This window comes from Mytilus trossulus, chromosome 1 (assembly GCF_036588685.1).
Source record: "Mytilus trossulus isolate FHL-02 chromosome 1, PNRI_Mtr1.1.1.hap1, whole genome shotgun sequence".
Lineage (NCBI taxonomy): Eukaryota > Metazoa > Mollusca > Bivalvia > Mytilida > Mytilidae > Mytilus > Mytilus trossulus.
The window spans coordinates 14,412,921-14,485,009 of NC_086373.1; the positions used below are offsets into that span (position 1 = coordinate 14,412,921).

At 31.8% G+C, this 72,089-nt stretch overlaps 3 protein-coding genes across 8 annotated transcripts; all 3 read left to right on the top strand.

Moving 5' to 3' along the window:
- Nucleotides 1-5,262: 5,262 nt before the first annotated feature.
- On the top strand, nucleotides 5,263-18,890 carry LOC134716037 (lipoamide acyltransferase component of branched-chain alpha-keto acid dehydrogenase complex, mitochondrial-like). The gene is made up of 11 exons (XM_063578722.1): nucleotides 5,263-5,367; nucleotides 7,150-7,270; nucleotides 7,606-7,678; nucleotides 8,610-8,794; nucleotides 9,258-9,391; nucleotides 9,945-10,041; nucleotides 11,031-11,335; nucleotides 11,793-11,870; nucleotides 12,510-12,701; nucleotides 13,653-13,724; nucleotides 16,694-18,890. Exons 1-11 carry the CDS (start codon nucleotides 5,311-5,313, stop codon nucleotides 16,859-16,861), a joined length of 1,482 nt encoding a protein of 493 aa, XP_063434792.1. The 5' UTR covers nucleotides 5,263-5,310; the 3' UTR covers nucleotides 16,862-18,890.
- A 10,258-nt stretch (nucleotides 18,891-29,148) lies between these two features.
- Nucleotides 29,149-37,085, top strand: LOC134716044 (histidine-rich glycoprotein-like). 2 transcript variants are annotated; one of them, XM_063578734.1, is made up of 3 exons: nucleotides 29,149-29,420; nucleotides 34,215-34,499; nucleotides 36,285-37,085. In XM_063578734.1, the coding sequence occupies exons 1-3, from the start codon at nucleotides 29,384-29,386 to the stop codon at nucleotides 36,731-36,733; spliced, it is 771 nt and encodes a 256-aa protein (XP_063434804.1). In that variant the 5' UTR covers nucleotides 29,149-29,383; the 3' UTR covers nucleotides 36,734-37,085. The 2 variants fall into 2 exon arrangements, with proteins under 2 accessions (XP_063434804.1, XP_063434814.1); XM_063578744.1 differs by lacking the exon at nucleotides 29,149-29,420 and adding an exon at nucleotides 32,836-32,907.
- Nucleotides 37,086-41,674: 4,589 nt separating this feature from the next.
- On the top strand, nucleotides 41,675-58,848 carry LOC134716050 (very low-density lipoprotein receptor-like). Of its 5 annotated transcripts, XM_063578758.1 has the most exons (21): nucleotides 41,675-42,055; nucleotides 42,403-42,528; nucleotides 43,552-43,677; nucleotides 44,097-44,207; nucleotides 44,401-44,517; nucleotides 45,540-45,785; nucleotides 46,588-46,704; nucleotides 47,251-47,280; nucleotides 47,594-47,731; nucleotides 48,256-48,282; nucleotides 49,531-49,650; nucleotides 50,137-50,283; nucleotides 50,942-51,110; nucleotides 51,377-51,604; nucleotides 51,800-51,915; nucleotides 52,276-52,557; nucleotides 52,917-53,072; nucleotides 53,458-53,553; nucleotides 54,612-54,877; nucleotides 55,166-55,324; nucleotides 55,857-58,848. In XM_063578758.1, exons 1-21 carry the CDS (start codon nucleotides 41,983-41,985, stop codon nucleotides 55,884-55,886), a joined length of 2,880 nt encoding a protein of 959 aa, XP_063434828.1. In that variant the 5' UTR covers nucleotides 41,675-41,982; the 3' UTR covers nucleotides 55,887-58,848. The 5 variants fall into 5 exon arrangements, with proteins under 5 accessions (XP_063434828.1, XP_063434839.1, XP_063434848.1 ...); XM_063578769.1 differs by lacking the exon at nucleotides 48,256-48,282; XM_063578778.1 differs by lacking the exon at nucleotides 47,251-47,280.
- Nucleotides 58,849-72,089: the final 13,241 nt, after the last annotated feature.

Genomic DNA, 72,089 nt, shown 5'->3' on the forward strand with positions numbered 1-72,089 from the left:
TGTAATCAACTGCAATTCACCGTACAACACTATACAAAACAAGGGACAATAATGTCATCAACTACAATTCACCGTACAACACTTTACAAAGCAAGGGACAATGATGTAATCAGTTACTATTCACCGTACAACACTATACAAAACAAGGGACACTGATGTCATCAACTACAATTCACCTTACAACACTATACAAAACAAGGGACAATAATGTCATCAACTACAATTCACCGTACAACACTATACAACACAAGGGACAAGGATGTTATCAATAACAATTCACCGTACAACACTATACAAAACAAGGGATAAGGATGTAATCAACTACAATTCACCATACAACACTATAAAAAACGAGGGAAAATAATGCCATCAACTGCAATTCACCGTACACCACTATACAAAACAAGGGGCAAGGATGTAATCAACTACACTTCACCGTACAACACTATACAAAACGAGGGAGAATAATGCCATCAACTACAATTCACCGTACAACACTTTACAAAGCAAGGGACAATGATGTAATCAGTTACTATGCACCGTACAAAACTATACAAAACAAGGGACAATGATGTCATCAACTACAATTCACCGTACAACACTGTCCAAAACAAGGGGCAATGATGTTATCAACTACAATTCACCGTAAAACACTATGCAAAATAAGGGGAAAGGATGTAATCAACTACAATTCATCGTACAACACAATGAAAAACAAAGGACAAGGATGTAATCAGTTACTATTCATCGTACAACACTATACAAAACAAGGGATAAGGATGTAATCAACTACAATTCACCATACAACACTATAAAAAACGAGGGAAAATAATGCCATCAACTGCAATTCACCGTACACCACTATACAAAACAAGGGGCAAGGATGTAATCAACTACAATTCACCATACAACACTATACAAAACGAGGGAGAATAATACCATCAACTACAATTCACCGTACAACACTATACAATACAAGGGGCAAGGATGTAATCAACTACAATTCACCGGACAATACTATACAAAACAAGAGACAATTACGTCCTCAACTACAATTCACCGTACAACACTATACAAAACAAGGGACAATAATGCCATCAACTACAGTTCACCGTACAACACTATACAAAACAATCATGAATGAACATGGATTTGATAAAAATTGACAAATGAAAATTTTACAATTGCTTCTTGTAAAAATTTGATATCTAGTTTGATTTCTGGTCATCAAAGAAATTACTGGCCCACCAAAGACATTACTGGCCCACCAAAGACATTACTGGCCCACCAAAGACATTACTGGCCCACCAAAGACATTACTGGCCCACCAAAGACATTACTGGCCCACCAAAGAAATATTTGTCTCGTTGGCACTCACACCACATATTCCTATATCTATTTAAAAATTTGAAAAACTATTTTCAGTCCTGAAATTATGGTTTGGAAGGCTGTTCCATCAAGTAGCAGCAGCAAATTTGAAAGCATTTTTTTACCGTTACGGGTTGGCTTTACCTCTGGAATTTCTAGAATATTTACATACCTGAAATAAAATTGAGAATGAAAAGGTGTCTAAGAGACATCAACCCGATTATATATATGTCTGCTATGCAAACATCAGCCGACGTCACCAATGGGTATTCAATGCAGCGAGAAAAGAGTATTTAACTTTTTTTAAACTCACTAAATTGTTTAAGCACACAGGTACGGAGCCCCGCTAGGGACATGCAAAGAAAAAAAAATATATTGTGCGCACAAAATAATATATTGTGCGCACAACTTAAATATATTGTGCGCACAACTTAAATATATTGTGCGCACAAAATAATATAATGAGCGCACAAAATAATATATTGTGCGCACAACTTAACTATATTGTGCGCACAACTTAAATATATTGTGCGCACAACTTAAATATGTTGTGCGCACAACTTAAATATATTGTGCGCACAACTTAAACATATTGTACGCACATTATAATATACTGTGCGCACTAAAAAAATATGGTGTGCTCCCAAAATTAGGAAAACAGTTTTCACTTCACCATGACCTCATTTTACGTGTTCGTGTTATGTGTTCGTGGTTTAGACAAAATCTAAGATACCAAATGCAATAGTTTTTCTATATTTGGTTGTATTGAACGATTTTAATGTCTAAATGTCCACTTCACAGGTGTCATCTGACATTGACATCATTTTCAGGGTTAAGTGGTCCGGCAAAGTAAAATGTTTGTGTTTTGGTGTATTTCTCGAATACTTTAAGCATTTAGTTAAATATATATTTGGGGTATGGAATGTTTGTATGGTGAAATTGTTTATTTGGCAATTATATTAATTTGACCTTGATTTTATATTCATGGTTCATTGGTCCATGTTATTTGATTCTTGTTTGGTATGTTTTTCAGATACTATCAGGAATAAATTAACAATATTTGTTTTATAGAGTGATTGTAATGTATAATATATATTTGGCTGGTCGGTATCGTCATATCTCAGAATTGGTCTATTTATTTTTTTAGATACAATGATAAAGGTATACATGGTATCTAAAACTGTATTTAATGTACAAAATAATTATAAGGCGCGCAAATCACAGGAGCCATATTGTTTATAATCTTAATTTTTTTTTAGAGCCCTTGTCCTTATCTGTCAGATCTGCAAGGAGGGCACCAGTCAGGGGCGGATCCAGGATTATGGAAAGGGGGGGCGAAGATTTCTAATTTCGCCGAGCGGAGCGAGGCGAAAAATATTTGGAACCTTTTTTGGGCTAAAAAACATAAAATAAGTGTAATATGCACTATTTAAACGGTTCCTGGCTTGGGGCATGTGTATTTTATAGTTGCTGTAAAGTGTAAGGGTTGGACATTTTTTATGCTGTATTATCCCGATTAATTGTCTATCATAAAATGATAGTATTGATCCAAAGATACATGTATGTACTGATATATTTGATGTATACTTGTCAGTAAAAAATAGACATGAAAATTCGATGAAATTTACAATACGACTTACACGAGGTAAAAAAGACAAACAAGCAGTTATTATCAGAATATTATATTGATATATTTCACCCAACATAACTTAGGGAACCGAAGTGAGGGGTTCCAAATCCATCAAAGACTACGAAAGTGTCTGAAATGACAACGAAGTTATGAATGACGGTCGACAAATAGAGCCATAAAGGTCACACTCAGCAGGCAGGTTACAGTCTTGTCTTGAAAAAAGTATTCAATATTTATAAGTCCGGCGAAACAGACATTCCAGTCAGACATGCAAACCCCGGTCACACAAAATACGCCCGTTTTATTCATTATGTTCATTTCATGTTAAATAATTTTGTTGGGAATTTTCGTTTTTAATAGCAAAAACGTGGACAAGACTATTGTTTTCAATCCTGATACGGCCAGAATTTTTGTTTAAGGCAAGAATCGGAGTCATTTTTTTTTCTCTCAAAGATCTCAGACTGCCTCCTCAAATCAAATGGTTCGTAGATGAGACTTGAAATCTTTCTGGAGCTTATACTGGCTGAGGATCATTATTCAACTTTGTTATTTATAAAATAGGCTTGGGGCATTTAGGGTTAAACATGTTTTCGAAGGTAAGTACTGTAAATTCAGAAATTATTGCGTGCATTTATTATTGCGATTTTGTCATTTTTAACTTAAATGCGATTTTAATTTTTACGATGTTGAGAAAAGTCATGCTTATTTCAGTTAAAATATCACAAAATGCGAGTTTAAATTATTGCGTTTACAACTCTGTCGCATTATTCGCAATAATAAAAACCTCGCAATAATTTCTGAATGAACAGTAATATTGTGGAACTTTTTTTTTCATGAGAGTGAAATAGTCTTATAGAGTATTTACTATTACTTTCTGTTTGGTGGAATGATGACATGGAAGTCAATACTTTCTTGCTCAACCCTGTGAATTATCGTATAAAAATTAAATACTCGGAAAATGGCAAAGTCTAGTCTGATTAATCATTTTTACCAAAAAAAAAAAAAAAAAAAAAAAGTCCGAGCAAAGGGGGGGGCGTACGCCCTCTACGCCCCCCCCCCCCCCCTGAATCCGCCACTGCCGTGACCTTAGCTTCAGTAAGTTAGAAACCCCCATAGGAACTGGTAAAATTCTCATATACAAAACGAAGTGCTCTTTCCTGCACCTTTTCTAGTTTGTTTTTTTGGAATTTCTCTCAGTGCAAAAATGCCATACCAAAGGGTAACAAATAAAATTACTTAGAATAAAAGTATGAAAAATAATAAGTTTAGTAAGTCTAACCAAATTAAGCATAAACGTTTAAAACATTTAATTGCTTCGATGCCCTCCTACAGATTGAAATACCCCGTTAGAAATCCAATTCCTTATTGTAATCAAACTAAAATTGCCAGAACAATCTTATCATCCATGACATTGATATACAAACTATGTCTCTACATGTCACACGGTATTGCTTTTGGGAGCACGCTGTACGGTACATCTAAGGGATCAACCATTCGCCTCGGACTTCCAGTTGGTGGAGGGCAAGTGTTATGTTTGCGTTGTTTTTTTTCTAAATATTCTTTGCCCCAATTTGACGAGAGAAAAAATAATCTGGTGAAGCATGCCGGATGCCGAGATGACACTTGACTGAACATTTGAACCTGAATTCAGTATTCTGAATGCAAATCAGATACCCCGGCCCATACCCCATAGTATAACATTTTGAAAAATAACAATCTGATTAATTGCGCTAAAAACTAATAAAATTGTTTATGCTTTGCGCAAGAAGAAAAAATCTGACATAGAAGAAAAAATGTACCCCCCCCTTTTTTTTTAGTTAAATAGTTGGTCCCTGGGAAATGAATCTGATAGCCAATAACATATATCTTCCTGATTGTCTGTTCTAGTTGTAAGTTAATGTGAGTTGGTTAAGTCCAAAAATTGGTTCGTAATTGCAAGAACCCATTATTTAAATAAAGAAAATGAATGAATAAATTGAATTATTTTGAATGGAAAAAAGGTTGGGGTGTGTGTCCCAGTCAACCAATCGGAAAACACTATTTCAACACACAGAATAGTAGTTTATCTTAATCCGTCTAAATTCTACGATTAGACAGTGATTGAAGTTGAAATATCGACCTATTAAAAAAATAAGATAATTAATATTAGTTAGGGGGTAGCAATAGTCATGAATAGATTTTTTAGAATATAAAGGAAAAGGATTTGCAGATACTGTTATCGGGATCGAACAAAATTTAGTTTGATCTCAGACTGGGTTCCTGTCGATAGCATCCTTCTGTTTGTTTGCAAACATTTAAAGAACCAGTTTAAGATGGCATCGACGGCCTTGCGAAGGTTGAAATGGGAAAAGTTTAGGTTTCTTAATAATGTACGAATTTATCAATCCCTAAAATCAATTGCAATCAATCAAAATGATCGGTAGATGTTAGATATTGTAAAATAATATGTTGTTATTATTGCAATCACTAAATACACACACTTTAAAAGACCGTTATTCGATCCAGATTCCAGGATCCATGTACATTTCAGTTTTTGTTTCGAAGTGTGGAACTTCATTCACTTCTTTGTTAAAGAAGGGAATCTAGTTTATCCAAGATAATAGTTTGTAGATTGTCTAAATAATTACAGACTGATTGCTACACTCCTCCTGGTTTTTAGTGAAATTAAAGCGTGAACTAAACACTGGAATGCTGGAGGTAACAAGAGGTTTTGGCCTTGGTCTGTTCAAAGGAGTTTGAAATTTTAGCAATAAAGGTGTATAAATATGCCAAACTCTACCAGTGTTTTCACTACAAAGTTTGAACAGGGCGCAGTGCCTGCCCTTTTATCTTGATGCCCTAAGCTTGCCTTTATTCTGTTGTTCCTCGGGCGCCCTCACAGGCCACAGGCACTTGTTTCTGTACTGGTATGGATAGTAAATCCCCATATTGACAGAAACAAGTGCCTGTGGGCGCCCTGCAGTTTTTATCACTGAAAAATCAGGATTTTCTGCCTTTAAAATATCGGTAAATCATAATTGTTCCATGAACAGGAAGTTCAGCTTCCTGAAACCTGTGCAAGCTGTCAAATTAAGTGACCCATTAAGTGTATAGCTTTACCTGACGGCTTTGGTGTGTCAAACACATTGTTAATTAACACCTATTACCTTAGATTAAGGTCATAAATAATTTTAAAATATTTATATATTAAAAAAGTTTGACAAACAATTTGATTATTTCCCCTTATTTATCACCTGTTCACAATATATTATATATGTTTCATTTTCGTAAAAAGATTAAATATAAAACAAATCAAATGCAAATGCATATAAGAATATTAATTTAAATTATTTTCACTTGATGAATACACTTCAAAAATAAATATTTTGAAAAATGATATTTTGCATCTTTATTTCCATTAATTGATCTATCAAGTGCAATGAAGAATTCCCAACATTTAATTTTCTATAGGTCAGACTAGTGTGGTGAAAGCTTCTACAAGGCAGCTTAATTACTTTATAAGACAAAGGTATCCCATAGAGGATCTCAGCATCAATAGATATAAGTAAACTATACCAAAAAAAATGTGCCAAAAGAATTAAATTACATAACTTTTTACTGAAACTTGATGTTTCAATAATGCATAATAAATATGATGTGCTAATTAATTATGAGGCTAAAATAATTGCCCTTTTTCCAATGATATAAATTTACCTGTAAATTGCCTTTTTTTCAATGATATTCACATGTAAAATTGCCCTTTTTCTGACTAGCACCCTGCCCTTTTCAAATCTTGGCTAGAACACTGTCGACTATCTGTATCACAGCAGAGTCTCTCTTAAAGACAGAATTAGTAATAAAATTGAGAAAGGTAATGGGGAATGTGTCAAAGCGACAACAACCCGACCATAGAGCAGACTTCCCAAGGCCACCAATGGGTCTTCAATGTAGCGAGAAACTCCTTCACATGGAGGCGTCCTATGACTGTTACAACTTTAGCATTGAGAATTTTCTTAGACAAAAAACAAATGATAAAAATATATACATGTACATATACAGTGGTACAGGTAGTAATCATGATCATTGTACATTGTTATGAGGAAGAGTTCATAAAAAAAAAACTGATTAATATAAATGTATGCATTGTAAATTTTGTTTACATTATTTTGCAGTTATCTAAAAGAAAGAATAATTGCAATCAAAATCATACAAGGACAATTTGTCAAAGAAAAACAAATCAGTATATTTGTCACAGTCAGCTAGTATGCTGTAGGACTTTTCATTCATCTCCAGGTCAGTACAAAATGTACATGGACATACCATACATTGAAATAAGTTCCTTAACCTAAGTTACCTTATGACAAATAATAACATTTTTTTTTTCTTTAGAAGAAATTATCTAAAGTCTTCTCTTAATTATTTATTATTTTATTACCAAATAAACACATTCAAAATACTTGACCTCTTCATTTGACAAGTGGCAATTGCTGCTTTTGTCTAGAATTGAGAATGAAAACAGGGAACATGTCAAAGAGACAACAACCCAATTAAATAGCAGAGAATAGTATTTCCAGAAACTGTTCTGCTGATCAATGTCATTACAGCTTCATATTATTTATATTTTACAGTTTGTCATGAATTAGTACAGTTCAAACTTGCTGATATAGGAGAAGGGATAAGGGAAGTTCAGCTGAAAGAATGGTATGTTATCACAATAATCAAATAGTGGAACCTTATATCTATGATATGTATTTAGTTTTAATTATATATATAACTACTAAGTTAAGTGTTAAGGTTTATTCATCCATGGATCTGTTCAGGCATGTCAATCTTTCCAGGTTTCAGATTTATGACAACTAGCTGCCTTTTGATTTTGATGATTTTCAGTATTGTCATTCCCAGGAATTACTTTAAAAAACATGTCATACCACAATTTAATGCCCCACCTACGACAGTATAGAGCATTATGTTTTCTGGTCTGTTTGTTCGTTCTTCTGGCCGTCTCTCCCGCTTCAGGTTCAAGTTTTGGTCAAAGTAGTTTTTGATGAAGTTGAAGTCAAATCAACTTAAACTTCGCACACATGTTCCCTATGAAATTCCCTTTCTAATTTGAATGCTAAATTAGATTTTTTTTCCAATTTCACGGTCCACTGAACATTGAAAATGACTGTGCAAGTGGGGAATCCCTCTGTGTACTATAGACACATTCTTGTTATATGTGTAGTTGTAAAAGACATATTGTAATCAATTTGTCTTTGGCAAAGCATGGTTATTTCCAAACACTTGGCATGTGATATTGAAAATCATATAAAATACCATATGATGTAGTTTTTCACCTTTTATTTTTTCAATAGATTATTTTTTGGAGATTTTAATAAACACAAAAAAACATTGAATGGAACTTGATGGATTCATTTCTTACTTAATTTTTAGGTATAATCATATTAAACACCAATTTGACCCTTGCTTGAAAAAATTGTCAGTGTAGAGTCTTATTATAATTTACATTAGACTTTTTGATTTAGAATGGAATGAACCTTGACCAGAGTTTCTTCATAACTTAAGTTGTGTATTTATAACTTTTGTGTGAATTAGATCAGAAGAATTGTTTTTTTTTAATTTAAATGTTTAGGTTTGTAAAAGTTGGCGACCATGTGAGTCAGTTTGACAGTATCTGTGAAGTACAAAGTGATAAAGCTACAGTGACAATCACCAGTCGATATAAAGGAATAATCTCTAAACTCTACTACGATGTAGATGATATAGCCTTAGTTAGTAAACCATTGGTAGATATAGAAACAGATGCTGATTCACCAGGTTTGTCTAACTTAATTGATTTATATCTATTTATTGCCAGATGCTAATGCTTCATGTTGTATAGGATCTGGGTCTGTTGAATAATGGCCTGTAGAAACAGTTGTGAATAAAGATATGAACACAATTATGGATGAATTAGTTTTTACTTTATCTTGTAATATTATGAAAAATGTTAAATAATTATGTTATGCAATTTACACCCCCCAAAAAATACATCACTGTTGGATGAATACTTACCGTACTTCATGCAGTCTTATAAAAAAATATTGAAATAAGCTGTATTTGTGACAGGCCAGTAAGACCATTGCAAAATGATCATTACAGGAGAAGGTAATGTTACTAGAAATGTTATATTTAAAAGCCAGATGTTCACTTTAGTTAAATTTGAGCCATCTGCCTTCTGCAAATGCACAGTAATATAAATGTAATGCAATTGTGATCAATGTAATGTTATCAAATTTAGGAACAACACAGAGTAGTTCATCATCATCAGAAGTATCAAGCTCTTCATCAGATGATGAACATTCTATGCAGAGGATACGTGGACAGAAGGTTTTGGCAACACCTGCTGTCCGCAGACTTGCCATGGAGAATAAGGTAATTTATAGTACCGATAATGATAAAGTATGATTGGTTGATTGAGTGTTTTGTTAATGGCTAGTAGCAAATTATTTCATGAATATTCAGGACAAGAACACAGTGACACTAAATCTAATATGTATTTTCAACAAAGATGGTTGACTGCAACAAAGGGTGGAAATTATGAACTCTTCTAGAAAAAGAGGGTATGCACTGTAGGGCAAAAACTTTGTCTTCCAACATACCACATAATAACCTCTTGATGAACTGTTGCAAGTGTTCTTTCATGTGTAGAAAATTATAATTTTTGTCCTACATAAAGCATCTGGTTAAACATTACAACTAAAAATTGGTTGCATCTATAGTTTACACAGCCTTATAAATTTCATGTTTTTGTGCAGTCAGTGTATAATGTTTTGTTTGTGTATTTAGTGAGTGAAGTAATTATTGTTTTTAACATCCAAATATTAGATACTGAATTGGCCCTTTAACTCTTAGATAAGTTTATTTGTATTACATCACAGTATGTACTGTCTGGTGAATCCATTTAATTGTATGCCTTATTTTACAGATCAAGTTAAGTGATGTAGAAGCAACAGGAAAAGATGGTAGAATATTGAAAGATGATATCCTAAAATACATGGAGGACCCTTCTGTTGGAAAACAAGGCATGATTTTAGTATTCATCAACTTATTTGAAAGCCACCACTGTGGTCTTGCTTAAGCATGGAGGTTAGGGGTGTTAATTTCTGTCTGGATTTATTATGTTGCAAGGAGTAAAAACAAAATAGTTAGCTCAGACAGGAGTCTGAATGTTTCTTGCTCTCTATCATTTTAATCATATGACATAGTCTGATAAATTTTGTGCTTAATCAGGTTGTCTATTTCAATGTTCTAGACCCAAAAAACAATGGAAACTCAAAGTAAAAATAGGATATTCAAACTCACAAGTTGAAAACAAACTGACATGTATGATATGACAAAAACCGTGTCAAGAAACATGAACTTAGACAAACTGAAATGTATGAAATGACAAAAAAACAAATCAAGAAACCTGAACTTAAACAAACAACAGTGTACAAAACAAACTGACATGTATGAAATGACAAAAAAACAAATCAAGAAACATGAACTTAGACAAACAACAGTGTAATATCTTTGCTATGTAATAATACAATCCAGTTTCTATTATAAATTTATTAACAAGTACATCGTTTGATGGTCAGACTACAGAATGACAACATGTATATAAGAATTTCAATTGATCTATTTATTTGCATGTTTATTTAAGAACGTGCAGACATGTGAGAGTTGCTGATCTGTCAATTATAATTACTGTAACAGATAATACGGTAATAAAGTGAGGTGAACTTTATAACAAACAGTATACAAAAACAACACAGAAAACCAAGGACTGAGCACAAGAACCCTGCAAAAACAGTGGCTCCGTTTTATGTAGTTTCTTAAATTTGTTTTTATAATAATGTTGATTTTTCGGGTGATTGTTCTTTAGAAGAGTTTTCATGTGTATTGAGTTGTCATAATTTTTACTGATGTTGGACTTTGATAGCTTAACTGAAATTATTTGTTGTTTGAAATTTTATGTATCTTCAGTGTTCATATTTGATTGGTAATAAAATGATATTTACATTTTCAGCCAAATCCCGAGCTCCATTAGCTACACCCCCAGCAGTTACAGTTGAACCCTCCAAACCTGCTCAAGTTGTATCCACCACCCCTATACAACCACGAATCACTTTACCTGTGGGTAAGGATCACACAGAAAAGATCAAAGGAATGAGGAAAGCAATGGTGAAAACCATGACGGAGGCTAATAACATTCCAACATTTGGATACGATGATGAATTTGATATGAGTGCACTTGTTGAATTGAGGTCAAAAGTCAAAGCTATAACTGATGAAAAAGGTGTCAAGTTTTCTTACATGCCTATTATAATGAAGGTATGTAGTGCATATGTCAAACTTTTCTTTTTCATCAAAGGAAAAAATTTAAATTATGTTTGTTTTGGTTTTATGAAACCTTTTTATAAAAATTGGAAAATAAAACCAGAATAATTATTAATGGCAATATTAGAAAAAATTCTTGGTACAAGAGTTAATCAGAGGCCAATATAGGGGGGGGGGGGGACCTTTTGAGAAAAAAAATTGGTTGCTTATATAGGGAATCACTGAAGCGTGAAGAAATCAGGTCCCCTCTTAGGCAGCCAGAGGGCCCCCACTTATGAAAATTTCTGGATCTGCCACTGTTAGTTGACTTTGTAGTTCAACCAATGATGCACATTTCTTAAATCTTGACTTATATCTAATAAAGGAAAATATAAGTCATATACTGACATTTTGTTTGTTAAAATCTTTAAGTCTTTACAGATTATGTACATAATTTATTTTCTCTTTTCAGGCTGTCTCAATGGCTTTAACAGAATTCCCAATGTTGAATGCTAGTGTAGATAAAACATGTGAGAACATAACATACAAGGTTAGTGTACTGGTATATACTAAGAGGAAGAGTATTGTACTATCACCTTTGATATAAAAAAAGAAGATGTGGTATAATTGCCAATTAGACAACTCTCCGCAAATGACCGAGTGACACAGAAAATTAATATTTATAGGTCACTGTATAGGCTTCAAAAATTAGCAAAGCCTGTATTGCATAGTCAGTATAAAAGACTCCAAAATAACCAATGTAAATTAATTCAGATGAGAAAACTAAAAGTCTAATTTATGCATAAAATAATGAACGAAAAACAAGTATGTTGCACAACAACAAGCAACAACAATAAAATTACAGGATTCTTACATGAGACAGGCACATGCAACATGGCTGGGTTAAACTTTTTTGATGGCCCCAACCCTCTGCCTTTGATCCTGTTTCCCAATAATCATATAATTGAAATCAGTAATACATGTATAATGTCCAAAGTTGATGTAAGGTACAAAACAAAAATAGGTACATTGGACATGGAAGGAAAAAGAAGTCAAAGGAAAAGAAGAAAAAAATGTGCTTTTCCATATTATTTAGGGATTAAAATAAACCTTTTCTTAGAATTCGCTTATACTTGTATTAATATTCATAGTTTTTTTTCACAATACAAATGTTTTAATCTGTTTACAGGCAGTGCATAATATAGGAATTGCCATGGATACACAAGATGGACTAATAGTGCCAAATGTTAAAAATGTCCAATCATTAAGTATATTTGAACTTGCTGCAGAACTGAACAGGCTTCAGTCTTTAGGATTAGCTGGAAAATTAGGAACCTCAGATTTAAGTGGTGGAACCTTCTCCTTGTCAAATATTGGAGCGGTAAATTATTCTTAAATGCATTTTTTGTCATGTTCAATATTTTCTTTAATTAAATTGCATTCACTTTAATACTATTGCAGTTATTGAAAAACAGACTAAAATGTGAGATGAGTTATTTCAATTTCTGCTGCATGGAAATACACTGTAATGCTATAGAAACTTGAAATGCAAGTTTTTATTTTTGCAATTCCTTCTTCTTCACAGTGAAAACATGGCAAACGTTTTTGAATTTTACATTATTTTACAAATGATCTTATATTTGTTTGTTATGTGTTCATTGGATCTTTACACACCAGATGCATGGTTTTGTCTCTATTTGTTACTATTTCCTCTTGATGAAAACACACATGAGAATTATTTATGATCACATTTTAGTTGATATAAAGAGAAAATTTCTAGACTTGAAATAATACCTGTGTTCACCTGTCAGAAATGAAAACACATTACAGTTAATTTATGACAAAATAAATTTGTTGCAATTCTGCCTCTAAGTTGATTATACTTCAACAGGAACATGAGGAATGAGCACTACTTTAATTTTGATAAAAGATGTTTTGATATAATGAATGTGTGAATTTAACCATCCCTCAGTTCTTATAGGTACCTAGAATTAATGTATTGGCTTATGAAACATTTTCAAGTCATGATAGACTGTTTAAAATGTAATGCTGATGACTGTTATAAAGGTTTGTGGAATAACACATGAACACTTGAGTTAAATAGCATTACTATAATCTTGAGTTAAATATCATTACTATAATCTTGAGTTAAATATCATTACTATAATCTTGAGTTAAATAGCATTACTATAATCTTGAGTTAAATAGCATTACTATAATCTTGAGTTAAATATCATTACTATAATCTTGAGTTAAATAGCATTACTATAATCTTGAGTTAAATAGCATTACTATAATCTTGAGTTAAATATCATTACTATAATCATTACAGATTGGAGGAACATACGCTAGACCAGTTATTCTACCTCCAGAAGTATCTATTGGAGCTTTAGGAAAAATACAGGTAAATTGTTTTATGATATAAGTTACACTTGCTGGTTGTTTGACTATCAAGTCTGAAAGCTGTATTTAAGGTGGTACCTAACTCTACAGGGAGATAACTCTGTAAAATCAGCTTAAACATTTTAATTACGTTGTGTTGTTAAGGGAATATAAAGCTTCTGAATGATCAAAATAAATGTTCGTTAAACTGCTATATAAGCAGTGTAATTTTTCTGATAAAATGGTTGGTTCAAATTTTTTGAAATTTTTATATTTTTGTAAAAGGGTGAAAGTAAATACTTTGTCAAAATTTTAAGAAAATTAAACGAGCCAAATTAATTTTAGTTAAAGTGTTGAGAAAGTATTTGATGATCTTAGTGACTTGAGTAAATAACATACCTTCATCAACATTCAGTGAAATATATAAGATTTGCTGTATGCATATAATTACTTTTCTTTTTAGCTCACCTGTACCGAAGGGACAAGTGAGCTTATGCCATCACTCGTCGTCCGTCGTCTGTCGTCTGTCGTCCGTCGTCGTAAACTATTTCAAGAATCTTCTCCTCTGAAACTACTGGGCCAAATACTTCCAAACTTTAATTGAATGTTCCTTAGGGTATCTAGTTTATAAATTGTATCCGAAGTTTTAATCTATCAACAAACATGGCCGCCATTGCTAAAAATAGAACATAGGGGTCAAATGCAGTTTTTGGCTTATAACTCAAAAACCAAAGCATTTAGAGCAAATCCCACAAGGGGTAATATTGTTTATCAGGTCAAGATCTATCTGCCCTGAAATTTTCAGATGAATCGGATAATCCGTTGTTGGGTTGCTGCCCCTGAATTGGTAATTTTAAGGAAATTTTGCTGTTTTTGGTTATTATCTTGAATATTATTATAGATAAAGATAAACTGTAAACAGCAATAATGTTCAGCAAAGTATGATTTACAAATAAGTCAACGTGACCGAAATGGTCAGTTGACCCCTTTAGGAGTTATTGCCCTTTATAGTCAATTTTTAACCATTTTTCGTAAATCTTAGTAATCTTTTACAAAAATCTTCTCCTCTGAAACAACTGGGCCAAATACTTCCAAACAATAACTGAATGTTCCTTAGGGTATCTAGTTTATAAATTGTATCCGAAGTTTTGATCTATCAACAAACATGGCCGCCATTGCTAAATATAGAACATAGGGGTCAAATGCAGTTTTTGGCTTATAACTCAAAAACCAAAGCATTTAGAGCAAATCTGACAAGGGGTAATATTGTTTATCAGGTCAAGATCTATCTGCCCTGAAATTTTCAGAAGAATCGGACAACCTGTTGTTGGGTTGCTGCCCCTGAATTGGTAATTTTAAGGAAATTTTGCTGTTTTTGGTTATTATCTTGAATATTATTATAGATAAAGATAAACTGTAAACAGCAATAATGTTCAGCAAAGTATGATTTACAAATAAGTCAACGTGACCGAAATGGTCAGTTGACCCCTTTAGGAGTTATTGCCCTTTATAGTCAATTTTTAACTATTTTTCGTAAATCTTAGTAATCTTTTACAAAAATCTTCTCCTCTGAAACTACTGGGCCAAATACTTCCAAACAATAACTGAATGTTCCTTAGGGTATCTAGTTTATAAATTGTATCCGAAGTTTTGATCTATCAACAAACATGGTTGCCATTGCTAAAAATAGAACATAGGGGTCAAATGCTGTTTTTGGCTTATAACTCAAAAACCAAAGCATTTAGAGCAAATCTGACATGGGGTTATATTGTTTATCAGGTCAAGATCTATCTGCCCTGAAATTTTCAGATGAATCAGACATTCTGTTGTTGGGTTGCTGCCCCTGAATTGATAATTTTAAGGAAATTTTGCTGTTTTTGGTTATTATCTTGAATATTATTATAGATAGAGATAAACTGTAAACACAAAAATGTTCAGCAAAGTAAGATCTACAATTAAGTCAATTGGACCAAAATTTTCAATTGACCCCTTAAGGAGTAATTGCCCTTTAAAGACTTTTTTTCACAATTTGTTCATCATGTTGACTTACTTTAAAAAATCTTCTCCTTTGAAACTGCTGTATCAATTTCAGCTAAACTTAGGCTAAATGAGTTTCAGAGTATCTAGTATAAATTTTATTTCCTTGTATGTAAAGAAACATAGCTCCTATTGCTAAAATAGAACATAGGAGAAAATGATTTTTTTTTGCTTTTGAAGAAAATAGGATGATCCAAAGAACATTTAAATAAATTGAAAAGCCAAAATAATCATTGATGAGAGATTTAACCAAAAGAATTAAGGTGAGCGATTCAGGCTCTTGAGAGCCTCTTGTTTATACCTCTGCTCCGAGGAAAAAGATGGGACAGGTTAACTGTTTTATTCCCTGTCTGTCCATTCTGTGCTCTCAATTTCATGAAATTTTCGTTTTAATGGAAAAAATAAATTAGAATGGAGCAGGTTTGGAGGGTTCAACTGTAACTGCTGGAGGTGTAGCTAATGGAGCTCTGGATTTTGCTGAAACAAATAACATTATTTTATAAACAATCAAATAGGAACACTGAAGATACATAAAATTTCAAACAACAAATAATTTCAGTTAAGCTAAGTTCCCCATTCTAGAAACGTTGTCAATAATTGTAATCTTGATCATCAAATATATGATTTTAGTGTAAATATAATAAAATTACAAACATCATTAAAAAAATGAAACAAAAAATAATTTATGAGGTTCACAAACAACCATAAAAGAATAAGAGTAAGAAGTTAACAAATATATGATGAATCATGATTGAAGGACCCAGTAAATTTACAAAATCAAAAACAAATGGAAATTAAGCCATGACATAACAATATTGGGCTTTAAAAGAATTACAAACTTTGATCTGTGAATTAAATTCAATGAATTTTTTTTGGATGACACATACTGTGTATGATATTGCTTTGTTTTAAAGTTGAATTTTAAATCTTTATATTATTTTTTTTTCCTTGTAGGCATTGCCAAGATACGATAATCAAGGAAATATAGTGAAGAAAAATATAATGTGTGTAAGCTGGTCAGCTGATCATCGAGTCATCGAAGGTGCCTACATGGCACGATTCTCTAACTTACTCAAATCATTCTTAGAAAATCCAGGACTGATTATGTTATATCTAAGATGAGCATTATGTGATACATACATTTACTTGTATATTTACTGTGAACAATATCATAACAGGTAAGGCCAGATTGAAATGGTCTAGCCTACTGTAATAATGGTTCAAATTTATAAAGGTGTGGTCTTTCAGTGATTGACAGGAGCATGCTTGATTGTGTTTTTTAATCATTGATTACATTATTTGATTCCAAAACGCAGGATTCTGTCTTTAGGAAGTGCAGATGTTCTGGAGTTAAGTTTCAGCTTCTTATTTCTATGTTAAAAAATTTGAACCTGAAGTTAAAGTTTTCTGTTAGGTAATCAAATCATGTTGAAGACTGGAATTAATATATACAGGGGATATATCTATGGACTCTGGAGTATGCTTATGCATTGCAGAGAATAACAGATCCTAGTCATATTTGTATGATATTGTGAAATATTCTGTATAAATTATAAAATATGTTAATATAATGCAACCTAATTTTTGAAATCAATTTACAGCTAGATTTATTCTTGAATAGACTTTCAATTTTATTATATGTTTTTTTATGTTACATTATGAGATGAGTAGTAAGTCTTCATCATAGAAGAATCAATTAAGTTGACTGAAGATGAATATCTTAATTATGATATAATTGAATATTTTTAAACTTATTCAACTCTGACAGTATTTTATATTTAAAAAAAGAAAATAGCTGTTAATATTATTGAGTAATAGACCACTTTCGAGTTCATCCGTCACCGGCAAAAACTCGTCAATTATACACGCCTTTATGACGTCATTTACCAGATAGAGGGGCTCGCCTGTATCCCTGCACTATTTACGTTCTTCAAGCGTCTTAGTGATCGTCTTTGTGCAGGATAAACTAGAAATAATGGTTGCTCTGTAGGTACTTACTGACATTTCCCTAATGACAGCAGTGTTGATTGTCAATTTTGAGAATTCAATTTGCCGAATAATTCGTACAATATAGAATTTCAGTTTTCCAACCACTCGCTCAACATTGGAAGGAAGTGACGACGCCCCTAAACGCACAAATGACGATGATAAAGGTGCGTATAATTGACGAGTTTTTTCTGGTGACGGATGAACTCGAAAGTGGTCTATTTGTTTATGTGACTTGTTATATCCTATTACATCCAGGAACAGGATATTGAAAAGTGTGCTAATTAAACCAGTAGTTGCATTCAAATGAACATAAAACATAAAAGAGGAATATCTTCATCCTAAAAATTATAACTTTTGTCTAAAAAAATTTTTTTATTAATGTTTATAAATAACCTGCTAATATTTATGAATAACAATAAATATACAGCATTGTTGAATTTTAAATCTGTATTGACTTTGTTTTTCTTAATTATCAATATGAGTATTTGTTATAGAGTAAAAATATTTGCTTCATGAACATTTTTATGTTGCAAATTCAACACATCTATTTTATTTTTAAGTTTAGCAATGTTTTAATTTTGAGCTTCACAGTACTCCATAGGCAGTTAGCTTTACTACAATCCTAGTGATAATGAGTTATTCCTCTACATTTGGTGTTCTTTGGTCAATATTTTGTTGTTAGCAGTTACTTGATTGAGAAACAGATAATTCTAAACAGCTTATATCACTACAATTATGTCAAAGAATAAGTTTATGTTTTCAACATTACATTATACGTTAAAGGAATATTGTCTTCGGAAAGAATTTTAATGAATATTCTATAACACTGAATGTTGTTTGGAATAGCATAAAAACATGATCATAAAATGCCAACCATAACTTATGTATCTGATGCTGTAATAATAATAAGATAGTAAACATACTTTTCAATGCTCATGATCTTCCTTTTGAAGTGCCATAAAAACTCTCTATTCTAAAAAATATAAACCATGTCTAAGCCATTAAAAAAACAAGGAAGAACAATGAACTTATAATCAGTTTGACTATATCATATCATTTTCTATAGACTGAAACAGAAACTATATGAGAGGGCATTTTGTATTGTAGAGTTTGAGTGATATATGTATTTGAATCTCAGAAAATAAAATTTATAAAGAAATCAGCGCCAGACTTTTGAATTCCTTTTATTTTACATAAAAAAATATTTGATTGGTCGGTTTATAGATTAGAAATAGTGAACCAGAGTTCAATTTATTTTTGGCAACTATGATGTGTTTTATCCAGTATGCATATTTTTGCTATTTGCATAATTTGGAGAGAAAAAAAACAGACAAATTAGTCAAAACCAGCATAAGCTGTTGTTTGAAATGAAATAGGAAGCTCTGATATATAATGAGGTTTGATTGTTAATTTAAACACATTTATTTATAGTGGATTGGGAAGAAAGTTATACCCTATCCACTTTCCTGGTGCACGTGCTGCCTTGTAGTGGCTTACCACAGCTCTGATTTGTTAGAAAGTCTATGTTCCTTCTCCACATGCCTATCTTGCTGAATTTTGTGTAACATATTTTTATAATGCTAACATACTAAATCTCCATTTCATATGCTACTGTAATCTATCAGTTTCATAATTTTAGTAAGCAGAAAATGCAATGGTTAAATTTTGTGTCAAATCTCTCTCAAACAAAGAAAAATGTATAGCAGACCCTTTTCCCCAAAGAATTTTCACATTCATTTCTTTTTTTGTTGGATTGGGACTTATACTGACTGATATTAAGGCCATCAAAGAAAGATTCTAAGAAATAAATTAAAAGTAAAACATTGCAGCATTATACCAAACTAAAACTATCACTACATATATTAATAAAACAAAATGTATGATTTTATCACATTTAACAACAATAAGAGGAGTCTGTAGTCAATTGGTCATCAAATTTCGTCTCCCCTGCCAAACAATTGAATGATGTTCAAGGTGTACATTTTTGGTGCATGTAGGATCCTTGCAAAGTCTACATATTCGTTCATCTGAAACAAACTCTTATTATGGATCAGTGATCATGGTCAATAGATTTAGGAAGATGTGGTGTGAGTTTCAATGAGACAAATCTCAATCCAAGTAACAATTTATAAAAGTAAACCATTGAAGGTCAAGGTACAGCCTTCAACATGGAGCCGCAGCTTACACTGAACAGAAAGCTATAAAGGGCCCCAAAAACTACTAGGGTAAAACCATTCAAACGGGGAAACCAACTGTCTTAATCTATATAAAAAAAAAGAGAAACACTTATGAACCACATAATCAAACGACAACCACTGAACATCTCTCTCTCTCTGTATTTTCGATGCTATTAGCAATATATTAACTATTATGACTATTTTGTGTATAGAATGATTGATTAGGTTGTAGGTTTAATCTGACCTTGACCTTTTTTGGTTGATTAATTGAAAACTGTTAAGTTTTTGTGGTTTAGTGTATTTTTTCATATTCTATAAGCATTAATGCTAATTCGTGTATGCTTGATTGTAAAGTACATATGTGTCTAACAGGTTTCGTTTGACCTTGACCTTATTTTTCATGGTTTTTTGTTCAGTGTTAAGTTTAAATGTTTTGTCTGTTTATGATATACTACGAGATAGGTTAACTATATTTGTTTTCTGGAATGATTGTAAGGTGTACATGTCTGTATGGCAGGGTTCATATTATTATTATCAACAGACATAAATACAACATGTCTCTGATATTACCTTGACCTCTTGGTTCCTTGCGCAATGGTGAGTCTGAGTGAGTTTGCCAGCTACTATAATGAATAGGTCAACTATATATGTTGTATGGCCTGAATGTAAGGTGTACACATTTATATGGCTTGGTTCATATTACCTTGACCTCATTTTCATGGTTTATCCATTGGTTGATGTTATACGCTTGTGTTTTTTTTGGTTCCGTTTCTCATGTACTATAATAAACAAGAATGTGTCCAAAGAACATGGATGCCCAACTCGCACTATCATTTGCCATGTTCAGTGGACCGTAAAATTGGGGTAAAAAATCTAATTCGGCATTAAAATTAGAAAGATCATATCATAGGAAACATGTGTATCAAGTTTGAAGTTGATTGGACTTCAACTTCATCAAAAAATACCTTGACCAAAAACTTTAACCTGAAACTTGGGCTATCATTTTCTATGTTCAGTGGACCATGAAATTGGGATAAAAAAAAATATAATTTTGCATTAAAATTAGAAAGATCATATCATAAGGAACATGTGTACTAAGTTTCAAGTTGATTGGATTTCAACTTCATCAAAAACTACCTTGACCAAAAACTTTAACCTGAAGCAGGACAGACGGACGGACTAACGGACGCACAGACAAGAAAACATAATGCCCCTCTACTATCGTAGGTGGGACATAAAAAGAACACTAAAGTTGGTGCATGAAATTATTGTAAGGTGAACATGTCTATCTGGTAGTGCTCAAATAACCCTTAACCCGTTTTCAAAGAATAGATCACTGATAATGTTGAGTCAGTGTAGTTTAAACTTGTAGTAGAAATTCAAAATCTTCATATTGCAGACTTACAATATAAATTGAAAATCAGTAAAACAGGAAAGACATTTCAGCATGTTCACTCTGTTTGAAAATATTTGAATTGAGGTATACAAGATAAAAGATCTTCAATTGATAGGACGTCGATATGAGTGTCAGTCTGGTGTTGTCCTACTTATGCATCAAGAAATTGTCAAATGAGACATAGACCGAATATTGTGCGTAAAACGTCAAATACATATGCATTCCTTCATATCAACTCTTATCACAATCCAAGTGGTTTTCGTCTTCTTCATCGGAAATTGATTAAAAGTGTCAATTGATTTAGTAACAAAATAAAATAGTAGTCCAGATCGAAACGATCTATTGATATTGAAAATATCATTTTCGCAACAACAACAAAACTGTCTTTGCATTTCCTTTCTGAAAAGTTGAAACAATCGTTTCTTTGGCATCTGCTTGCTAAATCCAAAGTATTTTTTTCTCCTATTCATCCTTATCTGAAAAATGCAATTCCGATATCAGAAATATTTACTTGAGTTTGTGAAAATAATTGCATTTTAACTCAATAAAGTTTATTCATTTTATTGGAACCAGAGACCAAGGATTTGGATACAAATCCTTGCAGGGACCATTGCATTATATACCTCTGTTTGAACTAAGACAAGATATCATGACTAGGAAATATCAGATTGTTGAACCGTTGAAGGACACCAGTGTCTACTATACAGTCTCTGATTTCAATAAATCGGTTAAATTCTCACTCGTCAAATATATTGTCATGAGTTTCGAAGATTGAGCAATTGATCATACTACCCACTGTTTAAATTGAAAGATCGTGATCTTATTGTAGTAGTACTGAAACGTTCACAATTGCGTCAACTAACTTTGTGAATTAGAGTTATCCTCCTTTTCCCTAGTTTTGGAACAACAGCGTTGTCTATATAGATGGCCACAATAATCTACTTGTATGCACAAATGTATATATCAATTTCAACAGACTTGTATAAACTAAATAAGAAATCAACAATTTTATTTAAAGGCTTTCCACAAACGAATCATAATAGTTTGCAGATTCTGAAATGGACTGATAATAAATCCCATCAAAGATACTAGAACAGTCCTTCAACGTCGTCAAAACACCTCGTACACCAAGAAATGTTCTGTCTGTAACAAAAAAACAAAGATGTTTTATATCTATTTATTTTTTGTTAGTAAAGTATTTTATATTTACATGGGTGTTTTATATTCTACGCTTATAATCTGTGCAGTATGGTGTACATACATTTTATTCCATGTATATTTCAAGTTCATATTTCCAGACTCAATCTAATATTTTAATTAGATTATTCCAGACTGAGTATGGAATATATATATAAAGTGAAAAAGTATATTTAAACAAAGCGCATTTGACTAACAGGTCGAACAACTGATGTTCTTGACTGCCATTGGCGATTGCCAAATAAAATTGATCACAAGATGTAACAAAATGGATCTTGATATAGATTTAATACTAAACAGAAAACAATTTACTTGTGACCACAATGTTATACCACAAACATAAGGTGTCAATATTTTTTTTGTACACCAGATCCGGATTTCGACAATAAATGTCTCTTCAGTAATGTTAGGGATCGAAACGGTATTTGGAAGGCCATATAAAAAGTATCCTCATTTTTAGATAGACTCTTGAATTTCAAGAGTCAATATAGGATGAACGAATCATATAAACCGGAGGGAAAATATGATACAAACCCAAACGAAAAAATATAAACGAGTCTAAATTGAAAACTACGTCCAAACTTATGATTGTGTTGGATAAAAACCGCAATTTTTACACGTGCATGTAAAACAAAATTCGTTGTAGAAGGGTCTAAATACAGCACAAACAACATTTTCCAAAAGACCAAAATAGTGAAAAAGTATATTTAAACAAAACGCATTTGACTAACAGGTCGAACAACTGATGTTCTTAACCCTGCTGACTGCCATTGGCGATTGCCAAATAAAATTGATCACAAGATGTAACAAAATGGAACTTAATATAAATTCAATACTACACAGAAACAAAAAAAACTTGTGGCCACGATATATATAGAGTTAAATTGTCAATTACGTTTGCTCTTTTTACTAAAGTTGTCAGTGCGGGGGATAATGTCATCACATCGCAAAACATGTACCTCTTAAGTTTTTCAACATACATTACAGCTCTAACATTGACAATATGAACTTAAGTTGAGTTGGGATCCCACTAACATGTTTAACCCCGCCACATTCTGTATGTATGTTGATTGTCCCAAGTAAGGAGCCTGTTATTCAGTAGTTGTCGTTTGTTGATGTGATTCATATTCGTTTTTCGTTCATTTTTTTTTTTTTATCATTAATCAGTCATTAATGATGCCATTCGTTTTCTCGTTTGAATTGTTTGACATTTGTCATTTCGGGCTCTTTATAGCTGACTATGAGGTATGAGCTTTGCTCATGTTTGAAGGCCGTACGGTGACCTTAATTTGTAAATTTCTGTGTCATTTGGTCTCTTGTGGAGAGTTGTCTCATACGCAATCATACCACATCTTCTTTTTTTTATATACTAAGTGGAAATCTTACAGTACTCTTACGCTCGTTATATGTGAAGTTCAAATATGCAGAATAAACCGTGTTCCTCTAATTTTATAAAATGAATTGTAATTTCCTTTAAGAAAGTTTAACGAGATATCTATAATGTTTTCATGGATTTTGTCCTTCTCATGATCAACAAACAAATAAATGATAGCTACAAACTCGTACCGGTTTTTTCTTTCTTTTTTAAAGGGACCACTAACCTGGAGTGAACGTTCGGTCACTGACCTACTAGTGCAAGGTTAAACTAGCTCAACCAATGTATGTTATAAATTATATGGTTTTGTCATGTTTATTATATTTTTTTACCAAAAAATACCTTCATGAATAATATTGTTAAATACATTCATTTTTATATTTCTTTGTGTTTAGATAAAAATAAACCATATTTTATAGTTCTGAGAACAAATAAAAACCCAATGCTATAGTGTGGAAATTCAAATTTGCTGCTATAATCTATTTGGTGTTCCCTTTTTCATAGACAAGCTCCACCAAGAAATTTATACAAGTGTTTCAAAAACATTTTATTTTAAGAAATACCACTGAAACGTTGTGCACAGAATGAAAATCTTAGCCAAACATTGCGCTGTTCATGCTTAATCTCAGCTAAACATTGCGCTAAACATGTTTAACCTCAGCCAAACATTGCGCTAAACATGTTTAATTTCAGCCAAACATTGCGCTAAACATGCTTTACCTCAGCCAAACATTGTGCATCACACAAACATATCACTGTAACATTGCGATAATTGTGCAAACTTTCACGAAAACCAAAGCAATGCTTAAAATACTATAATGCAGCATGTACCGAAAATTCCAACACATTATAATGTCAAGATATCGGAAGCCTTTTTATTTTTATATTTAATACTTTGATATAAGGAGATTAAAGATTCGATGATTATTTTGAAGGAAAACAAACTAAATTTTCTTTCTATGTGATACTGTTTATTTCATCGTGGGGGTATTCAAACCAAGTCGTGCTGGAGGAGATACTCCAAATTTGAGAATAATGGACCCCCTGAATTAATAAATGGTCTGGTCGGTTTCTGTCCACAGTTGCTGAACCTTATTCGGAGAACAAGTGGGCTTGTACTCTCCCTTTTTCAAATGCAATACATCATAGACTGTATACCTCAAACAATAATCTTTGGATATAATAATATATCAAAGTTCCAACACAGATTGGAATCTGTCAGATTACTTGACGTGTATAGCCAAATTGGACCTCCGACCTTAAAAAATGTCAAACAAAATCCACGATAAAGCAACACTACATAGAAAGGAAGATATCGGGTTAGAATGGATTGAAAGTTGATAATACCCGTATATATAAAAAGAGAGAGAGAGAGAGCTTTTCTGATAACCGAATTCTGTATACATGTACATAACAATAATCTTATAACTTTTTGTGGAACACGGAAGTCCGTTTGTTTATCTTTCTTGGATATATATTTTGTATCTATAAAATCACCGACTTTTTCATATTTACAAGGAAAAAAAATCTATCAACACTCTTTTTATCCGAACAACAATCTACAGGAAGAACATTCCTGACTAAAACAAATCGAGAATAGAAAAGGGAAATAGCATCACCTTTATTCTTCCAAACCATGCATAAGGTACAACGGTTCAGAGATAAGCATACATACTGCAATGAAAACAAACTTATTTATAATAACATCTTATACACAAACATACACACAGACATACACCAATTATCATTGATCATTTTTGTACGCTGTGGTTTTTTTTGCTTTAAATTCTGCAGTTGCATATTATCAAGAGAAAGACGTACTGTTATGAAAAAAAATGTACTTATTAAACTGTAACTTCTTAATATACCTATTTTTTTTTCTCGCATGTGAATATAAACAATGAACCATTATTCAAATAAAGCAGTCAACCAACTATTAAAAGTATAATTTACAGTTAAACATACGGGCGTTCAACCAAAAATAAAAACTTTGCACTTCCATATATTGTTTCTTTTTCTGACAGGAAATTCATTTGAACAATAGGTGTGTATGCTTATTTTAACTTGTATATTTAGATATTTAGACAGGAAATTGCAAAATATTTGAAAATGGGAAGTGTCTTGCTGTGAGGTGATTTTAATGCAAGAATTGCTAATTCACCATGATAAATTTTTACCTCTTTAAGTCTTTTATAAACTACCCCATGCATTGATGCCCCCTCATTGATAAACACATCTTAAAAGTTAAGGCAGTGATATAGCACAAAGGTCTTTCATTTAGATCTTTATAGTTACTCATTAGTCGCAATATTTGGAGATGAATTTTGTAACTTGCATATTTAGAAATTTAGACAGGAAATTGTAAAATATATGAAAATGGGAAGTGTCTTGCTGTGTGGTGAGAACGCAAGAATTGCTAATTCACCATGATACATGTTTTTGTATACCTCTTTTATAAACTACTCAAAGTGATAATCAAATCTTGAATAGACCAGGCAGTGATATTACACATGCAATGATCTTTTATTTAGATCTTTAAACATGTTAAACAAGTTACTTAATAGTCGCCATCCTTGAAGATGATTTTTGTAATATTTAGATATTTAGACAGGAAATTGCAAAATATTTGAAAATGGGAAGTGTCTTGCTGTGAACATGGTAAATTTATTTTAATGCAAGAATTCCTAATTCACCATGATACATGTTTTAACTCTTTTATAAACTATCCTGTTCAAAATTTGTTTTTATGATGCCAAAATGAGGGGTAATTAAACTAAACTTAACTTTATATAAAGAATATATACAATTCTCCTGTCAAACAAGTATTAGCACGTTGATAATACTGAATACAATAGGGAATTGATTGAAGATTGTAAAAAATATATTATATAAAGAACATAGTTATGCTGTTGCACCATCTGCTTAGGTTACACATTTCAATGGATTGTATCAAATTCATGATTCATTGAAAAACGGAGTGGCGGGATTTGAAACTTCGACTCTTGGTACATGCTTATACTGCGGATTAGTCATTATATCCATTATTCAATGTATTTGTAGTATACCCTTATAATTATAGTTGAATATGTTTATAAGTTATCAACGATGTCTTCTCCTTACGGGCACCATCTATTTATACCTTCTATTTATCTATTTAATAGCTACAATACACTTGGTGTAGTTGGCATGTGGTTGGGTCAAGGTTTACATAACATTTATTATCATATGGTTCTTTTTTGTGTGTTTATTTTTAATTTATTTTATACATCTATTTCTAGATAGAATATGATATTGATATGCAAATGTTTCTAATGATTGTTTACGTGTTATATGCAATACATGTGCCCTAATTAAGAGAATAAAATCCAGCCTTCTAAACATTTATTTATCTATTTATTGCGCAGATAGAAAATGAGTATTTCTCAAACAAGTTAAATTATACAGAAACCCACTAACACAAGAAAAACAACACAAACGATACACATAGATGTTAACATAAGGACATCACTTATTTGTATTTAATTTCCCGACTCAATTAAAAGGGTTAAAACTCTAAATTGGCATATATACTGAAACAGTTCATGTTATTTTATGCACATGAATGCTCAGTTTCAAGTAAAGTTGATCTCTAAACCAAAACTTTGACTACCTTTAAGCAAAACTTAAATTGATACCAAAAGGGACTAACATATGGACGAACGAACGGACGTAAAAATAGATTTTAATGCCCCTCTTCTATCGTAGCGGGGTATAAATACCTACCTTCCATACATATCCTCATCGCCCCTGGTGGAGCATAAGGTCAACACAATATTTTTTTCAACCAGTTATGTCTTTAGCATTTGTTTCTGCTTCTCTCCGTGTTATGTCAAGCGGCTTCAGTTCTGCATCAACCGATCGACGCCAGGTGGTTTTGCATGGGTCTTCCTCTTGGACTCTTCCCATGGGGTGTCCATTTAAGAAAGCTATCATCCTGTTTATATTGGATACAGGCATCCTCAGAACATGCACCAGTCATCTGAGGCGTCTTTGTTGTATTTCTTTCAGTACACGTAGAAGGATTATACACATTATATTGTTTTCAGATTTATATGAGAACATATATAATAAACTATTCTCTTTGTATTTTAGGATACCCATGCATCCAAGAAAGGAACCGAATACAACTGGTTTATCTGATGTGATTGTTCTGAGACTCAGGATTGTTTAAGTTTGTTTTTTTAATGTGCCAAATTAAATAATAGAAAGTGCAGCATCAACATAATAGACTGAATAGTGATTGAATAAGAACTGAAATAGAATGGATAACAAAGAACCCGAGCCAGATTACCTCCCTGAAGACGAACAGAGGGACAAAAACAACTCAAACTTTTCAAGAAGACAAAATTTCGTTCATTTTCATACTTCAGCTACGCCAAACAGATATTTTAAGGAAGCACAAAACCTGGGTGTCTTACACAATGCCTTTTCATATACTGATCGAATTTCTACAGATGACATGGACAATTGGGTAAAATGGCGGGAAATTGCGAATGAACAATTATCAGTGATGATTCGAGCATCACCTATGACATACAGAAGTCTGACAAGACCTCCATTGGAGGAAAACGTTTTAATGAATATCGAAACTCATTTTAAGGAACTTTTTCATTCCCTTCCGGGTCATATCTCTAGCAAGCAGTTTGTAATGTTTGGTATACCACGAGCAAAGTTGCTTTATTTACCTTAAAACATTAACTAAGGTCAAAGAGGTCGTGTTTTTTTTTATTGGATTCCTTTTACAAATAAAAGACAAACTGTTGTACATCATTTACAGCACATTTCAGTCAGTATGTAGCTAATTGTAATATCTTTGGTTAGCTTGTTTGTTAGCTGAACCGTGAAGTCATTGTTAGGCAAGGTAAACTTCCCTCCTTTTAAAGTAGCTTAGTCCTACAGAGAGAGAGATTTTTTATCTGTTGGGCTAGTCTACTATTAAAGGAGGGAAGTTTACCTTACCTAAAAATTACTTCACGGTTCAGCTAACAAGCAAGCTAACCAAAGATATTACCATTAGCAACATACTGACTGAAATGTGCTGTAAAGCTATTTCAGAACATCAAGTAATAAGTTGGTCATGTTTCGTGATCCTAAAATCTATCTCTTTTTTGTGTTTTTTCAACATAGTAAATGATACGAAAAAATATAGTGTTTTTCCAGCTCACAGATCTAATCATTTCGTTCGATGGTGTTGGTCTGGTCTGGGAACAGTATATCTAACAATATATATGTTCCTGGTCTGGTTAAGCTTTTGACACATCAATTACTAAACACTGACGTGTTAAAAATCCTGAGTCGACATAAACAAACTGGTACCGAATATAAAATGCCTATAGCATAGATGTTACACTTTCAATAGTATAGTCATGTACCAAATATTTGCGAGATGAAATTCATATTACATGTACATGTATGATGATGTACGTTATAACGGGGACTTGAAATTCTAATTGTAATATACATGTTCGACTATGTACGGATTATTTTACTTTGACATGAAGTCAATGTGTGAGTAACACAAAATGAATAAAAAATATTATGTATATTAGGTTTTGTTTCAATAGCAACATTAAAAACTTATTTTACACTATTCCGTTATATATGATATATTATTGTGTTAATGAGATAATGTGCTATATTTAGAGAACAATGATACATTTTATAACAATTATTTTTTTGTTATGAGTATTTATGTTACTATGATAATAAATAGTGATTTTGCGATGATCGTGCCAAACGTTGTAAGTGTTACCAGTTTTCCTAAATATAAAGTAATGACAATTACTGATTTAAAAGTTGTAGCAGTCGGGTAGTACAAAATTTCAATAGTATGAAAAGTGCAGCAGTATTGAGCTATTTGTATACTCTGTCACTCTGTCTTTTTTTTTCAAATGTGAAGTTTAAACATTTAAACATGGTTGATAGTAAGGTACGCAATTTGCAAAAGATAGTTCTTATATAAAGAATATTTCATAAAAGCTGTATGTAATATTCTTTGAAGCTTTTTCCAAGGATGCACTGGTAAACTTTTCATAGTTACTGAAATTTTGTACTACCCAACAGCTACAACTTTTAGATCAGTAAACGTCATTTTCTTATCATATCGACTATGAAAGTACTTTGAGCACCATTACTTTGTTGCATTTGGGAAACCTTTACTATTACAAAACATATATTATATGGTATGATTGCAAAGGAGACAACTTTCTAAAAGAGACCAAATGACACAGAAAAAGTTCGATCTTATGTTGTACTGTTAGATTTGTCCCAGGTTAGAGAAGAGTTGAATACCAGTAAAACATGTTTCATCCGTCACATTATGCCTAGTATGTGCATGTCCCAAAGCAGGAGTCTGCAATTCAGTGGTTGTTGTTTGCTGTAATACATATTTGTTTTTGGTTCATTATTTTGTACTTTGATATATAAGGCCGTTATTTTTATGGCTGACTTTGCTGTATTGACTTTGAAGGCTACACGATGACTTATAGTTGTTAATGTCTGTGTCATTTGGTTTCTTATGAAGAGTTGTCTCATTGACACTCATACCACTTCTTCTCTTAAAACTTTTAGTGTATCTGTACAATCATCAAAGAGAATGATTGAATGATGTCAAATTCACTAGCGCGTAGTACATGGATATTGATTTACATTTCAATTAATTTTTCTTTAGGATAGAATCGGTATATCTCATGTTTGCGACATGAATGTTCTAGGCTTAGCAAAATAGAAATCTGGTATACTGTTACAACACCAAAATACAACCACTGAATTAGAGGTTTCTGACTTGGTACATTCAGAATGCGGCAGCCTCATACGGAATCTACTCTTTTTTTGTTACTCAATATGTATTTGTATATATATATACATATAGTATTTTTAAGATTGAGATATTCAGATTTACTGTATACCCAATAATTTATATAAAGGTATAATTTTCAAATGAGAATACTCTACTTAAAGATCCAATCCAGCTTTACTGCTCGACCGACGCGAAGAAGAGGTTTGACCTGGATACCAGGCTAACATACAGATACCAAATAACATGGAAGTAAGCAATTCAAGCCTTTTTCTTTCGAATCATATTTTTTATATGGTTATCATCAACCCTCCTCAGGACCTCATTTGGAAATATCTTACGCTATCTATGATGCGACTGTCATAAAATTTAGAGGTTTAGCGCTATAAAACCAGGCTCAATTCACCATTTTCTACATTTGAAAATGCCTGTATCAAGTCAGGAATATGACAGTTGGTGTCCATTCGTTTGATGTGTTTTATCCTTTGATTTTGCCATAGGATTAGGGACATTCCGTTTTGAATTTTCCTCGGAGATCAGTATTTTTGTGATTTTACTTTTTTCTAAAAAAATTAAGAATCTTCAGCATCATTCCACAAAGCTTTAAAATGATTCGCGTTTCTTGACACTGTTATTCAGTGAAATGTGGTACACAGTCCGACCGTCGTATTCGTGGAATTCCACCAACGACTATAAGTTTTGTAAGCAATGGATGAATTTTATGGATTTGTGCTTTTCATAGTAACGTGATGTGAAATGATGACGCGGTGTCTCAAAAGTACACAATTAATACATTACGACCCCGGATACAAAATATATTTGGGAAAATATTCGTTAGTTTAAACATATTTATTTATAGTGGATTGGGAAACAAGTTTTACAACTTATATTAATCCCTTTCCACTTTGCGGGTGAATATTCGTTTACCATCCCGGATACAATATTACTAAAAATAGTATAGGACAAGATGATAAAATATAAAAATATTGATGCATAACTAATTATAAGTATTTTGCATAACAATGTTATATGTTTTATTGTTTTGCAATAACCTAAACTTTAACAACAATTCTTTGTATGCATCAACCAACAGCTGGCCACATAAAAAAAAAATGTTTAAGAAATACTTAACTTAAAATAAAAAAAATAAACGACTTTTAATGCAAAAAAAACCCCAAAAAATATGCCAAAATTTGAAATCTGGGGACATAAATTGCAGATATTACCAATGTTATTTCAACTGATCGGGCGGAGCTTACGTTTTAATTTGCATAAGGACAGTCTATGTGAAGATGTGTGTGATAAGGATGATTGCCGTTATAATGATTACTGATTTCTAATCACCTATCAGTGTCATCAAAGGAATTTACAACAGAATGCCTGGACACTTCATTTTTGAGTTAATCCTAAAACCCCTAACTATAGATGGACTGGTTTATTATGAGCGAACCGGTTAAACTCCGCCCGGTCAAGTGAAATAAATTGAGTAATAACAAGGAGGAACTACAGATTTGTTTTGGGAAAATCCACAACTATAATATAAAAAAAAACCCGAACCTTGTTTTTAAACTATATTTGAAGAGATAAGGACCATTGCTGAGATCAAACATTGATTTGAGGTCAAGGAACATTGATAACATGTCAACAGTGTTGTAAAATTTTGCAAACAACTTTGGCATGTCTATGTTGTAAGCCAAATTTACAAAACTAGTGACATGCAATCGATTTTCCACATTGCTTTTCAGATTACCAGTCTAACTAAATATTGAAAGACAAGAATTTTTTCTTACAGTTAAATATTATTGAATTATAACCTAAAAAGATAAAACATTTTTATAAATTATGACTAGATAATCTTTATGAACTCTTCGATCTGATCCGGTAGAAAAAAAAGGTCGACTTCATTTTATTGGTATAAATTTAGTTAAAGAAGGGTTATAAATGAACAAAAATATGCCACACAACGTCAAAATAAGAGAAACGCTACTTCTTCCCATGGCATCCCGTAATACCTCGTTTATTTAAGTTTTCACGACCAACTGTACGTAAAAGATTGGTTAAAACTTCCAAAGGGGGCCGGCCTTCAAAGATAAATTCGCTGCCTTGAACCGATATTGAAAAAAATGAGTTGTCTCTCTTTATAAATGGTTTAACAGTCTTGTGGCAGATTTAAAATAACAAACCAAATGTACTGAGCCAGTAAGTGCAAACATTCAATTATACACAAAAAGATCTTACATAAGTTGATTGTTTCTAAAATAAAAGTACGATCTCGAGTGAACAATTCTGAAAAAAATCTGTTATTTTGCAAAATGCTTTAAGATTGTCATGTTTGTCGTTAAGCCTAATATTAAACTTCCGGGTATATCTTCTATTATTTTATATATTATATATCATATATCATCTAACATAACACCCAGAAAATCATTCATGAATATTGAAGAATGAAAGTTGTCCTACTTTCCTACAAGAATTTGTCAAAAGGGTTGTATATTCAACTATAACCTCCACGAAGTAAAAATGACGAAAAATACACTCGATCACCACAACATTCCATAACTATAAAATAGATATAGAAAGATGTGGTGTGAGTGCCAATGAGACAACTCTCCATCCAAATAACAATTTAAAAAAGTAAACCATTATAGGTCAATGTACAAACTTCAACACGGAGTCTTGTCTCACACCGAACAACACGCTATAAAGTGCCACAAAATTACTAGTGTAAAACCATTCAAACGGGAAAACCAACGGTATAATCTATATAAAAAAGCGAGAAACGAGAAACACGTATAAATTACACAAACAAACGACAACTACTGTACATCAGATTCCTGACTAAGGACAGGTGCGAACATTTGCAGCGGGATTAAACGTTTTATTGGCACCAAACCTTCTCCCTTTTTCTGAAACAATAGCATAACATCACAAAATAGAAAAATACACGATAATATAAAAGGCTATAAATATATGACTTTTTTATCGAAATAAATACAGATGAGAGGCATATATGTTTGCGGTTCTCATGACCTTGCCCAATGCATTTGAAGCTGAAATGCTATTTTGAATTGCTTCTTAATATAACCTAAGTAAATATCAAATATATCTATGTGTTTGTATGCCTTCATTTTAAGAACATCGAGTTTAAAGATTAGTTTTTCGTAGTAAAAACGTTATCAACAGTTCCAAATACTACATCAAAGAAATATAACGATTTTTTTTTATCATAATTATATTTATAGACTTTACAGTAACACTATAATTTATGTGTTTGAGATGGACAAATGGAAATTAATGCATTTAGCCATCTAAATCGAAAAAGGATTTTGGCATATTGGATATGCTTAGATATGGGAAATGTTTGATAAATAAAAAATCACGCACAATTTAGTAAACGGTTAATTCTTTTATGTTAATTCACCAGTTATTAGTATGGGGTACATATAAAATTCTGCACTGTAAAATCATTTGTTTACAAAAAAAAGAAGATTGTTTTTTTTCTTCAGATGAAAACATTGGTGGTATAAGGAAGCAACGTTTGCTATGGTATGCTTTGTTTGGTGGATTTATAACAAAAGATCACAGCATAATGGAAGATAGAGACATAGCGAATAATGAAGAAAGAGGCTCAGACTTTGAGGGTTTAATAAGAACCGAAACAGTTCCTTCCCAAGAAAATGGACTTTCTGATGGAGAAATATCCCTAAGAATGGCCCAAGTCCAAGTGTCTACTATACGCGAAATGCCAAAACAAACAGAACCCAACGAATATGTAGAAAACAGTAGCGAAGGTGTGTTGCCATTTCAATTATAGATGTATAGGAAGATGTGGTGTGAGTGCCAATGAGACAACTCTCCATTCAAATAAAAATTGATAAAAGTAAACCATTATGTAGTTAATATTTGTACCTCCTCTCGTACCAAAGACTTCTTAGCGATGTCCTTTACTCTTAGTCCGACGTTCGTAACTCCTCTACTGGTCAATAAAAAAAATGCCAAGCCTTGGCAGAATCATTGTTATAAAAAAGCTATTTCATTGCAATGATTTCAGAGAGTCTACAAACATGATTATGAATAGGAATCCTAAACAATATATACCCTGCCAAACTATGTTTTTGATTGTTTGTGGTGGGATTGTTATTCGTATCTTCATTCATTCTGACTTGATTGCTTCCCTTGTTTTTTGGTTTGGGGAATTTTTAACTTGTTGAATGGTTTCCTCATAGGTTAGTTTGGTAATATATCCCCAATATATACATTTGCACATGAAATACATTTTTTGATCCTGTTTTGTTATTTTTTAATCAATGGAAAAAAGAATATAGGTCGACACGTATGTTTATGTCCTGAAACTTGATTCCTTCCAAGTTTAAGTATTTGAATTGAAATCCGACTAATTTCGTCATGAATTTAAAATATTAAGAATTTTTTATTATGTACATTTGCATTTACAAGGCGTATCAACCAGAGCTATACTCAGTAAACAATAATAATTTATTGTAGTTTTTTTTTTAATCTAAGCTTATTTCTTCGTTGGTTGACATAACTTATTAACAATAATTAGGTTTTATACATGTGCATAATTAGATTTGATACTCCAGTGTTATATAATTTGGTCTTATACTTTTTCTTTTTTTTTTTACATGAGCACTCAGACTGAAGGGTTTAGAAGACAATTTTAAAACGATAATCACAATATGACTTAACTTTTAACTAATACAGTAATATGATTAGTATATAATATTAATAATTAATAGCTGTTAAAGAGTGATTAACATATATGCATAGAAAGAAGCTGGGTTTGTGCTTTATTTATTAACGGATGTCTAGTGAGTAAACAAATCTATATTTAACCAATAATTTAAAAAACAATTTATTCATAATAAAAACTGGTCTTATACTCCAGTGTTTTATAATTTGGTTTTATACTCCAGTGTTATATAATTTGGTTTTATACCCAAGTGTTATATAATTTGGTTTTATACTCCAGTGTTATATAACTTGGTTTTATACTCAAGTGTTATATAATTTGGTTTTATACTCAAGTGTTATATAATTTGGTTTTATACTCAAGTGTTATATAATTTGGTTTTATACTCAAGTGTTATATAATTTGGTTTTATACTCCAGTGTTATATAACTTGGTTTTATACTCAAGTGTTATATAACTTGGTTTTATACTCCAGTGTTATATAACTTTGTTTTATACTCCAGTGTTATATAACTTTGTTTCATACTCCAGTGTTATATAACTTTGTATTATACTCCAGTGTTATATAACTTGGTTTTATACTCAAGTGTTATATAATTTTGTCATATACTCCAGTGCTTAACATGACTCGATGCTTCTCCGGTGCTATACATAACTTGGTTGTTTATTCAAGTCTTTGACACCTTTGATCATATTTGGTCTTATACCGTGTCTTTAGTGTTATACATTATTTTTTTTGTTTATTCTAGTTTTATATGTGATTATATAATCAAGTGTTATTCATAATTTGGTTGCATGCTCAAGATGTATTCATAGCTTTGTTTTATATTCCAGGTTTAAAACATTACTTAGTTTTATTTTCCAGACATTGGACCTCACCCAAGGCACCCCACTCTTTTCAATGGAGTGCAACACTTTCCACCACCATATGACCATGGCCACCACTCTCCACCGTTTAGATCATCACATCATCCACCACCATTCAGACCAAGCCATCGCCATCGCCATCGACCCTATGAATCGATACATCATCATCCACCACACCGACATCCGCATCATCTTCATCCGCGACATCGTCATCCGCCACCTCCACTTCCGGGACATCGTCATCCGCCACCTCCACATCCGGGACATCGTCATCCGCCACCTCCACATCCGGGACATCCTCACCCGCCACCTCCACATTCGGGACATCGTCATCCGCGACATTGTCATCCGCCACCTCCACATCATCTACATCCCCATCTGCAACATTGTCATCCGCAAGGTGGACCAGATCTTGGCCCTAATTCTTCCGGAGTGCCAGATTGTTAATGACTTTTTCAGCAGGGCCATCGCCATCATCATTTTGGCCTGACTGCAATGACATTTTTGGTCGTTTGGACCACGGCACCACGTTCATTAACCTCCATTTGGACACCACTGGAGGCAAAATTATTATTTACAAACTGGGAACATTTGACCACACCTTGAAAACATGTGAAGGAACTATCTGTTTGTACATCTACAATAATTACTTAATTAGTAATTCATAAATAATGATACTAATAACTACTTATTTTACGTTTGGTATATATGTAATAAAAAAGGTAATATAAGAAAAAAATATGTGTATGCAACGAGAGTGAACAAAAGCTTGGACTATTAAACGAAAGGCAAAACATAGTTCAAAGCTTTTTTTGTCTATCTAATTAATCGTAACTTATAAGTTAAACAAGAGTGGCTGTGCACACGATGAAATGTCTCGCCTGCTTTACTGGTCATTGATTTTATGTTGATAGTCCTTTCTATAAAGCTTTACTACAAGTATTACATAAACTTAACACGAACCAAGAAAATGAGGTCAAGGTCAGATAAACCAAACCAGAAATTCATATCATTTCATACACAAACTTTTAGTTGGCATATTGCTTATAGTTTAAAAGAACAAACTTAACCAGGAACATTTAATATAGAACAATGATTTATGAAAATGAGGTCAAGGTCAGGTGAACCATGTCAAACGTACACCTTAAAGACATTCTAGGCAAGAGATATAGTTGACCTTTTGATTATATAGAACCTAAGAATGAAACTAAACCATGAAAATTTACCATTGGCTATTTAATCATGAATGAGGTTAAGGTCAAATGTTCATCATGGAATGTTTCCATACACCGAATATAGGTGACCTATTGCATATAGTATTAGAAAAAAGACCAAAAACACAGAAACTTAACTTTAACCACTGATCCATGATATAGAAGTCGAAGTCGATGACACCTCGTAAGTTGGACAGTTACATCTTACCCTCATTTGATACACCAATTATTGTTGATCTATTGCTAAAAAAATGAAGAAAAAACAGACCAAAAAAAACAAAACTTCACTCTGAGCAATGAACCGTGAAAATTATGTCAAGGTCAGATAAAACCTGTTAGATTGATCGACATATTCATCGTTAAATATTTTCATACACCAAATATAGTTGACCTATTGCATAAAGTATTGGAAAAAAGATCAAAACACAAAAACTTAAATTTAACTACTGAACCATGAAAATGAGGTCAAGGTCATATAAGACACCTTTCAGTCCTAATAATAATTCAATACACCAAATATAGTAGACCTGATATATGGAACTTAACCTTTTTCACTGATCCATAAAATGGGATTGAAGTCAGATGAAAACTTTTTGACGGGCAAGATGACCTTGTAAGGTATGCACAAATAAGATATAGTTATCATATTAATCATAATAAGAGAGAACTTGACATCACAAAAATTCTAACATTTTCAAGTTGTCACTGAAACATGAAAATGAGGCCAAAGACACTGGACATTATGACAGACGGAAATTACATAGCATTTACACACAAAGTATCAAGCATTATGGTCTTCCACTTCCACCTTCTAAAATATAAAGATTCAAGTTAAGTAGATACATCACTTCCCTATGTCTACTTCCTGCAACACTACGTTACAGTTTTTGACAACGAGTTTTACAGACTATCAAACCTCCACACGAAGCATCTTTATTACCACATTATTCCGTTGCCCCCTCAGTCGTCCTACAGCCAACCCAGACAACGGTTTAACAATTTAGCGTCCAGCTGATCTGTTGTAACATATACATTAGTCAAGCTAGTTTCTCTTCCGCGGGGTTATTACAGAACCTTGTTAAATCACAAAGTAACCGATCAGACACATTAGAAAAGAAAAGCGGAAGATCACAAAGTTACCGATCAGACACATTAGAAAAGAACAGCGGAAGATCACTGGCAAAGTTACCGATCAGACACCTTGGAAAAGAAAAGCGGAAGATCACAAAGTTACCGATCAGACACATTGGAAAAGAAAAGCAGAAGATCACAAAGTTACCGATCAGACACATTGGAAAAGAAAAGCAGAAGATCACAAAGTTACCGATCAGACACATTGAAAAAGAAAAGCAGAAGATCACAAAGTTACCGATCAGACACATTGAAAAAGAAAAGCAGAAGATCACAAAGTTACCGATCAGACACATTGGAAAAGGAAAGCAGAAGATACCAAACGGATATTCAAACTCACAAGTCTATACCGAACTTATAATGCAATGGCAAAAAAAAAAACGACCAAAGGACAAACTACAGTATAAAACATGAAAATGTATTCCAACACCAAGAATTTAGATCTGCAAAAGACCGGTTAAAACTGGAAAACATGTAGCATACACAGAAAAAACACTATACTAAAACTATACCAGTAACAGTTGTATATAGGAATGATTTGTTGAGTGTTTTGCGAAGTACATGTAGAAAGAAAAGTGACACACTTGACTCCCATTCTTATGATTAAATAGCATACCCTCTATCACATGACTATTATGTTGTATTTGGATAGACATTAAAATATTTATTAACGGGTGTATTGGTCCTTCGTTTTTGTATTCTCTATTTTGTTTATGTCATTATTTTCTATCTTCAATTTTAGCACCCCGTTCTGTATTCGATTAATTATCTTCGATTATTCTCCAATCTTTATATTTTTGCCCATCATTTTGCCCTTTCTAGATTTATTCTCTTTTATGTAAACCCAATTCAGCTCACTGCCACGGCAAATCCGATCTCTGTGTATGTGTGTTGTGGTTCTTCGCATTGTGTTAGAGTTTGATAAAACTTGCATTAGGTTACGGAAAAACAGAAAGACAGAAGAAGAAAAATGAAAGGACGGAAGCTCAAGGGTAACACTTAATTTAGCGAAGGGGGCATACAAATGAGACTCTTTATTACAGAAGGTATTTATGTCCACGTAGGCATATTTTGATTATTTACATCTCGTGGTTCATTTGGTCTCAAAATCTTTTATGTGGGTGTATATTATATTTATATAAACGGCTAAAAAGTGTAAAAAACAACATATTTATATTTATAAATACTTAAATCAAACTGAAATTTTAAAGAAGAGCTACGAGATATATATATATATATGCCGTAATAATTTGAATTAGAGACGAATATTCTATATAAAAACAGTCAAATGCGGCCAGTAGGTGCGCAAATAAATAGAGAAAAACCAACGCAGTGATAAAAAAGTTATATAATAGTGTATTTTTTCCTTCACTGGCAACTTTTTTTTTGGGGGGGGGAAGGGGGGGTATGAAATGAGCATGCAATCGTAATCTTGTCGCGAAGAAAAAGTTGGTTACATATGAACATAAGGTGCATGTGGTATAATTACAATTATTATACTTCACGCTAAAATGCCATATTTTGATTGGCTAAGACGAGGGTGTCAATTTACTCTATCACATGGCTGAGCGGGTGACAATTTTTTTTAATGTTACCCTCTCGTCTAGACCAATCAGAAATCGATAATTCATAGAACAATGAATTGAATTTACATCAAGGAATTAAATACAATGCTTAAGTTCTACGTTTTGGCTCAGATGTTATTTTCGACTGTTAAAATAAATAAAATAAAACATCTTGCTTGACTTTTTGTTTTGTTTTCTAATGACCGTAACGTTGTTATGAACGTGACGTCATACAAAATATTTAAAAATAAAAGTAATCTGTAAAAGCCAATAATGACAGCACATTCAGTATAATAAATTAAATAACACATAGCTGAGAGGGTGATAGAGCAGATTGGAACCCCTCGAAAAGGCATTGTCAACCTTTGCTTCGCCGCGGTTGACAATGTTTTCTCGGGGTACCAATCTGCTCTATCACCCTCTCAGCTATGTGTTATTTATATAATGCCAGATCATGATCAATTTTACATATATATTATAGTATATTAAATATCATAACATTTAAAACACAAAAATATCAGTGGGTCAAGCGAAATACCTATGTAATGAATCATCACAACATTGGTGTGTTTGGATAAAAAAAAATAGTTTGTGTCACTTAAAATTGTTAAAATTTAAGATATACTCTTTTCAATTCACATTCACTCATTCAAAGTAACATTTTGGTGTACAATAATCATTTAATACGTTAAAATGTACCCACTAGAAACAGAAAATTTCACTGACACCCTGGACGAAACTATTGGATATTGAAAATGCATAATCTCAAAAGACTTTCCTGTTTTAATATTGCAGTCGCAGTATCTTGCCAGTCAAATTTCACGACTGTTGGTTAATTGTTTGGACCAAAAAGAGATAGAGTCTGGATTTGCGGGAGATTTTTTTTTTTTTATTATTATTATTCTCTATTATGTTGCTAATTTCCCTCTTTTTCCCTATTACGTTTCCCTATTACGTACACCATAATCCCAAGTGGTGGTTCCAGGGGGGCTCAGTCATTCCCTATATCAACAACATGATTTTTTCCCACAAAAAAGGGGGGCGTCTGGATCCGCCTGTAATTGTTTTTCATTATAAACTACGCCTTCTCCCAACCATGAGATTGCTGAACTTATATATATTTATACTGGCCAGTAGGGGACCCAGAATAATTTTTTTCCAGAATAAGAGGCCGGGGCATTGTCTGTTTAAGATGGGGTCATATACTTTGATCAATGATTCCCTGAAAAATCAACACAGTTATTTTCACTAAAGTAGGAACCGTGAAGAAAAAGAAACAACACTTCCAGTGAACGTTTCACAGTAACAGTGAAATCTTGTTTAAACACTTTTCAAATTAAAAATAAAATAGATCATGACCAGTTTATCAATGAAAATAGTGTGTATTCCCATGGATTTCGTCATGTGGTTTACAGTAACCAATCGAATTTGTCATCCGTATTTCGAAAGGTTGATATCGCCTGATTTTCTCATGAATATTCATTACAAACCTTCCGATCGGCAAACTGGTGACGTTTCAGAACTAAAATTCGTCTGAGATCACAACACCACTTTGAGAGTGTGCGATATTCATTTTTGACATTGTGGAAAAACTTTCATACATCTAGGACTCTAAATTTTTCATAGAATTACAGTGTTTTATATACTAAATTAGCGGAACAGCCAGACGTATTTTCAAGATCCCCAGTTGACCTCGCTGTTACAACTACTGGGATAGACCACAACGTCTGACGTGTAGTCCAAACAGCTCACATATTTCAGGATTTAAAGTGAAATTTTGGCAAAAATGAAGAAATTATCCATACTGTTATTTACTGTAATTGCTAATGTACTAATATCATCAATTACATGTGAAGAAGGTAAGACTTTTTTTTACATTACATGATTTTGACATGCCGGCCGGCAAGGCTTACTTGCGAATTTTCATGTTTTCATGTTTGACGAGTTTTTCGAATTGAAACACATTTAAATGTAATGTTTATAAGTTTTAATAGCAGTCTCTATTATTATTATTTTGTTCATTTTATTTAGCTTAAATGTTCAACGACTTCTGTGTACAAGTGTCACTATTAAAGTAGCGTAAAATCGGCAAGTGTGGCGTTGACAGACTTGCACTGAACTTAAGACAACGTAAGTTAGAATTCCTGAACGAATCATTTATTGGTGTTGTTGTATATATATATTTATTTATTCCACTTATTTTCAGCTGCTGCCAGTTGTTTTGAAACCCAATTCAAATGCGTAACAACAGGAAGATGCATTGCGATGAACTGGAGATGTGATGGGGATAGCGATTGCGGATACGGTGATACATCAGACGAGCAAAATTGTGGTACGTACAGTATAGTTTACAGTCATAAAACCAGTACTATCCCGACTCTTTTAGAATATTGGGTGTGTCAAAATTATCATGTGTAACACAGTTTTCAAAATTTTCTGTTAATATGTTATCAGTAACATAAATGCGTTTATTATGAATATATAGACTGTTTCTGCAATTTACTGTCATTTGAAATATTAATGATATGTTGTTAAACATGAAAATTATAAATATTTATGTATTTGATAATGTTTCTGTATCAATAATATGACCTGATTTCCCATTGGTTCATAAAATGGTCTGAGGTCACATTCTTAAGAATAGACCAATCAGAAGACAGTATTCTGACACACCTGAGAAACATGTTAATATTTTAAAATTCTTTACTTTATTACTAAATATTAAAGAAAACCCAATTATTTGCAGAAATAGAAATGTCAATTTGAGTACATGGAATATGAACTACTAAATTTTGAAATAGAGGATACTTTTGATAGTTTATTTGTTAAATCTGAGAATAATAGCATTTATATCAAGATTAATAATAAAATTTCAAGAAGGCCTAATAATTATTTGGAATATGTTCAACTGCATTAGTTTAATTGTCTTAATTTGGCACATTATCCAGGTCAAATTAGACATTTGATTTTGATGGAAGATTGCCATTGTTGATTTATATGTAACATGTGTTATGACAGGAATTGTTTAAAATAAAAGTTTATTTACAAACTTATTTCTGACAGTAAATTTTTCTCAGTTATTAATACAATCAAGAAGTTTCAAAGTAACACATCAGAATAATAAGCCTCTGAAATTTTAAATGAAATGTTTACGAAAAACATGATTAGTCTTTCTCAACTGCATGAACATGTCTTTCATATAAACAAGGAAGTACCTACAACCTTGCCAACAAATGGTCCTTTTAGCCTGAATAGTTGATGTTCACAAGAAGAACTTATCATTTATATGTATATATACATAAAAAGAGAAAAATAAATGACATAATTATAAGGAGAAAACTTTTGACATTTGCAGATTCTAAAACCTGCCCTCCGGATGAATTTCAGTGTACTTCAGGACAATGCATACTTCAGAAATGGAAATGTGATGGAGAAAAAGATTGTTATGATGGCACCGATGAATCAACTGCTGTATGCAATGGTTAGTTATAATCAACACAACACATATATTTTATGAAATATCCTATTTAAATATGTGAGTCATTGAATGTTAAGTTTTAGGTTATTACTCCTGGTAAAATAATAATCAAAATGAGAACTAATTTAGGGAAGACTAAAATTATAGTGTGCAAAGAGACTTGCTACGAAAGACAACAGTTTACAATGTTATCCACAGAAATCATAGATTAAGTAATCTGAATTCAATTCCAAACATGAACTGTGATTTGAAAGGTTTCAGATGTCCATTAAGGAAGTATGAAATTCTTTTCCACTTGTGTATTATGGAATCCATTCAATGTGATGAGTAATAATATAATGAACAAATTTTTACAAAACATTTAATTCATTTTATACATAGTATTAAAGTGGTAATTGAAATATCTTATTTTGTCTCTTCAGGTACCCAGTGTAAGCCAGAGGAATTCAGATGTAACAATGGACAGTGTATCTCCAGTAGTTGGCGGTGCGATGGAACCAAAGATTGTTCAGAGGGGGAAGACGAAACTTGTGGTATGTCATTTTATAATTCTGCATTAAATAAAACAGAATATACATCGTTACCTTAGAAACTAGAATATAATCATGATAATAAAGGTAATAATACAGAATTCCTGAAAAAAACTCTTTCATAATTTTAAACATTAAGGAAAAGTATTTTTTTGGCTAAAATTCGTTGTTTAATGTAGGTACATTTTTTTCACAGATGCTCCAACATGTGCTGAGGATGAGATGCGATGTGCCAATGGTAAATGTCTGACAAAGAAATGGCTATGTGATGGCGAAGATGATTGTGGTGATAGCAGTGACGAGAAGAATTGCAGTATGTAATAGTATTATGTCAAAGCACAGAAAGACTCTTTTTTACCTTATCCATCCTTTGATCTTACCAGTCAGGGATATAACTCTATAGGGTTATTACAGGGAAATAACATACATTTGTTATTGTGGACTAAAAAATCAAAGAACTGTGATAACATGTGTATGTTACATGTTTCAAAGGGACAATATATATACATCATAAATTTAGTTAAAATTTATACAATTTCTATTGATATTACTATTGTCTTTATGTATACTTAACTATTGAAAGATATAACTGTTCATAGTATTCCAATTTTGAATAGTACACCTATATGTTATTACAGAAAAAATATGCCTATAACAACTAAAGGGTGTTATCACGGCTTCTCTATATCACTTCAAAGCATTTGCTCAGACATAAATCATGCTTAATTACAATGTATTTAAATTTATTGTAAGAAATAATGACCAGAGCATGTAATAAGGTTCTGCGCAAGTTTCTCAGTAATTCCCAAGTGTCATATATAATAAGTTACATTCCTTTAATAACTCAGCCTTGTTATCACAGCTAAGTTAATTCTTAAATAGCCTTGTCTCATTGATTGACCATGGTTAATTAAAAATGTATTAATTCAAATTAAAAATTAATTATCAAGGCTATGCATTTAGTTTCTGCCTAAAGTCTCAAGAGTTCCCTAGAGTCCACTATAGATTAAATAATTTTACAAATAACAAACATATGTTATTACAGATTTAGAAAATTTAAGGAAAAGTATCTGTTATAACACAAATAAGTTATTTTCTGTAATAACCCTATAGAGTTATATCTCTGACTGTTAACCTAGTCTTAATTTTTTATATTGAATAATAATTTTTTAATTCAGGATGAAAGAATGTGTCTCTGAAGTATTCAGTAATATTTGTCTTAAAAGACTATTTACATAATAATTTTGCATCTGTTAAGATAAATGAAAACCGTGAATATATTTAATTTGTTAATCAACAAACCTGTGTTACATGTAATTGTTATTTTATTTGCAGCCTCAGTTTGTACTAATGACCAGTTCCAATGTTCTGATGGTAAATGTATAGATCAAGACTGGAAATGTGATGGCGACCATGATTGTGATGACCATAGTGATGAAACAAGTAGTTGTCAGAAGGATCCACACAAGAACACATGTATTGAGACAGAGTGGGCTTGTTTGTATGAGGAACAATGTATTCTTAACAACTGGAAATGTGATGGTGATGAAGACTGCTTTGATGGTTCAGATGAAAAGAATTGTAAGTTTGCTGGATTATGATAGAGTATCATTTTAAAATCATTTACAATATATAAAATCTATCAATTTGGGGCTTCCAAATTTAGTAGGACAAGTCAAATAAACATTTCACTGGGTATTAAATGAGATAATTGTGGATTTAATTACAAAACAAACTACTTAAATTGGAAGCCAATAAAAACTAATTCTGTACATTTGTATTTGTTTTTAAAAAGCAAATTTTGGCAAATAATACAAGTTGATATTGACTTATCTGGTGCATATGTCAATGATCGAAATGGCTTTACTTAAATTGGCAGTATTTAAATAAAATAAAATATGTAAAAAGAAATTTGGCACAATTTCATACTATTGAAAATTGCATTGCCATTGAATACATAGAATTAATGAAGTGTAAGGGTTCATTATTTTTACACTTTATCATTTCAATCATAGACTAAGACATTTAAGGTCATAATTGTTTTGGTTTTATAATTCTAAAGGGCATATTATGCTTATAAATTTGTTATATTTTGTATTTGGCACTTAGCCAGAAGTTGAAAACTGGTGCAATAATTGTCAAGATATTAAATTTGGCATGTTTTCCAAACAGATTGATAGTATGTACTCTAAAACTACATTCATATTTACAAACAATGGACTTGCATCATTCAGTCACAAGGCAGACTATATATTCAACCCTTTAATATTGATATTTCAAATTTTAAATTTAATATATGTAGGTGTTGCATAATCACTAAAAGTATAATGACCACATGTGGAATGATTAAGATTTTTATTTTTAACATACATATCTTACCTAGGTACCTACACATGTTCTGCTGACCAGTTTAAGTGTGATAGTGGACACTGTGTTGACCATGTTATGAGATGTGATGGCCTCCCAGATTGTACTGATGGTTCAGATGAAGTTAATTGTAGTAAGTGTTATCATGGAATATTCCTTTGTATTACCAATCAGAGCTCCAGATAAGAATTCACAAATTGAGGGTTTGCCCACATTTTTTTTATGTAATTGAACAGATTTGTTTTATTTGGTTTATTCACTGACAAGCAATTGTACATTTAATTTGTGTCCCATTTTAAGGTTGTCAGTTTTGTATTTTCTCAGATTTAAGATATACCCAAAAACCTTCACCAGGTTTAAAGGATGGTTTAATGACAGAAACCACATTCAACTTAAATATACAAATAAGTCTGCAACATCAAATAAATAAATGGCAATGTTATACTGCATTAAAACAACTATCTTAAGCATACAGAACAATAAGACCAAAAACAAAGAAAGTGTCAAGCAGCATAGACTTAAAAAACGGATATGTTTATTCACTTATCAACTAAAATGAAAAAAATAATATATAAACTGAAATAATTGCATTGGGTTTTTGATTATTTGTATTGCGTGATCACACAAATACGCAGCTTATCTGGAGCTCTGACCAATCCCATTTTATCCTTCATTTTAGACTGTACTGGTGATTCACAGGGACATTGCAGTAAGTGTTATTATGGAATGTTATTGTATTGCCAATCCCATTTATCCTTCATTTCAAAGCCATTATGATGTAGAAAATTAATTTTACTTTCTTCCTTAACAGAAGTTATATTTTCTCCAAATTGATGTAAATCTTGAATGAAGCCATTTTTCTTCAAAATAGGAATCTTCTCCTTATTTTATATTGTTTATATAACTACCAATTTAACTGTAATATAGAGGTTGATGGATAAAATGTCAACCCCACAAGAATTGTAAATTTTCAAATCATGATTTAAGTACTATTTTAATTGATGTACATTTTTTTCTTTCAGCTGGTGTTGTTAAACATTGCCCAGATAACCAGTTTGATTGCTACAATAATGGAAAGTTGTGTATTGACTACTCTAAAGTCTGTGACCATTTGAATGATTGTTTAGGCTGGGAAGATGAATCATCAACTATCTGTGATGGTAAATATTGTTTTTTATATATCAGACAGCATGTTGCCTAGCTACTTGTCTCTAATAGTTCTGGATTTGACCAGTATATTTATATACATGTCATCATATGTTAAGAATGTAAATGAGTATCAGATTCGTAAAATAAAGAAAATAATAATGGAACATGGAATAATTAATTGGTAATTTTGATGTGGATCAACTAACATAACTCATTTCCACAAAGAATTTGAAAAAAAATATTTTACAGTATTTCCTTTAATTTTTTTATGTCTTTCCTTAAAATAAAGCTGAAAGTAGTACATGCCTTCTATTCACTGCATAATCAATTTTTCTAGAATAACACGCTGTGTGTGACACATGTATATTGATGCTTTAAATTTATCTTTAGAACACCAAGGCTCAATCGTAGAATTTGATCTTTCTATTAAAATGTAAATTTAAACAGTAGTTTTTACAGTTCAGTATATTTATACTGAGCTGTATATTAATTTAACTTTCTTGGTAACATCCACATTCATTCTTTCATTCATTAGCTGTGTTTAATGGGACTGAACCTGGAAGTATGTGTATCATTCATTGTATTTGTATGTTGTCTGCCGCATGCTTTATTCATTTCTAAGATCAGATAAATATACTAACTAGTCAGCACGCTTAAACAGAGTCTTAAAAAACCTGTGAATTAAAAAAAAACACAATAAAATTTTGTAGCTAGCTTGAGCAGGAATTGTTGTCACTCAAAAATAAAGATAAAATATGGTAGACTGTAATACTGATGAAATTTAAAGCTGAAGATTGAAAACAAACCAAACTCATTTATCAAATTTGGACATAAAAAATTTGGAAGAACTAGACAATGAACTAATGATTTTTTTCGGCAACAGGATTTCATATTTAGCTCACAACAAAACATAAATCCTTTAGAATCTAATCATTAGGCACAGTCTTGAATATTCTACATGTATTTATGTATAATAAATTTTTTAAATAGAAATTCTTGTTATGAAGTCAGAATGCTTTCATTCATCATGTTTGCCAGCTCTCGACTTTTATTCCATATAATGCAAGACTATGACCTATCTTTCTAAAGCATGGTCTTTTTTAATGTAAGGCAACATCAAGTGTTTTCCTTCCTTTTAGTACCAGTCACCAGTGAACACTGCTTAACAGCCAGTTGTCCCTATATTTTGTCAATAGATGTAGTTGAATGATTGTAGTCATCAGAGAGTGTTTTCATCAGAGAGTGCTCAATTGGCTTGTCCTTCATTCTCTTTTGTATTTTCAAGTGTAACCTTGGACATGTTTATCTACTCATATAAACATTGTACTGTTGGTTTAGCTATATGCATTTTTAGATTATCTTATTTGCTAAGAAGCAGAATAATTGTGGTTTAGTTTCTAAAACAAAAAGCTTCATTTTCTTTTTTATTTTCGCTTTTATTTTACATTATAGACAAATATTTAAGTGATTAATTACTGTTGCATGTCCATTTTTAAGTACATCAAGGTCTTCAGATCTGACACTAACCGGGTTGCTGTAAAATTCCTAACCTCAGATTTTTATTTGTTTTTGTACCTCTAATGTATAATGAAAAATGGTGTTTATAGCTGTCTAAAACAAAGTCTTTGCATAAAACATAATAATCAATTTATTTTTTTTATTTCAAAATTCTGGCAAATATATTTTGATAGAATAAAAGCATTTACATATAAATCTGGTGAATTGTTTATGATATCTAATTTAATTATTAATGTTAATAATTGTCTACACATTGTACATCTGTTACAAATTTAATGTCTTTTCTTTTCAGCTGATCCTTGTAAAACAAACAATGGTGGTTGTGACCATATATGTGAACCTCTAGTTGGTGCAAAAGCTAAATGTTCATGCAACAGTGGATACAGACTAAATGGGACAAGTATATGTGTCAGTAAGTAACTTGACAAGTAATAACTGCAATATATATATATATATATAGTGCAAGGCGATCTGGTGCCACGATATCGATGATATCTCAGTAGCATGCCAGTTCAAATCCCAGTGAGGGAAGAACAGATCTAACATTGTTGGGCTGATGTTTAGACGAATTATATATATACATATATTATAAACATTTTGATAAATTAAAAGTCCTTGGTACAGAAACTTTAGTTTAAAGAAAAACATTATAATTTGAAAAATTTTGATATATATTTAGAGTTCATTGGCAAAAGATGTATATACCTCCTAAGACACTTGGTTTTCCTCATAGATCGTGTACTTAAATATGTGACTCGTATATACATTGTAGTTCTAGAATTGTATTGTATTACATTTTTTGGTCAATGGCTGTTGGGTTAAAATATAGAGCCTTTTGATATTTATATGATCTCTGCAACAAAGCATGATGTTTATTTATATTTGATTTTTTTTACAGATATTAATGAATGTACAGAAAGCAGCATTCCAGTTTGTTCACAAAAATGTATTGATGAAAAGGGTCATTACAAGTGTGAGTGTGAAGAAGGTTACAGGAAGGATTTTATTCTTGGTAAACCAGGCAAAACAACTTGTAAAATTGATGGTATGTTATACAATTTATTTTTAACTAAAATTAAAATGATGATATAACAATAAACATATTACACCCTCAACAAACAAGGTTATGAAAATAATTGATGGATTTAAATGAAAAAAACTTAATATACAACTTGGATATATTATATCTTGAAAAGGAGATAAATGAACTAGCATTATAAAGATAAATTAGAATCAATTGATACATGTGAATTCCTCTCAGTTAGTCTAAATTAATTTGATTTAAATTAAAGTTTAAAAACTTCATTGGTTAATTGAAAGGGAAAGTTTTTTTATGCCCCACCTACGATAGTAGAGGGGCATTATGTTTTCTGGTCTGTCCGTCCGTCCCGCTCCAGGTTAAAGTTTTTGGTCAAGGTAGTTTTTGATGAAGTTGAAGTCTAATTGACTTCAAACTTACTACACATGTTTCCTATGATATGATCTTTCTAATTCCAAATTAGAGTTTGACCCCAATTTCACGGTCCACTTAACATGGAAAATGATAATGCGAGTGGGGCATTCGTGTACTGAGGACACATTCTTGTTTATTTTATATAAAGAAATATGTCGCCACCCTTCCTCTTTTTGAAAGTGAAAATAATCAGTTTAAAGGAGTAAATGCAAATACATAGATTTTGAAAAATAAACTTTGATTTCAACAGGTCCAAGACCTTGGTTACTGTTTGCCAACAAACATGATGTAAGAAGGTTGGAAGTAGGAACATGGTTGTTGGAACCAGTTGTAGAAGGACTTTCAAGTGCTGTTTCTGTTGGTTTCTATAAAGAGAAATATGTTTATTGGTCTGATGTCAATCTACAACAAATATCAAGGTAGGTTGATCATTACTAACTGAGATGATGATGATGAAGTAAGAAACCCAGCAAGTAATCAGACTTCATATCGGACTACATATTAGTTCAGGATCAAGTTAACAGAGTTTTGAATAATTTTTACATTAATAAAGAAAAGTTTGATACAATTCCAATTCATGGTTTTATTAAAAAAAAAAAAAAAGAAAGGTCTTTGCACATGTTGCTGTTTCTTAGAATGATTATAAATGACGACACACAAAATGCAACATATATTTGTTTTACAGGACTGAAATGGGGAATGGCACCGTGATGAACAACAAAAAAGTAGTGATTAAGGCCAACATAGATACACCTGATGGTATTGCTATTGACTGGATTCATGATCTTCTGTACTGGACTGACACTGGATTAAACAGCATACAGGTATCCAGTCTGGATGGAGATAAAACTGTCACAGTTGTCACCAATGATTTAGATGAACCAAGAGGAATAGTTTTGGATCCAAGAAATGGGTATGTTATAACATTACTGCAAGTTTTGTAATTAAAGAAAACTGAACATATCAATTTAAACTTAAGACTTAAACTTTCTACAATCCTTTTCTCTGAAGTACGATATTTTATAATGAGCCATTAATGCCAATTCTTCAAAAGTGTTTGTTTGGAAATTGTTTAAACAGTATATTTTAATTTGTTCATTCTATACAGATACATGTATGTTACTGATTGGGGTAAAAGTCCAAAGATTGAGAGAATTGGCATGGACGGATCTGACAGAAAAATCATTTCCAAGGATGTTGTCTGGCCTAACAGTATTACCATTGGTGAGTTCATTTCTCAGAAATAAACAATGAATGTATTTGTTCAAAGACATAAGTATATCAATATGCTGGTCAACGAATACAGTAAAAAAAAGTTACATTCTTTATGTTTAACAGCATCCTTACCCATCATTTACCTTTAACTGTGTGATTAGTGTACGGAAATGACAGGCTTTTCAATTATAGAAATACAGTAATGATAAAGGGGTATGAGATTACTGCCAATGCTACAATATCTTAACAACACAAGTTAACTTGTCTATTTGGATTGCTTGATTTGGAAATTGTTCATCAAGCATCTAACCAGAAGAGGGAATTATATAGTGATTGTAACACAATTTAATATTCATTCTTTCTTTTTAGATTATGTTGACAGTAGATTATTTTGGATCGATGCTAAACTACATACAATCAAGTCATCTCAATTAGATGGATCAAACATCCGTACAGTTGTACACAATGCTAAACACATTGCCCATCCATTTGCTGTTGCTGTATTTGAAGATGATGTCTATTGGACTGATTGGTCATCTGATTCAATCCGTAAGGCCAACAAACACACTGGAGAAGACTTCCAACAAGTAGCCCTAGGTCTTCGTTCACCAATGGACTTGAAAATTTATCATTCATCTATTCAAAAATCTGGTAAGACATTTATATCATTCAACACTGAGAAAGGCAACCAATTTTAAAATTTAAATCCTTTCTTAACATCATGTGGGAAATCTAGAAAGCATAAAGTCTTTTGATATCAAAAATCAAAATCATGCCATAACTTGGCATAAGAAACATTTAACATGTTAATTAAACACTGAATTTTGTAACTTTTTTCTAAATTTATGTGAATCTGACTAATAAATGGAATGGTAAAAGATATGTACTTCTACCTTTTAGAATTTAGATGTTTTAATTGTCCATCTCAATTGTTGCCATCCCTGATTTAACTAAATATATTTCGCAAATAAATAAATTTAGATGTAAACATTTTCTATCTTTAATTATAGGTGTAAATGCATGTGCTAACAACAATGGAGGATGTGAATACTTGTGTTTACCTAAACCTGATGCACATTCTAACGATCCTAATGTACAAAAGTATACATGTGCCTGTCCAGACAGCAAAAAACTTTCCTTCAATGGAATGACCTGTGTTGATAAAGGTAAGATCACTTATTTTTTAATTGTCATTCATCATTTTAATACATGCTATAGCATGATATCAATTTTCCATTAACATGTTTAATTCTATATTTATATATACTCATATCATTTCATCATCATTTTGATCACTTTTCTATCGGTAGATATTTGTTATCTCTAACAATTTCAGTCATCACAAAAATTTGATAAGAACACATTTTATATAGATCAGGTTAATTGGTTTTGAATTTTTGGGGAACTCAAAATAACCCTAGACAACAGTTTCAAACACTGAGATTTTTACAAAAAATTACTGATTACAATTGTTGTAGATAACAGAATATAAATTTGCTTGCAATCATACACATCATACTAACCCAACTCATAATATTTACTTTATAACAGAAGCAACAGATATTCCTGTACTAACTTCAAGTGTAAAACCAGTTAAATCTACAACTCCATCACCTAATAGTACTAATAAGAATACTAGTTCAACTGGTGAGAATTCATTGTTGTTGATTGTTGTGAAATTCAGTGTTGCAGTTGATTGTTGTCAATTTTATTTTAGTAGTGAACTAGAAAGTTTAAACAACATTATTTTTTTCCAAAATGTGTTTTATTTATTGCTTTCCTGTCATAATTTGGCATTATGGTATTAACGCATACTGAAAAAGACCCATGACCAACATTCAATAATTAAACTTGCCTTCCTACCCTCCCACATAAATTTTAATGGAATAGCTATAAACATCTCCATGAATTTTTATTGAGAACAGTAAAATGCTCATTCACAAGGTTGTTGACATTTGGCAAAGGCCAGTAGAAATTGGTTTTGTCCAGTTAGCATTTATGCATTACTGGACCAAATGACCAGTACAATTTTTATTTTTTGTCCAAATCATATATGTTAATGTCCTGTTAAAAAAAAGAGTCAAGAAGCATGACTTTCTTGACCAAATGGCATGATTTCTCAAAGCCTTTGGAACCACTAAAATACTATCTGTTCTGAGTGTTTGCTTGTAATCATTTGTTTATTTATCATATAAATTCATTTATTCATTCATAATTCTGCATGACTAATTATTAACGTAAAAGTTCAAATCAGTTCTGTTTTAAGGGATAACATAATTTGTATCTCATCAAATATCGGTTCGTTTACATTTGGATCGGTTCGTTACATTTGGATGGAGAATTTTTCCAAAAATCATGAGGTACATGAAACATTTGATATTTAACTGAAAATTGAGGGTGACATAAACTTTTCCCTGGAGCTTCTCTAGAGTGAAGTGTGAAGTTTTGGGGAAACATACAAATTCATTTCCCCTGATGTGGTGACCCCTGTTAATTTTCTTTCTTTATGTATACATTTTACCCTTCAGCACACAAGTAAATAGTGGAAAATTTATTAATTACCTTTTTTCAGGGAAGCCTATAACACTTGATTTTCCTACAAATGTATCAATGATAAGCATTGCTGACTTGGGGAACTTGTGCCACTGATGAATGGCATGTTTCTACTACAGTGCAACTATTTCATAATATTTTTTTCTTTGCAGCTGGTATTACTGTTCCAACAACCAAAAAACCATCCACTACACCCGCACCTAAACCAGAAACAACACAAGGCCATCATGAACCACAGAAGCCAATCACACACCACCCTATTATTGCTGTTTCTACTGGTGGACCAAAATACACAACTTTTACAGAGAAACATAACAAAACTTTGGAACAACCTAAATCATTGCAAGAGGAACAGACAGGAATTGTAGCATTTGTTGCCATTGGTGTTGTTGGTTTCATTGTCATCATGTTACTGATTGTAAGTTATTATTACTATACATAGAGCAAAAGAAACATTTACAAGTATCTTAATAATTCAGAACTTTCTAGTCCCATTCAGCATTTGTTTTAAAATAAAGAATTTCTATAGTTATAAGTATATTTATTCAAACATTCTTGTTAATGTAAAATATATCTCCATAGTTCATGTAGTTAGACTGGTGGCAGGTGCAACTGAAAATATATATACAGTATTTCTTAATTTTGCATGTAATAAAATTCCTTTAAAGTATGAAATTATAAAGAATTATAATATCTCTTTCTCCAGGTTGGATGTTTTGTATACAGAAGAGTGAAGAAACGTAACATCAAGAGTATGAACTTTGATAACCCAGTATACCGTAAAACAACAACAACAGATGACCATCATTCTGTGATGATTGGTCACCAGGGCCGGGATGGACATCATAATAAAGGAGATCAATCTGTAAGTGTCCTGTTGTTTACCTCAATTATTTATAGCTGTCATTCACGATCACTTGCTTTTTAACCAAACTTCCAAAAGATGGCTTTAATCTGATATTAATTGGCTATTTTACCAGTTTTCTGGCTGAATTGGTAGTTCACTCCATTTATTGTGACGTTACCGACCATGACACAACTAAGTGTGCTGATTTTTTTGGTGTTACATGTAAAGTTCTAGAAGAAATTGCAAACCAATTGTATTTTCAAACCCTTCACATTGATATTTGTGTAATAATGTGCTGTTGAATAACTTCTCTTCTCTGAATAAAGAAAAAAGAAAATGTTGACATTTTATGTTAATGAGAAGAGAAAAAAAAACTCAATTACTTTTGCAAGGGTATCAGCAAATCATGTAATGAATTTTGAATGCATTAGATTTTTTATTAATTCACGAAAGTCAAGTGTTTTCACTAAAAATCTAATTTGGAAACATACATGTATTCAATTGTTTTATTGGCATTATTATTATTATATTGTTGTTGTTTCTTTTCTAGGAAATAAAGCCATTGACAGAAGATGTGTGATGTAAAGAACTCTTATAGAACTTTTAATTTAATCATGGCTGTGAAATAAACAGAACAATTATTGTCGAAATAATTGAGAAAAGGAATTCCAGTGTAAGAACATTCATCAAATAAAAGCTCATGATGCACCTACATCGATCAAATTCAGTCCCATTGGAAAGTTGATTGTAAAATCTTACGGAACATAGATCTGAAACCCAAAGGCAGTTCGAAGAAGAAATCTCGAGGCAGGACCAAGTTTTAATCCTAGAAACATTGGACAATTTAAAGCATAATATCTTCATGATGGCCCTTGGGTAACAATGGGTAGTCATATCATTCTTAGTCTTTGTACACTGGCAGCTTTGTTTACGTTGTGATTTACATAAAACCTGGATTTTTATCAGTAACTGCATTTATTCTAGAATTTTCTTAATCTTGATCAAATATACAGATCTCCACTTTGTTTATTTCTTGATTCTTTAAAGATAGGCATCACAACAGCTGAAATGTACATAAAGATATCCTGGATAGTTGTCTCAGGTCAAGTTCCAGTGAATTTGTATAAAGAACAAACTGAGAGAACTCGGGTTAATTTGTGCTTAATATTCCCAACGTCACATTCTGGTAAAACAAGTCAAATGTAATTGTGTGAAAGGTCCAGACGAATGAAAGGTTTATAACTGTGTAAATGGTACTTTGTTAATGGATAAAATCCATAGTGAAAAAGACTTGACAAAGTAAATATTGTGTGCATGGAAAATGGTGCTAAAGCCCTTGAATGTAATTAATGGAGGTACTTGAAAGAATGTGTATATGTGTGTGTCATAGACTTGTGTGCAATAATTGTCTTAGACCAATGATGTGATCATTATTAGCTAAAAACTTGTTAGTAACTGTTACACAGCAAATCAGCATTTTGAATGATAAAGTTGCATATATGAATAAGACCCTTGTCTAATTACAAAAAACAATATATCAAAAAATAAATGTCTTTGCTTGCATAGTGTTTTTAGGTTACTATCTTACTGATGTATATCAAAAACAACACATTTTTTTTTTGTTAATGATAATTTTTTTACTAGTACATGTTATATAAATAATGAAATGGAAAGATTATGAAGGAAACAAATCTCGAGGCATGATTTATGAAAGAAAAAATTATGTCATTGTCCTATGAAAGTGAACTAAATTTTCCCTGAAGCATTATCTTTATTTGGAATACATGACCTACATTTGCTGTTGTAATATTGTGACTAGACATGTTTTGACCTATGTGTAGATGATGTTAATTGTGAATATATAGATGAACATATGAGAAGTATTAGATTTGTACATAGTTGTTTATTTATTAACTTTTGTTTTTGTTAAATCTTTGTAAATATGAACATACAATCATGATGTAGTCAATTTAGTATATTTATATGAATAGGACTTGATCCTGAGTCTATTTAGTGTGAGATAAATATTGGTGCTTACCTAGAAGGTATATATCAAAGAATACTAGATCTGATTCCCAAATATGTTTAATAACTGCTCAATAACAAGTGAAAAGTTGTGAGGCATTATTATTTATTCCAATCATAAACATTATTTTGTTTCCTCTTGTACAGTTGATTTGATAAAAATATCTCATGAATTTTTTTTTTTAATTTGATACATGAGTAAAATCTGACAATTCAATATCATAGTTTTGCATAATATTTGCTTAAGAATCTTGCCTGTAAAATTACAGATTCTTTTATTTATTGTATCTATACATTGTAAATAAAACCAGGGATAGTGCTTTGTTAAAAGCTTGCAAAGGAATTGCTTATTATTTATAAGTAATGTTTCAGTTTCTTACTGTGCCAAATATGATTTACAGCAAGTCATTTTTTTTATCTTTATAAAGATGTTAAAAGGAAATATATAAACATCATATTCAAATTAATTTTAAAGTAAATTACCATCTTTTATTTAAATAAAACTTTAAAAAAAGTTGCAGAAGTTTAAGCATTTAGTTTTCCTTGTTTCATAGTGTGCTCATACATTCCTTAAATGGTTTTAAGTTTGAAGTGCTAAGAATGCTTGAAAAGCATGTGCCAAATTATATTGCTTAGATATAGTGTCTAGTATATGATTAGATTGCTGAATATTTTTGATGAGTGGTTGAAGTTTTTTTACATTCCATAAAATGTTCAAACAAAATCACTTCTTTCAGATTAAAAAAGCAACTGCATTGATTCAAAGAACACATTGCATTTTGTATTATTATTTGTTTATCAGGCTCAAAGAATTATATTTAGGAAGTTCATTTTAATATAAATTCCTCATTTCACATTATAAGAAGTTTAAATTTTAAATTCTGAAAAAAATACCCAATGTAAATGTAATTAATTTGAAAAAAATAGTTCTAAAAAACAAGTCTTTATAAGGGCTGTCACAATTCTGGTTTTGGTATTTTTATAGTTTGTAAAGAGATGCTAGCTTTTTTGTATCCCTTTTCAATCTGAATTAGTATAAACATACGATCTGATAATGCTAGAAACAAATCAAGGATAATCTCATATTTCATAAAACTTGTATGCGTAATAAAATGTTAAAAGGATGTAATAAAATGTTAAAGGACAAGATAGGTGACCTTGTAATGTAAACAGTTTTAATGTAATATTGTTCCCCAAGTCAGGTGACCTTCATATGTAAGCAGTTGTATCATAACATTGTTCCCCAAGTCAGGTTTATTAAATTAAAGCTCATGTATTTATTTATATAAGAAATATTGCATATCATTTTGAATTATTTTGAGTTTCCATTCGTTATTTTATTTTCCCATTTTTTTGCATTATTTAGTGCTTGTTTTCTCAAGGATGTATGGTACAATTTAGTATGAGTGCTTTATATTGTATTGTTATGTAAATAGGGTGTAAATGTTGTTAATGTGTTGCTTGTAAGAAGTTTGTACAAGTAAAAATTTAAATAATAAAAGATGAAAAATCCTTAATGTTTGTTTGTGTTTATGACTTGATGGTTTCAAGATGGACGCCATGAATAGACTCTCAGGATCAATACAAAGGGTGAAGTGTTGAAACATTTGGAATTTTCAACTGGTAGTTAAGCAAACAACAATCAATCAATCATATTCATATTCTATAGATATTTACATTCTATAGGTGGTTTGTTTTTTCCTGTATTCAACCTAAATATGTTTGAAATATGTGCTACTGGACATTGAAGAAACAACAACATGTCAATTTATACAAGTGATGTTTGCAAGGTTATCTAAATTTTGAAACAAAAAAACAATTTAAGGTGATTTTTGCAGGGTTTTTTAGTGAGAATTTTTTAAAGTATTTTCATGATTGTTCTGAAGATTGGTGTTTTAAGTTGTTATAAATAGAGATGTGAGAATTTTCTAAAGTATTTTCATGATTGTTCTGAAGATTGGTGTTTCGAGTTATTATAAATAGAGATGGATAAAATCCATTGCCATGTATTAAAAGCTGAATATAGAATGAAAAATTACACATAAAGATTTAGTACTTTAAATTACAAGGTAAAAACATTCAAATAAAAAAATATATTCCTTGTAAATTGAATGGGAAAAAGAACTTTAAAATACGCAGATAAAAATCGGTCCATTTAATTTGCTTGTTAGTACCAGGTAAACAGAAACACTGCATGATTTTGTTTGATTTAAATTTCAAATTCCAAACAAAAAATGGATTTAAATGCCTAAAGATTGTTATGAATGTCGTTCGTGTTGCTATTGATCCGGTTTCTGCGTCATCACTGGTGGTATGATCGCTGAGGTCAAATCGATCTTAAGTCGTTTCTAGATCCCCACATTTACTATTTACAACTTAAACAGATGTAGCCAAGCGTGTGTAGGTGTCAGTACACGTTGTCAAGTTATAGTCGTGTTGAATTCATTAATAACTTCTTAGGAACAAGAGGAAGTAATATATTACGATCATTACTTCACTGTAGATAACAAGAATAGCTTAGAATCTCAGGAATGTATTTCAAATTAATTTATTGAAAATGAATATCCTGACCTGCCAATTAAGACTTAAAAGATCTTAAAATAATATGAACTGAAAATAAATAATCTTGCGCTAGACAGAACCGGAAAACGAATATTCTGCAACACAAAATACCAAAGTCAACCGTGATAAAAAAAAATGAGTAGAAACAGTAAAACAGCATATTCAATCCACAAATCCCCTTCCCAGAATATCAAATGGTCGTCGCCTTGTTTTATTTTAATTGATAAGCAATCGAATGATAACAAAAGACCAATACTGAGGGAAATAATTAGTTGAGCAATTAATCTCATGGGGACTTCTATAAAAGAATGATGTAGAATATTTAATATTCATTCATCGATCGTTAGAGACAGCTGTCCACGTTATTCATCATTAAGTTTAAGTCTTATAAAGTTCAAATTTTGTGGAAACATTAATCATTAATAACTCGGTCAAACTTGGACAAGCTTTTTATATAAAAAAAAACAAACCAGAGAACATCGAAAGCAAAATATAAAATAAAATAATTATGCTCCATTTATGGGCATTATATTTTCTGGTCTATTCTTTTGTTCGTCCGTTCGTCTGTCCCGCTTCAACTTAAACTTTCGGCTTTTGTTCGAGGTAGTTTTTCCTGAAGTTGAAGTCCAATCAATTTGGAACTTTGTATTCATGTTCTATATGCTCATGCCAAATTAGAGTTTTTGTCCTATTTTCAAGGTCCACTGAATATAGAAAATGATAATGCTGATGGGGTATCAGTGTACTAGGGACACAGTCTTGTTTCATATTTGTTCGCACGAAAGCAGCTTTAAGTGAGGGTCTCATTGGGGGTTCCGATCCCGGATCCCGCTTACTGTTTGTCCGATTCCCGTATCCCGCTTACACTATGTACGTGAGCAATTCTCATTTGTTTGTCATTTCCCGGGTCCCGCAAGACCTCATTTCCCGTTTTCACGCCACGATAATTTGACTTTCACGTGTCACGCTTACAAAAATCGGTAATCCCGCGTCACGCTTAGACCCCAAAGAGACCCATTTTAGTGGCTCTATCGATACATGACGCTGGTAATGTCACACATATAGACTTCCTTCGGATATTTACATTGAATCGGGATTCAAATTATTAGAAGGAGGTGGAATTTACCAATGGTACATTCAAAACACATTAAATCGAGTAAAAAATCATGAAAAATGACATTAAAAAACCAAACGAAGACGAAAATTATAAACAAGTTGTCACCCTGTTTCTTTTGCGCCAAAGGAGTGGTCCGGTAAGGACTCATTTTGGCCTCAAATTTCAGTTTCATCTGTCTATTTCAATTGATTCAATTAGTTTTTGTGAAAGATTTCAACTAAGTTAGTCATTAAAAACGATCCGATTCAAGCTCAAATATGAAAAATCTCTCAAATATGCAAAAAAATGTCACTTTTCAGATGGTTTTGGTCAAAAATGAAAGTGGCCGCATCCGTGTTCATCCACAACCTTTATATATGTTATGTATTATTATAAAATACAACTTACATTTCAATATTTAGGATGAACACGAATGCGGCCACATTCGTTTTACACGGAAACCGTCTAAAATTTAGCTAAAATGATAGAATTTTGAAGATGTCAGTAATTTAGCATGACTTAATGGTGCTACAACCCGATATATGTGCATTGTATTGTCAAAAACAGCCCATATTTATGTAGCAGAAGCATTCTACTGTTCAATAAATAAGTAAAAGTTTATAGTTTAACAATTTTGTAAAACTGCCATATTTTGGGGTCTAAAAGGGGTCTTACCGGACCTACTCCTTTAATGTACCACATGGCCGTCGACTTTTGATTTTTTTATAACTTACTTCATATAGGCAATGTTTAACTTGATGTTTACATTAAAGTAGATAATTTCAAGAGCTCAATTACTTTTGTAAACTCACTTAAAACAATTATGGTCAATCGGAATCAAACTTGCCCACAATCACATTGGTTATAATTTCGAAAAGGGTATCACATGATCAGTTTAAAAAAATAAAATATTAGTGTTAAATTATATTCTAGTCTGATTTTGGGATCGACTCACAAATTAATTTCAAAGTTTTTGAATAGTTCAATGTTTCAATTGGTTTTAAGCAGTCACATGCAGTTTAAAAGGACTTAGATATGCTTGGTCTGTACTTAACCTACTACAAGAAACAGAAAGGGTCAAATCTGATTACGATTAAAGACCATAATCAAAACAAATAAGCCAACAAGATTAACATGTAATGTTTATTTTCTATGATTTTTTTTTTATGTATTGTTTTGTAATATAATGCAATTGATACTAAACTAAATTATTTAGATAAACACTTATCCTACATGTGGAATTCGGCCAATTGGTAATATGTGGTATTCTGATGAATGTTTGGTGTTACACTTACGCAATATTGTTTACCTGATGATGCAATAAGAAAATAACGTGATGCTTTGTATTGGTTAAATACACAGTGCAATGACATACAGTAAAATGATAAATAAAACCTCGCCTATATTAGCAAAATGTCTTATAATAGTTTTCTTAAATAAGACACACCTTAATAAAATCTAACGTATGGCCTTACTGTTGGAATTTAATGATCTTTTCTTCTGACCAAGATAAAATTGAGAATGGAAATGGGGATGTGTCAAAGAGACAACAACCCGACCATAGACCTTTATTTTTGCAATTTTTCTAATGGTCATTTCATTATCTACTATTACTATGCCAAATCAAAATTCTGGAATCAATCGATCAATCTATTAACCACTTCTTTATCTTATGTGAGTGTTTCAAGATACCCTTTATGGGGTAAATTATTAAAACAGATTAGTTTTGGAAGTGGAAGGAGGAGATATGAATCATTTCAATGGTTTGTTCTATATATACTTAGGAATATTACATCTGAATAGTTGTTTGAAGTGGAAGGGGGTTACACTGTTACTGGAACAAGCCAGCACCAGCAATTCCAATGGTTGTTCTTGTTTTATTAAGTAGTATTATTTAATATTTTCTTTCAAAGTGATATGATGTAAACTACCTCAGTCCAGCAATTTCAAATGACAATGTTCGGTCCTACCAATACTTATAAGTATACCAAAAATGTTTAAAAAAACCAAGAAGAGTGAAGCTCATCTTAACTCTGTAACTTTCTTTGTAAACATATCATTTTTGTCGAGCCTTCGACTTTAGTCGAAAAAGCGAGACTAAGCGATCCTACTTTCCGTCGGCGTCGTCGTCGGCGGCGTCCACAAATATTCACTCTGTGGTTAAAGTTTTTGAAATTTTAATAACTTTCTTAAACTATACTGGATTTCTACCAAACTTGGACAGAAGCTTGTTTATGATCATAAGATAGTATCCAGAAGTAAATTTTGTTAAGAAAAAATTCTATTTTTTCTGTAGTTTACTTATAAATGGACTTAGTTTTTTCTGCGGGGAAACATTACATTCACTCTGTGGTTAAAGTTTTTAGAATTTTAATAACTTTCTTAAACTATCCTTGGTTTGAACCAAATTTTGACAGAAGCTTGTTTATGATCATAAGATAGTATCCAGAAGTAAATTTTGTAAAAAAATTTATTTATTTTTTCCGTATTTTACTTTTAAATGGACTTAGTTTTTCGTGGAAACATTACATTCACTCTGTGGTTAAAGTTTTTAAAATTTTAATAACTTTCTTAAACTATCCTGGGTTTGTACCAAACTTGGACAGAAGCTTATTTATGACCATAAGATAGTATCCAGAAGTAAATATTGTAAAAAGATAACTCCATTTTTTCTGTATTTTACTTTTAAATGGACTTAGATTTTCTTCCAGTTAACATAACATACAGTCGGCAGTTTAAGTTTTCAAAACATTAATTAGATTCATTAACTATCCTAGATTTTTACCAAACTTGGACAGAAGCTTCTTACAATCAAAAGATAGTATCAAGAGGAATTATTTTATTGATTTTTTTCCTCATTTTTTGTTGAGCCTGCGATTTACAGCAAAAGTAGGCGAGACACTGGGTTCCGCGGAACCCTTACAAATTTTTTGTCTTATTTATATCTCAGACCAATGCATGAAGAAGACATGATATAAATATTATGTATATACATGACACAAACTATTCTGTTAAAACAGGACACAATTCTTAAATATTTACACTGAGTATTGACTAATAGTTAAATTTGAAGAATACAATAAATCTCTTCTGAGAAATGATTGATTGATTGTTGGTTGCTTAACGTCCAGTGGCAAATATTTCATGCATATTAAGGACGATCTTCTGAGAAATGTATTAACCAAATGATTTTCATATATTTTTAAGCGATTTCACAAACTAAACATTGACTTTTGCATAACTTCCTTGAAGGACATGCAATGTAACTTCATTTAAGACGAACATTTACTGGCACCATATTCTATTGTGATATCCTATTATTATTCTGAATGCATTATTATACATTACTTGCAAAGAGGCAGAATATTGTATTTATACAAAACAGATGCACAATACAGAATAGAAATTTCTACAATAAGAAGGACAAAGTTAAATCTTATGACACCTATTGACTTTATCGCTTCAGCATATAAAAATTCCCTGAATGCATATTCTTTCAGATTCAAACTTTGATAGTTTTCAAAGACAATTGTTTTACATAAATTCAAAGAATTGAGTTTCATGACATACTACATTTTTACAAATTAAAATTGACTGTATTTAAAGGTATTTGAAACGTGAGGCTATGAACAAGCTCCGCGTGACGAGCTTTTCATATTGCTAAATACACTTGACAGTTATAATACAATAAGAAAAATAACTTATTCCTGACCTCAATAATAAAGACAGAATGTTTAGTTCAATACCACATGTTTTTTCAAGTTAAGTAAATAAGTAATGTGAATAAAAACATTGTTAGTAGTAAAGATTAATATTAAAGATCAGCCCATGCTATAAAACACAATTAAACAAGGTTAATGAATTTACCATAACGCCAAAGCTGAGAATTGTTTTGAATTTTAATTCTGGGCATCGTTTCACAAATATTCTTCATAATCTTTGATACTTTACGTCTATAACCGCAAGGTGGACAATTTGTGTTTATGAATGTTGAACATAACACTACATCTTTTATGAATCAAAATGGATATTTAAATCGAATGTTAAAAAGAAGGATGAATATTGAAATTGAATGCGGAATCATTAAGTAGAACGACATTGAACAATTCTTTCAGTTGATATGTTGTAATTGTCGTACCCCCATCCCATCCTATTTCCCCCATATTTGGTCTACCGGCTTATTATCAGGTTTGTACTCCAAAGAACATCACCAATGGTGCCACATATGGGTGAGGATTTGCATACCCTTCATGGTACACCTTAAACCGACCCATTACTTTTAAGGGTTGAATTTGCTCAGTTTTTTATTTTCTATGTTGTGTTTTATGTTCTGTTGTTTGTCTATTAGTCGGGCTATCAGACCTATTTGTTAATACATATGTTCAGTTTTAACGTATGTGCAAGTCAGATTGTCAGTAGTGGAATCCAAGTTTATAACATTTAACATTCCCATTGTTTTACAATCGATGAAAGATAACAAATTATATTCAAACACACTATATTCGAAAACAAGCTAGCATAGACATGACAAAAAACGAAACGACGAAATAAAAATTGGAAACACGTTGAACGAAAATAATCATTTGCCAACAACCTAATAATGGTTTCTTAGGTTGTCAGCCGTTTTCTTAACGAAAACTAGGAGCCAATAAGTCAGTCTTGCATGTTTTTTTTAATTTTAGTTCTTTTATATGTTTTAAAGTTTAGTATGATGTCCCTTTTCACTGAACTACTAGTGCACATTTTTATTTAGGGCCGCTGAGGCCCAACTCCGGTGAGGGATTTTCTCGCAGCGTTGAAGAACCATTGGTGGCCTTCGGCTGTTTTCTGCTCTTTTGTCGGGTTGTTGTCTTTTTGACATATTTCTTATTTCCATTCTCAATTTGATCAAATGAAGGGATAAAAAACCCAAAAAAAAACCCAACATATGTCATATTGCAAATTGCTGCAAACTGGATATATGATGAGTCTTGGCCGACTAAATGTGAAGGTATAAAAGAATCGACATTTCTCAAAACAATGTCAATTTATTATATGGTAAAAAAGAGGCACAGAATTACAGGAACATACCATCGTCTTGTTTTTCATCGACTGGCACTCTTGTTCTATTTGCTCTCACTATTTTTAAATATCATAGATGCGCCTTTCGTGGAAAATCACCAACCTCCAATGTTCAAACATTTGAAACCAAACACGAGATATAACCAAAGAAGAGGAAGGAGAGAAGTAACAAACACGAGATATAACCAAAGAAGAGGAAGGAGAGAAGTAACAAACACACCTGCTATTTTCCCTACATATCAGAGACTCGGGGTGTCAGCCTGAGTTGAACTATAACTGATCATTTAGGATCAAATTTGAATAAACGAATTTTTTTTTATGGCTAATGTCCGTAAAATTAAATATGACTAGGTTCATTTCCGCATGCAATGTTTGTTTCTTGAAAGCAGATCATAAAGAACCATAATGACGTAGTTGAACATAAAAAAAAAGTATTTTAAGAATTAAGAATTAAGCTAGTGCATGGGTTTAAGGCTTGGCTTCTTAGTATGAGAAAAAAACGAATGTATTTTTAAAAACTTTCTTAACACATTGCATCAGAAAACCCAGCATCAACTGAGATTACTGTAGCATTGTTGGCTATTTTAGTTTTTCATTGACCATTGTAAGAGGCTTAACCTGTTGTCCGTATATTCAACATTTGACAGGATGTTTGAATAGTTACATCCTGCAATCAAGTAAGCTTGTGTGACGTAGTCTGACAAAAATACGTCAAATATCGTATGATATCGTTATCTTATTTTTCAATATTTTTCAATTATTGATTTGTGTTATGTAATATTAAAGATATTTAAGCGGTTTCGAAGATGATGCAATTCTAGATTCAACATGCAATTTTTTTTCTTCTAAATTCTATTTCTCACAGTAGAGTTAGAGAAGCATAGCTAAAATAAATTGCAAAGCCCAGTGTTTAATTGAAATTCCTATTGTTGGCATCAGCTTCAAACGGGATGAACTTGTTGACACTTTGGCTGTTTTAAAATATTTTTGTTACAAACACTTTGTTCTGAGAAATGTCACTTAGGTAAACCAACAAAATGCTGAGACCTCAATTCGGGCCTCGCTTTGTGTAACTGTGCATCCGCTACAATAGGGTAGAACACGTTGGTACGTTTAAAAAACGTCTAAGAAATTAGAAAGTGTTATTTGTAGAAAAAAAAGCATTAAAAGACCATTTGATTAATTTATAAAAACTGCAATAATAAGCAACCGGAGTTTTTTAAGTACTGTTTTGTCAAATCAGCAAAGATAATTTTGACAAATTCTCCAAACATCCTTCGTATTAAAGTTGAATTGGATAGAATTAATCACAACAAAGCAATTTTACATCGATTTGAATAATAAAAAAGTCCACAGCACTCAAATAAACCGAAATCTTTTTTTTTTCTGTCGGACAGCCTTTAAGAAAATATCTAAATATCTGGTTTTTTTTTAAACAAAAAGTGACAAAATTTGTCTTTTAGTTGCCTACTTAGATTTTACTTACGGTAGGATATTCACAATCATGTTTGAAATCCACCTTTCCTGTCTAAAGTAAGGAGCTTTTTTCAGTGCAGTTGACGTTGGTTGTATACCGTTTGTTATATTTGTTTTTACGTTTATTGTTGTAGCATATTAATAAATGCTGTTGGTCTGTTTGAATGCTTCAAATGTTGCAATTCCAGGGACCTTTATAGCTGACTTTATACTGTTAGGATTTTACCTATGGCTAAAGGCCGTACAGTGAAAACTAATCATGGTACATTTCTAAATGAAATATTATAAATGTATATATATACCCACCGCTGGTTTCTGAATATGCTATCATTCTGCAAGTCTAGCACACGATGAAATATATTTAGATACAGATTTTTTGAGAAAAAAGGGATTCTTATAGGAAAACATATAAACGGGCAAAAAAAAAAAGACTTGATACATATAAAAAAAAAATCCTAATTCAAATTAGGTCGTTTTGGTTTCATCATAATACTATTATTAAACTTATTTGTATTAGGTTCATAAACGTTCACAGACGTTAGTTAACACAATAAAAGTATGTTCTCTGCTAATCAAAACGAGTACAAATATTGGGTAACATGATGCACATTTTTTAAAGTTTTGGATTGTACCATAATTATTGGAACATAAAGTGAGGGGGACATAGAGGGAGGGTTGCGAGGTTAAATCATATACCAACGACCACGGATCATAACATTGAGTGTGAAGATACTCCTTCATATATGGCGATATTTACTTATTTAAAAAGAATGATATTTAAAAGTTTATCAAACTTGATTTTTACCAACGTATTTATCGAAGTCAGAATAATAGCATTTAATGAAATTATAAAGGATTTAAATTCTTTAGTGATATATATATATATAGGTTATAGGGTCAGTGTATGGTCATAAGTACCAAACACGGTTAGAGTGGATTATGGAATGTTGCCAATCTCTGAAAGTCTTCGTTTGTGCACGTAACAAGTTCTAAACGTTCTCATCATGATTAAAATTATGAAAGGAAATGGTGAATGTGTCAAAGCGACAAGCACCCGACCATAGAGCAGACAACAGCCGAAGGCAACCAATGGGTCTTCAATTTAGCGAGAATTCCCGCACCCGTAGGTGTCCTTCAGCTGGCCCCTAAAAATTAGACAGATAAACATCATGATAGTAATAGTCAAATCAAATCTGATCGCGGATATCATAATAGGGGACAGCACTCGTCATGATTTGACATGGCTAAATATTTATACATCCGGCATCTGCCTCACTATGGAATTAACTGTCGGACCACAGAAAGGCCATTCTAGTTTTTTCGTCATCCTACTTGTTGTTCTTTCGACTGGTATAGTTTAAGTTGTCAAAAATCTTCTGGCAAGTCAAATGGCACAAATCATCAATATAACTCTTATAGGTAGACATATATTTGCCATTGAGAGATGATTTTACCCATTTTTGCGGAATCTACAAAAGAAAGAGTGATCAGCAAAAGAAGATTTACTTAAAGTTCCATATTGCCGAGATTGTCAATTGTCCCTTTAAAAGTAGCTATTGCAACTGAACATGGATTTTTGTACCTTTCAACATGTTTTGCAGAAACTGAACTATAATAGACAGAATAGAAAAATCGTAAATTGACCGAGTATTTTTTACAAAGGTTGATTTTTACCACTTTTTCAATTTGTTGCAAATACCACACTAGAAAAAAATGTTTGTCACAATAAAATTTTCAATAAAACTAAATGATTAAAATGTTCAACTGGATCACTAGACCTTTGAAAACAGTTGTGATACGAGCATTACTGATGAGTCTCTTGTAGACGGAATGTGCGTCTGAGGTATTAAATCATAAGCCTGATATCCTTGATGAGATCTTTTATAGTAGTTTTTAACCCCTGAATGACGATATTTTTTGCAAAAAACTATTGTAGGCAGAGAGTAACGACAAATTAGATAATCATATAAATCAACATGGATACAATTGTCAAATGGCACTGAAAAGGAGTATGCTATGAGTAGTTGTCCCTGAATGATGATTTTTACCCATAAAGATTGTTCGTTTATTTGTCAAAAACTATAGCAGATAGAGGGAAACTTTTAACTTGAAGCAGCAGTATAAGACTAACAAGTAAGTCAACATGGTCGAAATCGCCATCAGAAATATGTTTTGTGATGGCGACCATAGATTACACAGAGGAAGTTTTAAGTTCGACGTAATCTCTCACTATCTAGTTCTAGGTAACCGGTATAAGTTAACCCTTGCTTATTTAATCTTAACAATTCAGCTAACAAGCAAACATTACATTCAACATAAAGAGAGAAAGTCATTACATTAATTGCTTTCATGTGATGTTTGGTTGGGTCTTTTTTTGTAGTTTTACCATTAAGTTATGATTCATTCAGTACAGTAAGGAATAAAGTGCAATTAGAGGAGCACAGTTAGTCACCATCAGAACACCTATCACTTGACAGTATACCTAATTTCTAAGCAGAAATTAACAAATATAATAGAGCAAATACAAAAGCAACTTACGGTTTTCTTTGCATCTTCGCTAGCCAAGGGTTACGACCAGAAGAGGGAACTGGACTTGTAACCCTTGCCTAGCGGAGATTGTCCGATTGATGTGTCTTTAAAACGTTTTAGAAAACTAAATATAAATTCTTGTTTGATAAAGTTGTGTTGCAGTGTAAAGAAGACAGAATTGTAAATTGGGACATTATGACCTTGAAATAGAGTTAACTTATCCACCACCCACAAATAATTGTCACACTACTGAACATACATTTATCTACGTAACAATAATTAACAACGACTTTCGCAACGGTTGTAAGATATGGCTCATGCTAAACTACATTTAATTATTTTTTCGTCATGGTGATTGGTTTGGAATAAATTAATTTTGTAAAAAATTCTTTAACTTCATACAAAATTGCCATTATTTTGATACATGTAGTCAGATTTAATGTTTGTCAGTTTGTAATACATGTTTTTATTGTATTATTTTATTTATCTTTACTAGTATAATTCATGTAAATGATATAGTTTGGGTTGCGATGAACGTAATTGATAATTTTTATGCCGATACTTATGCCTGTAAGGTCGTTTGCTTTTTTCTATATACTAGATTTGTTAATAAAAAATAACATTGGACAAGACATATATAGATATAAACTGATGATATTTTAAAGTTCATACTCTTCATTTAATACATGATAAAAACATCTTTTCTGTTTAATGGTTGATTATTAAAGAAGAGAAACTTTGATAATTTAATTATCGCATATTATTCCTTAACATGCGTTATGTTTGTGGTCCTTGAGTAAGACCAAGTTTGTTATTTATGAGAATTTAATTTTTATCCATTATTTTATATTCTTTTTTTGTTTGTTTATTTTCATGCCTTGACTATGGACGAAGAGCGCTAAGAATGGCATTCATCTACGAAAGAACTTTCCCCATTTAAGGACGTGTGCAATAAAGCGTGATATCAACAACTTCCATATACCTTCTTTTGACAGCGGTATGCCATAAGTCCGATAATACGAACATACGAATATTGATGGGTTGCTGTTTCACTGACATTAAGGTCACATACCTAATTTCGTAATTAGAATTTTGATCCAGAAGTGCGAGTCGTATCAACATTGACTAACCAAAGCCTAATTGACTGTTTTATAAATACAAATTTACTAAATACGACTTCGATCAGCAGTTTGATACACAACTGGACCCTAGTTACGATGAAAGCTCAAAGCACCTAATGTTATTCCATCATCTCTTTAAAGTTGACTATGTCGTTAATTGTCCATGACTCTCGTTACTTGAATACAGCACTTAGTTTTAGAGGAAGGAAAATAAAACAAACAAAGACTTCTGCCGCAGTTCATGGATGGAATAGTCCTAATAGTGTCCGTGATTCAAGGATTGAAGTCAAATACGTTTATAGAATTTAACAGCTAAAAAGAATAAATTAAGTATCAGAACTTTATACTTCAGCTGTTGCGGGTCAGTATTACTTAGTACCTGACAAAACATTATGATCCGTTTATTTCAAACCATCACAACTGTCTTGTTTTGGGTCAGCATTGCCTGCCAAAACGTTTATTATCTTTATTTCCAACCATCACAACTGTCTTGTTTTGGGTCAGCATTGCCTGCCAAAACGTTTATTATCTTTATTTCCAACCATCACAACTGTCTTGTTTTGGGTCAGCATTGCCTGCCAAAACGTTTATTATCTTTATTTCATATAATTACAACTGTCTGGTTTTGGGTCAGCATTGCTTGCCAAAACATTTTATGATTTTTATTTCTTATAATTACATCTGCCTTGTTTTGGGCCAGCATTGCCTGCCAAAACGTTTATTATCTTTATTTCATATAATTACAAATGTCTTGTTTTGGGTCAGCATTGCTTGCCAAAACATTTTATGATTTTTATTTCTTATAATTACAACTGTCTTGTTTTGGGCCAGCATTGCCTGCCAAATCGTTTTATTATTTTTATTTCATATAATTTCAACTGTCTTGTTTTGGGTCAGCATTGCCTGCCAAAAC

Bases quoted from the DNA above. Each gene is read 5' to 3' on its own strand.
- LOC134716037 (XM_063578722.1), top strand. From the start codon at position 5,311: ATGGCATCGACGGCCTTGCGAAGGTTGAAATGGGAAAAGTTTAGGTTT. The intron at 5,368-7,149 runs GTACGAATTTAT...ATTATTTTGCAG, and splicing joins AGTTTAGGTTTCTTAATAAT to TTATCTAAAAGAAAGAATAA. The intron at 11,336-11,792 runs GTATGTAGTGCA...TTCTCTTTTCAG, and splicing joins ACATGCCTATTATAATGAAG to GCTGTCTCAATGGCTTTAAC.
- LOC134716044 (XM_063578734.1), top strand. From the start codon at position 29,384: ATGTACGGATTATTTTACTTTGACATGAAGTCAATGT. The intron at 29,421-34,214 runs GTGAGTAACACA...TTTTTTCTTCAG, and splicing joins CTTTGACATGAAGTCAATGT to ATGAAAACATTGGTGGTATA. The intron at 34,500-36,284 runs GTGTGTTGCCAT...TTTATTTTCCAG, and splicing joins TGTAGAAAACAGTAGCGAAG to ACATTGGACCTCACCCAAGG.
- LOC134716050 (XM_063578758.1), top strand. From the start codon at position 41,983: ATGAAGAAATTATCCATACTGTTATTTACTGTAATTGCTAATGTACTA. The intron at 51,111-51,376 runs GTAGGTTGATCA...TTTGTTTTACAG, and splicing joins AATCTACAACAAATATCAAG to GACTGAAATGGGGAATGGCA. The intron at 52,558-52,916 runs GTAAGACATTTA...CTTTAATTATAG, and splicing joins TTCATCTATTCAAAAATCTG to GTGTAAATGCATGTGCTAAC.